The sequence below is a fragment of the Melozone crissalis genome, unplaced genomic scaffold (genome assembly GCF_028551555.1).
Source record: "Melozone crissalis strain CALT ecotype California unplaced genomic scaffold, PUWL_Pcris_2 ptg000079l_1, whole genome shotgun sequence".
NCBI classification, from domain to species: Eukaryota; Metazoa; Chordata; class Aves; order Passeriformes; family Passerellidae; genus Melozone; species Melozone crissalis.
The window spans coordinates 4,026,394-4,097,962 of NW_026535856.1; the positions used below are offsets into that span (position 1 = coordinate 4,026,394).

A 71,569-nucleotide genomic window follows, 5' to 3' on the forward strand; every position below is an offset into this window, starting at 1 on the left:
GATATAATTGAATTCAAGCTGAAAATAAACATATAAATTTTAAAATAAAATTAAAGTTATCAATAAACATATAATTTTAAATTAAAGTGAAATAAATCAAAATAAAAAATAAATTAAAAATAAAAAAGAAATGAAAATAAAATTAAAGTTTAAGTTAAAGTTAAAATAAAATTAAACAAGATAAAAGTAAACATATAAATAAAAAAGGAACTTAAAGGTAAAATTCAGGCTGAAATTACATTTAGAAATTAAGAAAAATTGAAAACACAATAAAAAAATAAAATGAAAATAATGCTAATAGGAAAAAGAAAATTAACTTAAAATATATTTAAAAATAAAATTATAATTGAAAATAGAATAAAAAATTAATATTAAGAGAAAAAAGAAAATTAAAATTTATATTAAAAATATAAAATAAATTCAAAGTTAATTATAGTAAAAAATAAAATTCAAAATAAAATAATCATTAAAATAAAATCAAAATTTAATTGAAAAAGAAAAAGAAAATTAAAAGAAAAATAAACTTAATATGAAATTAAAAAATTAAATTATACTTTCAATTGTAATTAAAATTTAAATCAGTTCAAATTAGTTTAAAATGAAAATCCAAAATAAAAATTACAAATAGAAATAATATTATATTGAAATTAAAGTTTAAACTAAATTTCAAAATGAAAAAACTAAAAAATTAAGTTAGAAAAGAGAAATAAAATAAAAATAAAATTAAATCAAACTTAAATGAGAATAAAAAAAAGAAAAAGAAAAGAAAAAGAAAAAGAAAATAAAATAAAAATAAAATTAAATGAAACTAAATTAGGAATAAAAAAAGAAAAATGAAATAAAATAATAAAATAAAATAAAATAAAATAATTAAATTAAACTAAAAGAAGAATAAAAAGAAAAATAAAACGAAATAAAATAAAATAATAAAATAAAATAATAAAATAAAATAAAATTTAAAAAAATAAAATACAATAAAATTAAATTAAATAAAATTAAATAAAATTGAATTAAAATGCCCCAAACAGCCCTGAGCTCTCCCGGCTCTGGCTCCGAGGCCTCCCCGGGTTTTTCTCTCTGTTCCGGCCCCGGCGCCACCCTCAGGGATCTGCAAAGGCCCCGAAAAGCCCCAAAAGGCCCAAATTGGCCCCAGTTGGCCCCAATTGGCCCCAAATTGGCCCCAAATTGGCGCCGGTTTCACTTTCGGGGCTCGGCTGCAGCTGCAGCTGCTGCACCTGCTGGGGGCCCCAAATCCTCAGTCTGTACCCCAAATCCTCGTTCTTCACCCCAAATCTTCGTTCTTCACCCCAAATCCTCGTTCTTCACCCCAAATCCTCACTCTTCACCCCAAATCCTCACTCTTCACCCCAAATCTCAGCTCTTCACCCCAAATCCTCACTCTTCACCCCAAATCCTCACTCTTCGCCACAAATTCTCGTTCTTCACCCCAAATCCTTACTCTTCACCCCAAATCCTCGTTCTTCACCCCAAATCCTCGTTCTTCACCCCAAAGCCTCGTTCTTCACCCCAAATCCTCACTCTGCACCCCAAATCCTCACTCTTCACCTCAAAGCCTCGTTCTTCCCCCCAAATCCTCGTTCTTCACCCCAAATCCTCAGTCTGCACCCCAAATCCTCATTCTTCACCCCAAAGCCTTGTTCTTCACCCCAAATCCTCATTCTTCACGCCAAATCCTCGTTCTTCACCCTAAATCTCAGCTCTTGGTCCCAAATCTTCGTTCTGGGCCCCAAATCTCAGCTCTTAGCCCCAAATCTTCTTTCTTGGCCCCAAATCTAAACCTTAGACCCCAAATCTCAACTCCTGGCCCCAAATCTTCGTTCTTGGCCCCAAATCTTCGTTCTTGGCCCCAAATCCCCACTCCTGGTGCCAAATCTCAGCTCCTGGACCCAAACCTTCACTCGTAGCCCCAAATCTCAGCCTTTGGCCCCAAATCTTCATTCTTGGCCCCAAATCTTTGTTCTTAGCCCCAAATCTTCGTTCTTGGCCCCAAATCCTTGTTCTTAGCCCCAAATCTTCGTTCTTGGTCCCAAATTTTTGTTCTCTGCCCCAAATCTCCACTTCTGACCCCAAATCTCCACTCCCGGCCCCAAATCTCCATTCTTGGCCCCAAATCTTCGTTCTGGGCCCCAAATCTTGCCTCTTGGCCCCAAGTCTTCAATCTCGGCCGCAAATCTTCACTTCTGGCCCCAAATCCTCATTCTTGGCCCCAAATCTTCATTCTTGGCCCCAAATCCTTGTTCTTAGCCCCAAATCTTCGTTCTTGGTCCAAATCTTCATTCTTGGCCCCAAATCTTAACCTTAGACCCCAAATCTAAACTCCTGGCCCCAAATCTTCAATCTCAACCCCAAATCTTGGTTCTTGGCCCCAAATCTCAACCTTTTGCCCCAAATCTCAGCTCCTGGCGCCAAACCTCAGCTCTTGGCTCCAAGGCTAAACCAAGGTCCCCAAACCTGGGTGCAAATGGTCGAGATTTGGGGAAAAACGGGCCAGATTTGGGTCCGTGGAGTTCAGCAATGGGGTCAAGGGCAGGAGGGAAGGACCTGGGGAACAGGGATGGGGACGGGACCAAAATTAGATCCAGCAGGATGAGCCTCCAAACCCCAACCATCATGGGCGATTTTGGCACAGCAATAGGATCCGGAATCCTCGTCCTTGAGGTTGTTCATGGTCAGCGTCACCGAGCTCTGCCCGTTGTCCCTGGAGATCGTGAACCGGCCCTTGACCGACGGCGTGTATCTGGGGGTGGAACCAGCACCGTTGATCCCCGCGACGAATTCCAGCCCCAGCCCGGGTCTCTGGCAGATCCAGAACATTGCAGATTTTGTGAAATTGAAGCCAGATGTTTGGCAGAGCAACGTCAGGGACCCCCCGGGTGGCTGGAGGACCCCCCGCACTCCAGCAGGGTCACGGCTGCCCAGAGCCCTGTGGAAAAAAGGGGAGATGGGGAGGAGGAGCTGGATTGGTTATGGATCCAAAGTGGGCATCGCCATGCCAGAAGAAGGGTGTGGGATCCACCTGGGATGACTGGCAGGAGTTGCAGGACGAAGATGGGGAGGTCCAAGGGTCCCAATTTTTGGTACACATCAGGATCTGCATGCAAGAATCAACATTTGGGTGGATTTTTTCCTTCATCCCCATTTCTGTGCCAAGGCTGCTGATAATATTTGGGATGCTGCTGCTTCTGCTGCTGATGGTTTTGACCCTGTTCCCATCTCCAAGGCCTCCCCCTTCCCCAAACCCAGCTTCCTCCCCCAAACCTCAGCCCTTGACCCTTTGTCCCAAATCTCCCCCATCTGCACCAATGGTCAGCACTGACCCCAAACCCTCCCCTGTTCCTGCCCCAAAACTCAACCATTGGCCCCAAACCTTCACCCCTGGCCTCCAGTTCAGGCCTCCTCCAATCAGGGCATGGGAACTGGGGGAGATTTGGGTGAAATGGGCAAAACTGGGGGAAAGACGATAGCTGGGGCAGCAGGGGCGGAGTTTGGAAGGAACTGGTGAAGATTTGATGAACAGAGCTGGGAGTCGGGGAAAGATCTCTGGGGATTGTGGGCACTTGGGACTGCAATGGGGCTGGGGCCACGGCAGGAATTGTCAATACGAGCAGGACCAGCAGAACAATAACCATTACTGCTACGTTTGGCGCAGAAATAAACGGCGGAATCCTCGTACTTGAGGTTGTTCATGGACAGCGTCATCGAGCTCTGCCCATTGTCCCTGGAGATCGTGAACCGGCCCTTGACCGAATCCGCGTAGTAGGTGTTGGCACCATTGTAGTAGATGCCTGCGACGTATTCCAAACCCTGCCCGGGTCTCTGGCGCATCCAGAACATGGAGAAACTCCCAAAATCCAACCTGGACCCTCAGCAGAGGCGCCGCAGGGAGCCCCCGGGGGGCTGGAGGTCCCCCCTGCACTCCAGCAGGGTCACGGCCGCCTGGAGCCCATCCCCAAACCGTCACTGGTTTTGCCCCAAATTCCCTTTGTCTGGCCCCAAATCTCCAACAGAGAATTTCAGTACTGTAAAGTCCCTTCAACCCTGAAATTAGCCCCAATCCACCCATTATTTAATTGGACAGCTCTGCCTGACTTTTACATGGCCCCATCCCCATCTCCCCTTTGTCCCGCAGGGCTCCGGGTGGCCGTGACCCTGCTGGAGTGCAGAGGGGACATCTGGCCCCCCGGGGGGTCCCTGCGCCTCCTCTGCTGAGGGTCTGGGTTTGATTTTGGGAATTTTGCCATGAACTGGGTTCGACAGAGACCCGGGCAGGGGCTGGAATGGGTCGCCTACATCAGCAACACTGGTGCTTACATCTACTACTCGCCATCGGTCAAGGGCCGGGTCACGATCTCCAGAGACAACGGGCAGAGCTCAGTAACGCTGACCATGAACAACCTCAAGGACGAGGATTCCGCCACCTATTTCTGTGCCAAAAGTTGGGCTGGCTGTTGTGGTCCCGCCGCCGGCAAAGACATTGATTGGGATGATGTTGGTCATGGTGCTATTTGTTTCTGAGTCCTTTTTTTTGAGCCTCCCAGTCCCCAAACCCAGGCCCTCCCCCCAAACCTCAGCCCTTGACCCTTTGTCCCAAATCTCCCCCATTTGCCCCAATGGTCAGCACTGACCCCAAACCCTCCCATCCTCCTGCCCCAAATCTCAAACATTGGCCCCAAACCTGCACCCGTGGGCTCCAGTTCAGGCCTCCTCCAATCAGGGCCCGGGGAGCTGGGGGAGATTAGGGTGAAATGGGCAAAACTGGGTGAAAGTCGGAAATTGGGGCAAAGATGGTGGACACTGGGGGAGAAGGTAAAGAATGGGGTCAAGGGTTGGGATTTTGGGCAGGATTTGGGGATTTTGGGACATTTTGGGAGCCAGGGATGGGGGTTTGGGGCCACCACCAGCATCGTCACCATGTCCAGAGCTCCCAGAGAGGATTCCAGCCCAGCCCCAAGGAGCAGCCCCAGACACCGAGGCCGCTGAGGGAGAAGTGAAGCCCCAGGTGGGAGCGAGGGAGGGAGGGAGGGAGGGAGGAGCAGACGCCGCGATTTTGGGGTTCCGCAGCCTCCCCCACTTCCTCCCCGGCAGCTGCCAGGGCCCGGCCGGGGCAGGAAAGGAAACAGAAAGTTCCTGGTTTTGGTCATTGTGAACATCTGTGTTTGGCAGAGGGCAGCTCAGCCTCGGGGCGCTGCTGCAGAGCGCCGGCTGCACAAAAAGCTTTGTGTGCAAAGGGCCCTGGAGCGATCCCCGTTCCACACTGGGACGGAGGGGAAGGGCCAGACTGGGGAGAAATGGGCATAATTGGGGGGAAACTGGGAATTGGGGAAGTGACAGTGGAGTTTGGGGGAAAATATCTGAGATGTGAGAAAAAGAGCCGGGATTTTGGGGAAGGATCAGAGAATTCTGAGATATTTGGGAAGAGAGAGGAGAGGGCTTAGGACCAGAACCACCAACACCATGAGCAGCAGCACCACCACCACAACCACTGGTGTAATATTTGGCACAGAAATAAACAGCGGAATCGTCGTCCTTGAGGTTGTTCATGCTCAGCGTCACCGAGCTCTGCCTGTTGTCCCTGGGGATCCTGACCAGGCCCTTGACCGATGGCGCGTAGTAGGTGTTGGCACCAATATAGTAGATGCTTGTGACGTATTCCAAAGCCTGCCCGGGTCTCTGGCACATGCAGAATATGGAGAAACTCCCGAAACTGAACCCGGACCCTCGGCAGAGGAGGCGCAGGGAACCCCCGGGGGGCTGGAGGTCCCCCCCGCACTCCAGCAGGGTCACGGCCACCGGGAGCCCTGCGGGACAAAGGGGAGATGGGGATGAGAAACCTGATTGGTGAAGAGTTCCCGACTTCGCGCGGCATGCTTCAAAAATGGGGCAGGACTCACATGGGTGGAGGATGATAAACTCCAAGAGTCCTGATTTGTGGCCAAGATTGAGGACTTGGGTCAAGTGTTGAGCTTTGGCCTCATCCCCATCTCCCCTTTGTCCCACAAGGCCCTGGGTGGCCGTGACCCTGCTGGAGTGCGGGGGGGGACCTCCAGCCCCCCGGGGGGTCCCTGCGCCTCCTCTGCCGAGGGTCCGGGGTCAGTTTCGGCAGTTTTGGGATGGGCAGACACCAAGGAATTCACTGGAGTACGTCACAGAGATCAACACTGGTGGCAGCACCGGCTATGCGCCGTCAGTCAACGGCCGGTTCACGATCTCCAGGGACAACGGGCAGAGCTCGGTGACGCTGACCATGAACAACCTCAAGGATGAGGATTCCGCCATCTATTTCTGTGGGAAATCTGCTGATACTGGTGCTCCTGTTGCTGTTGCTGATGGGGACCTGCGAAATCCTGGTCTCACCATCATCACTGCACCCCCAGCTGTCCCCGTTCCCCAGACCCTTGCCCAGCTCCCACCCCCTGACCCAGCCCGTGACCATTTCTCCATGTCCCTTTCCCCTCTCCGGCTCCAAACCCCAACCCTTGGCATATGATCTTTCCCCAAACTCGGCCCAAAGGTCACCGCTAGGCCTGTGGCTGGGGACACGAATTCAGTCACCGAGAGCGGGTACGAGGGCTGGGATTTGGGGGAAGGGTCTGCGATTCGGGGACATTTGGGGACACAACGATGGGGGTGGAGTCAATAGCACTGGCATCATGGTCATCTCCATCAGCCCCAGCGGCTTTGGCACAGAAACAGGATCCGGAATCCTCGTGCTGCAGGTCGATCATGGTCAGTGCTGTGAAGATCTGCCCGTTGTCCCTGGAGATCCTGACCCGGCCCTTGACCCACGGGGCGTAGTGGGTGTAACCCCCAGAGCTGTGGATCCCCGCGAGCCATTCCAGCCCCTGCCCGGTGCTCTGGCGGATCCATTGCATGGAGTGACCCCCGAAACTGAACCCGGACCGTCGGCAGAGGAGGCGCAGGGACCCCCCGGGGGGCTGGAGGTCCCCCCCGCACTCTGGCAGGGTCACGGCCTCCCGGAGCCCTGCGGGACAAAGGGGAGATGGGGATGAGAAATCTTATTGGTCGAGAGCCTTAATGTGGGTGTGGCCAGCTGGAAAAAGGTACAGGACCCACCTGGCAGGAGGATCATAAACTCCAAGGGTCCCAATTTTGGGCCAAGGGTAAGGATTTGGGTCAAGGGTTGAGCTTTGGCCTCATCCCCATCTCCCCTTTGTCCCGCAGGGCTCCGGGCAGCCGTGACCCTGCTGGAGTGCGGGGCAGACCTCCAGCCCCCGGGGGGTCCCTGCGCCTCCTCTGCCGAGGGTCCGGGTTCAGTTTTGGACAATTTTGGGATGTACTGGGTGCGGCAGGGACCCGGGCAGACGCTGGAATACATCGCGAGTATCAGCAGCAATGGTGGCAGAACTGCCTACGCGGATTCAGTCAAGGGCCGGTTCACGATCTCCAGGGACAATGGGCAGAGCTCGGTGACGCTGACCACGAACAACCTCAAGGACGAGGATTCCGCCGTCTATTTCTGCGGGAAGTCTGCTGATAATAATGCCTATGCTGGTGGTATCGTTTTAGCCACATCTCCAAAGCCCAGACCCTTCCCCTAGTCCCCTGCCCCTGACCCAATTCCTGCCCCGTGTCTCAGCCCTGAACTGGCTCTGTCCCAAATCTCCGCCATTTTCCCCCAGATTCCCAACTCTCGGCATCACCCCTTCACCCTTGGTGCCAATTTTTGTGCCAAACCCTCCGGATTCGGTGCCCCCAGCGCGGGTTTGGTGCCAGGCGTGCGGATTTGGGGCTGCCCCAGAGGGATTTATCCCCGCCCGGGAGTCTCTGTCCCAATCCCCACCGGGACGGCGCTGTGGGGACCCTTCGGGAGCCGTTGTGTTTCCCACCATCGCTCTCCTCACCGGGCTGTGGCCATGGGGAGGTGCCGGTGGCTCACGGCCCCGGCAGTACACACAGAACTCGATGGCGCCGCTCAGCGCGAGAGGTGTGTGGCCAATCACACAAAGCAAAGGCAGATTGACACGGTGGGCCAGGATCTGGCCAGTCCTCGTCAGTTTTGGGGAATTTGGTTGGGACGTGGAGCCAAGAGCCGAGGTTTGGGGTCAAGAGCTGAGATTGGGGCAGAGCCAGTTCAGAGCTGGGACACGGGGACAGGAATGGGGTCAGGGGCTGGGGATTGGGGAAGGGTCTGGGGAACGGGGACATGGGGGAAACAGCCATGGGGATGAGGTCAGAACGACAGGCTACATTCTCCCAACCAGCACGATCATCAACACACTTGGCATAGAAATAGGATCCGGAAACCTCGACCGTGAAGTTGTTCATGGTCAGCGTCACCGAGCTCTGCCCGTTGTCCCTGGAGATCCTGAAAAGGCCCTTGACCGAATCCACGTACCCGGTCAAAACACCATTGTAGCTGATACTCGCGAGCCACTCCAGCCCCTGCCCAGGTCTCTGGCTCACCCAGAACATGTCGCTTCCAAAATCAAACCCGGACCCTCGGCAGAGGAGGCGCAGGGAACCCCCGGGGGGCTGGAGTTCCCCCCCGCACTCCAGCAGGGTCACGGCCGCCCGGAGCCCTGCGAGACAAAGGGGAGATGGGGATGAGGAACCTGATTAGTCGAGGGCCTCAAAGTGGGCAAGGCCAGCTGTAAAAAGGGGCAGGACCCCCTTGGGAGGAGGATGATGAACTCCAAAGGTCCCAATTTGGGGCCCAGAGTCAGGATTTGGGTCAAGGGTTGAGCTTTGGCCTCATCCCCATCTCCCCTTTGTCCCACAAGGCCTCGGGTGGCCGTGACCCTGCTGGAGTGCGGGGGAGACCTCCAGCCCCCCGGGGGTTCCCTGTTCCTCCTATGCCGAGGGTCCGGGTTCAGTTTTGACAGTTTCGAAATGGATTGGGTTCGACAGAGACCTGGACAGGGACTGGAGTGGGTTGGAAGCATCAACAGTGGTGGCAGCACCTACTACGCACCATCGGTCAAGGGCCGGGTCACGATCTCCACGGACAACGGGCAGAGCTCGGTGACGCTGACCATGAACAGCCTCAAGCACGAGGATTCCGCCACCTATTTCTGTGCCAAAACCACTGTTACTGGAAATGTTGCTCGTGCTGATGCTTTTGACCCCGTCCCCTTCATCCTTTCCCCCCTTGTCCCCGTTCCCCAGACCCTTCCCCAATCCCCAGGCCCTGACCCCATTCCTGTCCCCGTGCCCCAACCCTGCCCTGGCTCTGCCCCGCATTCTCAGCTCCTGGCCCCACACCTCAGCTCGGGGCCCACTCGGGGCCATTTTGGCTCCTGAGCTCTCCTTGGCCATTCTGACCCTGCCCTTGACCGATGGAACGTTCCAGGTGACTCCACCCTTGCACCCCTCTGCTTCTCTCAGCATGGTGCCCATGGTTCGAGATCAATTTCAACAATTTCATCTCCTCTAACTTTCATGAGTTTCGGGAAAAATAAAAGGGTTTTTTCTCCATAGCTCGCAGAGAGGATTCCAGCCCAGCCCCAAGGAGCAGCTCCAGACTCCGCGGCCGCTGAGGGAGAAGTGAAGCCCCAGGTGGGAGCGTGGGTGGGAGGGAGGGAGGAGCAGACGCCGCGATTTTGGGGCTCTGCAGCCTCCCCCCTCTTCCTGCCCGGCAGCTGCCGGGGCCCGGCCGGGGCAGGAAAGGAAACAGAAAGTTCCTGGTTTTGGTCATTGTGAACATCTGTGTTTGGCAGAGGGCAGCTCAGCCTGTGGGCTCTGCGGCAGAGTTCCAGCGGCACAAAAAGCTTTGTGTGCAAAGGGCCATGGAGCGATCCCTACTCCACACTCGGACGGAGGCAACTGGGCGAGATTGGGGTGGAATGGGGAAAATTGTGGGGAAATGGAGAGTTTGGTCTGCAGGGGCAGACTTTGGGGGAAAATGGTGAAGATTTGAGGAGAAGGGCTGGGATTTGGACGACGTATCTCTGGGATTGGAAAACTTGATGACCATCATGGTCACTGCCAGGATTGATGCCGAAACCGGCGTCAATAGCATTGCCAGCGTAACCATTGCAAAGTTTGATACAGAAATAAACGGTGGAATCCTCGTCCTTGAGGTTTTTCATGGTCAGCGTCACCGAGCTCTGCCCGTTGTCCCTGGAGATCGTGAACCGGCCCTTGAATGACGGCGCGTATCTGGGAGTGCCGCCATCACTGGTGACACTCGCCACAAACTCCAAACCCTGTCCCGGTCTCTGGCGGATCCAGGCCATCCCAAAACTGATGAAATAGAACCCGGACCCTCGGCAGAGGAGGCGCAGGGACCCCCCGGGGGGCTGGAGGTCCTCCCCGCACTCCAGCAGGGTCATGGCTGCCCGGAGCCCTGCGGGACAAAGGGGAGATGGGGGTGAGTGAAGGAATCCACCCAAATGTTGATTCCTGCATGCGGATCCTGATGTTGACCCCAAATTGGGACCCTTGGACCGCCCCATCCTCCTCCTGCAACTCTTGCCAGTCATCCCAGGTGGATCCCACACCCTTCTTCTGGAATGGCAGCGCCCACTTTGACTGCACAACCAATGGGTCTCATCATCCCCATCTCCCCTTTGTCCCACAGGGCTGCAGGCGGCTGTGACCGTGCTGGAGTGCGGGGGGGACCTCCAGCCCCCCGGGGGCTCCCTGACGTTGCTGTGCCGAGGATCCGGGTTCAGTTTTGGGAGTTTCTGCATGTTCTGGGTGCGACAGAGATCCAGGCAGGGGCTGGAATTCGTCGCAGGGATCAAGGACAACAGTTGCAGCATCGCCTACGCGCCATCGGTCAACGGCCGGTTCACGATCTCCAGGGACAACGGGCAGAGCTCGGTGATGCTGACCATGACCAACCTCAAGGACGAGGATTCCGGATCCTATTTCTGTGCCAAATGCGTTGATGGTGGTTGTGCAAATAGTCATGGTACTGTTGGTCTTGCATTTATTGCTGGTTCTGGTCTTGTTCCCAAATCCCTCCACTTTGTTCCCAAATATCCCATAGTCCTCTGATCTCCTCACAATCAGCCCTTTCCATCAAATCTCAGTCATTTTACCCTAAAGTCTGCCCCTGTTGCCCCAACTTCCGGATTTCTCCCAATTTTTCCCATTTCACCTAAATCTCCCCCAGCTCCCAGGCCCTCTTTGGAGGAGGCCTGAACTGGAGCCAGGGGTGAAGGTTTGGGGCCAATGGTTGAGTTTTGGGGCAGGAGCAGGGGAGGGTTTGGGGTCAGTGCTGACCATTGGGGCAAATGGGGACAAAGGGTAAAGGGCTGGGTCAGTGGGTGAGGTTTGGGATGAAAAGCAGAACTCTGGAGACTCAATGATGGGAGTGGGATGAAAGGCAGGATCTTGAGACCATCAGGGGCATTGCCACCATTAGCAGCAGCACCATAACCACAAGCAGCCCTGGCACAGAAATAGGATCCGGAATCCTCCACCTTGAGGTTGTTCATGGTCAGCGTCACCGAGCTCGGCCCGTTGTCCCTGGAGATTGTGAACCGGCCCTGCACCGATGGTGCGTAGTAGATGGTGCCACCACCACTGCTGATACTTCCAACCCATTCCAGCCCCTGCCCGGGTCTCTGGCGGATGCAGAACATGGTAAAACTGCCAAAACTGAACCCGGACCCTCGGCAAAGCAGGCTCAGGGACTCCCCGGGGGGCTGGAGGACCCTCCCACACTCCAGAAGGGTCACAGTCGCCCGGAGCCCTGCGGGACAAACGGGAGATGGGGATGAGTCCAAAGCTCAAACCTTGACCCAAATCCTGACCCTTGGCCACAAATTGGGACCCGTGGAGTTCATCATCCTCCTCCCAGGTGGGTCCCAATCCTTTATCAAGCTTGACCCTCACAGTTTTTGGCCCTCGACCAATCAGGTTTCTCATCCGCATCTCCCCTTTGTCCCGCAGGGCTCCGGGTCGCCGTGACCCTGCGGGAGTGCGCGGGGGACCTCCAGCCCCCCGGGGGGTCCCTGACGTTGCTGTGCCGCGGGTCCGGGTTCAGTTTCGGTGATTATGGAATGTACTGGGTCCGGCAGAGACCCGGGCAGGGTTTGGAATACATCGCAGGGATCTACAGCAGTGATGGCAGCACCTGGTACGCGCCATCGGTCAAGGGCTGGTTCAGGATCTCCAGGGACAACGGGCAGAGCTCGGTGACGCTGACCATGAACAATCTCAAGGATGAGGATTCCGGATCCTATTTCTGTGCCAGATCTGATGCTGGTTATGCTGATAATCCCGGTCGTAGTGACGGTGCCATCCCCATCTCTTTGTCCCATCCTGTCCCCCTGCCCCAAACCCCCAGCCCACACCCAGCCCTTCACTATTGATCCCAACCTTGCTCTGCCTCGGACCCAATTCTCACCCGATGACCCCAAACCACAACTCCTGACCCCAAATCTCCTGTTTCTGCCCCAAAACTTTGCTCTGAATGTCGGGGTTTGAGGTCCAGGGTCCCAATTTGGGTCAGAATTGGGGATTTGTGTCAGTGGTGGCTGCTCTGGGCCAGCAGTGCAGATTTGGGCAGAGTTGGGCGAGTTCAGCCCAGGGATCCTGGCAGAAGGGCCGGGGCCCGCCCAGGAGCCAAAATGGCCCCGTATGGGCCCCAGGCTGAGGTGTGGGGCCAGGAGCTGAAAATTTGGGGCAGAGCCAGGGGAGGGTTGGGGCAAGGGGACAGGAATGGGGCCAGGGGCTGGGGACTGGGAGAAGGGGCTGCGGAATGGGGGCAGGGGGGTACACAGGGATGAGGACGCGTCAGAAGGATCAGCAGCAACAGCCCAACCACCATTAGTACGACCAGATTTGGCACAGAAATAGGTGGCGGAATCCTCGTCCTTGAGGTTGTTCACGGTCAGCATCACCGAGCTCCGCCCGTTGTCCCTGGAGATCCTGAACCGGCCCTTGAACGAATTCGTGTACTCGGTCCAACCACCAGTGTTGGTGATCCCAGCGACGTATTCCAGCCCCTGCCCGGGTCTCTGGCGCACCCAGCCCATCCCAAAACTGCCAAAACTGAACCCGGACCCTCGGCAGAGGAGGCGCAGGGAACCCCCGGGGGGCTGGAGGTCCCCCCCGCACTCCAGCAGGGTCACGGCCGCCCGGAGCCCTGCGGGACAAAGGGGAGATGGGGATGAGGCCAAAGCTCAAACCTTGACCCAAATCCTGACTCTTGGCTACAAACTGGGACCCTTGAAGTTCACCATCCTGCTCCTGCAACTCCTGCCAGTCATCCCAGGTGGATCCCACACCCTTCTTCTGAATTGGCGGTGCCCACTTTGGGTCCACAGCCAATTCATCTCCTCATCCCGATCTCTCCTTTGTCCCGCAGGGCTCTGGGCGGCCGTGACCTTGCTGGAGTGTGGGGGGAACCTCCAGCCCCCCGGGGGTCCCTGCGCCTCCTCTGCCGAGGGGCTGGGTTCTGTTTCGGGAGTTTCTCCATATTCTGCATGTGCCAGAGACCCAGGGAGGGGCTGGAATTCATCGCGTGGATCAGGAGAGATGGTTCCAGCACCATCTAAGCGCCGTTGGCCAAGGGCCAGTTCAGGATCTCCAGGGACAACGGGCAGAGCTCGGTGATGCTGACCATGAACAACCTCAAGGACGAGGATTCTGGTTCCTATTTCTGCGGGAAAGCTGCCTATGGTACTTGGGGTGCTGCTGCTGATGGTATTGACCCCATCCCAATGGCTCTGTCCCACCTCTCCCGGTTCCCCAGACCCTTCTCCCAAACTCTGCCCCTGATGCCATTTCTGACCCCATCTCCCAACCCTGCCCTGGCTCTGCCCCAGATTCTCAACTCTCGTCCACAAAGTTGACTGAAATCTTAACCCATGACCAGCAGTATCCACTTTCAGAATCAAGTTTTGGGGCACAAAGAGGAGATTTGGGGTCAGGAGTTGTGGTTTGGGGTCAGCGGGTGAGAACTGGGGCCGAGGCAGGGCAAGGTTGGGATCAATGGTCAAGGGCTGGGTGCAGGCTGGAGGTTTGGGGGAAGGGTCTGGGCAATGGGTACAGCGGGACACGAGGAGATGGGGACAGCACGAGCACCGTCAATATAATCAGCAGGAGCACCACCACCACCAGAAGCTTTGACACAGAAATAGTTGGCGGAATCCTCGTCCTTGAGGTTGTTCATGGTCAGCGTCACCGAGCTCTGCCCGTTGTCCCTGGAGATCCTTAACCGGCCCTTGACCGGATCTGCGTAGTAGGTGCTGACACCACTGCTGCTGATACTGGCGATGTATTCCACCGTCTGCCCGGGTCTCTGTTGATGCCAGCCCATCCTAAAACTGCCAAAATCGAACCCGGACCCTCGGCAGAGGAGGCACAGGGACCCCCCGGGGGACTGGAGCTCCACCCCGAACTCCAGCAGGGTCACGGCCGCCCGGAGCCCTGCGGGACAAAGGGGAGATGGGGATGAGAAACCTGATTGGTCAAGGGCCTAAAAGCAGGTGTGGCCAGCTGGAAGAAGGGGCAGGACCCAGCTGGGAGGAGGATGATGAACTCCAAGTGTCCCAGTTTAGGGCCCAGAGTCAGGATTTGGGTCAAGGGTTGAGCTTTGGCCTCATCCCCATCTCCCCTTTGTCCCGCAGGGCTCTGAGCGGCCGTGACCCTGCTGGAGTGCAGGGGGGACCTCCAGCCCTCCGTGGGGTCCCTGCGCCTCCTCTGCCGAGGGTCCGGGTTAGATTTCAGCAATTTTGACATATACTGGATCCGACAGAGACCCGGGCAGGGGCTGGAATGGCTCGCTGGAATCTACAAAACTGGTTCCAGCACCTACTACGTGCCATTGGTCAAGGGCCGGTTCACGATCTCCAGGGACAATGGGCAGAGCTTGGTGATGCTGACCATGAACAACCTCAAGGACGAGGATTCTGCCACCTATTTCTGTGCCAGATGTTACAGCAGTAGTTGTGGTAATGGTGCTTATGCTTATGGTGTTGATGGTGGTTGTGGTCCCAAGCCCTCTCCTCTCTCTCCCCAAATATCTCAAAATTCTCTGATCCTTCCCCAAAATCCCCTCACCTATTTCTCAAATCTTGACCATTTCCCTCAAATGCCACCACCACTTCCCCAATTCCCAAATTCCCCCAATTTTCCCCATTTCTCCCCAGTCTTGCCCTTCCCCTTTGTCCCAGTGCGGAACGGGGATCACTCCAGGGCCCTTTGCACACAAAGCTTTTTTGCAGCCGGCGCTCTGCCGCAGCGCCCCGAGGCTGAGCTGCCCTCTGCCAAACACAGATGTTCACAATGACCAAAACCAGGAACTTTCTGTTTCCTTTCCTGCCCCGGCCGGGCCCCGGCAGCTGCCAGGGAGGAAGTGGGGGGAGGCTGCGGAGCCCCAAAATTGCGGCGTCTTCTCCTCCCTCCCTCCCTCCCTCGCTCCCACCTGGGGCTTCACATCTCCCTCAGCGGCCTTGGTGTCTGGGGCTGCTCCTTGGGGCTGGGCTGGAATCCTCTCTGGGAGCTATGGACATGGTGACAATGCTGGTGGTGGCCCCAAACCCCCATCCCTGGCTCCCCAAATGTCACAAAATCCCTAAAATCCTTGCCCAAATTCCAACCCTTGACCCATTCTTGACCTTCTCCCCCAGTGTCCACCATCATTGCCCCAGCTTTCGACTTTATCCCAGTTTTTCCCATTTCACCCAAATCTCTCCCAGTTCCTGGGCCCTGATTGGAGGAGGCCTGATCTGGAGGCCAGGGGTGAAGGTTTGGGGCCAATGGTTGAGTGTTGGGGCAGGAGGAGGGGAGAGTTTGGGGTCAGTGCTGACCATTGGTGCAAATGGGGGAGATTTGGGACAAAGGGTCAAGGGCTGAGGTTTGTGGGGGAAGAGTCTGGGTCTGGGGACAGGTGGGACTTGAAGGTTGGTGTGGATCCACAACTGCTGTCTTCATCAGAAGCAGCAGCACTCCAATCATTATCATAGTCAGATTTGGAGCAGAAATAGGATCCGGAATCCTCGTCCTTGAGGTTGTTCATGGTCAGCGTCACCGAGCTCTTCCCATTGTCCCTGGAGATCCTGAACCGGCTCTGCACCGATGGCGCGTACGCCGTGTAGGAACTACTGCTCCAGATCACTGCAACATATTCCCGCACCTGCCCGGGTTTCTGACCCAGCCAGAGCATGGAGAAACTCCTGAAACTGAACCCAGACCCTCGGCAGAGGATGCACAGGGACATCCCGGGGAGCTGGAGGTCCCCCTCGCACTCCAGCAGGGTCACAGCATCTGACTCCATGATTCAGAATGCTGAACTATTGCTCTATTAAATCTCTACTACATTACACTAATATTATATTTTATTACATTAATACTACTTTATATCTCAATATTACTATATTACATCTCATTAATAGTATATTATATCTCCTAATACTATATTATATCACATTAATTCTATATTATATCTCATTAATACTATACTATATCTCATTAATACTGTATTACATCTCATTAATACTATATTATGTCTCATTAATTCTATATAACATCTCATTTTTATTATATTATATCTCATTAATGCTATATTATATCTAATTATTGCTCTATCATATCTCATTAATGCTATATTATATCTCTTTAATTCTCTATTATATCTCATTAATGCTATATTACACCTATACTAAAGAGATACTAAAAGAATTCCGTACAAAAGACCCTAAAATGTCCTGAAGAAACCCCGCGAGTGACTGACAGAGCCAGGTCACGGCTTGGAGCCCATTGGCCAAGGAAACAAAACAATCTGCAGCAGAACCCAACTGGTAAATCCCTGGAGGGGAATAATCCCCCTGACACATTCCACACCTGCAGAAACAGCAAGAGCAGCGAGGAGAGATGGGAATTGTTTCATCTTCATCTTCTCTTTGTGCTGCTCCAGGAAAAAAAATGTGTGAGAAAGAGAGAGACAGAGAGAGAGAGGGAGAGAGAGGGAAAGAGAGGATGGTTTCTGACTCTGTGTAGGAAACGAGAATGGCACAGCCGGGACCCGTGCCAATCTCCCTTCTGTCCCGCAGGGCTCAGGGCAGCCGTGACCCTGCTGGGGTCCGGGTGGAACCTCCAGCCCCCCAGGGGGTCCCTGCGCCTCCTCTGCCGAGGGTCCGGGTTCAGTTTTGGGAGTTTTGGAATGAGCTGGGTCCGCCAGAGACCCGGGCAGGGGCTGGAATGGGTCGCGAGTATCCACAGCAGTGGCAGCGCCTACTATGCGCCATTGCTCAAGGGTCGGTTCAGGATGTCCAGGGACAACGGGCAGAGCTTGGTGACGCTGACCATGAACAACCTCAAGGACGAGGATTCCGGATCCTATTTCTGTGGCAGAAGTGTTGTTGGTACTGCTGGTTGGGGTGCTGCTGCAGGTATTGGTCACTCTCATGTTTCGGTTGCATTTGGCTGTGTTCCTTTTCCCCGGTCCCCACCTATCTCCATTCTCTGGACCCTCCCCCAAAACCCCAAGCCTGGACCCCATTCCTGTCCCCATGTCCCAGTCTTGGAGTGGTTCGGCCTGAAATCTGCTCTCTGCACATTGCCACAAATTTGACTCAAAATTTAACCCTTGGCTTGAAGTATCCACTTTTATAACAAGGTTTTGGGGCACAAAGAGCAGATTTGGGGTCTGGAGTTGTGCTTTGGGGTCAGCGGGTGAGAACTGGGCCCGGGCAGAGCAAGGTTGGGATCAATGGTCAAGGGCTGGGTGTGGGCTGGGGGTTTGGTGGAAGGGTCTGGGCAACGGGGACGGGGGGGACACGGGGATGGGGATGGGGACAGCAAGGCCATCGTCAATACGATGAGCACTTTCAGCCCAACCAGCACCGGAACTCTTGGCACAGAAATAGGTGGCGGAATCCTCGTCCTTGAGGTTGTTCATGGTCAGCGTCACCGAACTCTGCCCATTGTCCCTGGAGATCGTGAACCGGCCCTTGACCGACGGATTGTAGTAGGTGCTGCCACCAGTGTTGTAGATGCCTGCGACGTATTCCAAACCCTGCCCGGGTTTCTGGGGGATCCAGAACATTCCATAACTCCCAAAACTGAACCCGGACCCTCGGCAGAGGAGGCGCAGGGACCCCCCGGGGGGCTGGAGGTTCCCCCCGCACTCCAGCAGGGTCACGGCGGCCCGGAGCCCTGCGGGAGAAAGGGGAGATGGGGATGAGGCCAAAGCTCAACATTGACCCAAATCCTGACTCTGGGCCCAAAATTGGGACCCTTGGAGTTCATCATGCTCCTCCCAGCTGGGTCTAACCTCTTTTTCCAGCTGACCACGCCCACTTTTAGCCCCTCGACCAATCAGGCTTTTCATCCCCATCTCCCCTTTGTCCCGCAGGGCTCCGGGCGGCCGTGACCGTGCTGGATTGCGGGGGGGAACTCCAGCACCCCAGGGGGTCCCTGACATTGCTGTGCCGCACTCTGGGTTCAGTTTTGGGAGTTATTGAATGTTCTGGATCTGCCAGAGACCTGGGCAGACGCTGGAATACATCGCCAGTATCAGCAGCAGTGGTGGCAGCACCGGCTATGTGCCGTCGGTCAAAGGACGGTTCAGGATCTCCGGGGACAACGGGCAGAGCTCGGTGACACTGACCATGAACAACCTCAAGGACGAGGATTCCGGATCCTATTTCTGTGCCAAACATGCTGGTAGGGGTTATGGTGATGGTGCTGCTGCTTATAATGACGATGGCTGTGGTGGATCCATCCCCATCTCTGTGTCCTCACCTGTCCCCAAACCCAGACCCTTCCTTCAAATTGTCCTCAAACCTCAGCCCTTGACCCTTTGTCCCAAATCTCCCCCATTTGCACCAATGGTCAGCACTGACCCCAAACCCTCCCCTGTTCCTGCCCCAAATCTCAACCATTGGCCCCAAATATTCACCCCTGGGCTCCAGTTCAGGCCTCCTCCAATAAGGGCCCAGGGAGCTGGGGTATATTTGGGAGAAATGGGCAAAATTTGGAAAACATCAGGAATTCCGGCAGCAATAGTGGAGACTGGGGAGTAAGGTCAAGAATGGGGTCAAGGGTTGGGATTTGGGAGAAGGATTTTGGGAAATTTTGGGAACACGGGCTGCGGGCTTGGGGCGATGCTGAGGATTGTCACCATAAGCAACAGCAGCCCCATTCCAACCACCATCACTGTATCTGGAACAGAAATAGGATCCGGAATCCTGGTCCTTGAGGTTGTTCATGGTCAGCGTTACCAAGCTCTGCCCATTGTCCCTGGAGGCCGTGACCCGGCCTTTGACCGATGGCGTGTAGTAGGTGCTGCCATCGCTTTAGAACCCTCCGATGTGTTCCAGCCCCTGCCCGGGTCTCTGGCGGAACCAGCCCATCCCAAATTGTCCAAAATTGAACCCGGACCCTCGGCAGAGGAGGTGCAGGGACCCCCCGGGGATCTGGAGGTCCCCCCCGCACTCCAGCAGGGTCACGGCCACCCGGAGCCGTGCGGGACAAAGGGCAGATGGGGATCAGGAACCTGATCGGCTGAGGACCTCAAAGTGGGTTTGGCCAGTTGGAAAAGAGTCGGGACCTACTTTGGAGAAGGATGAGAAGGTCCAGGGGTCAGAATTTGGGGCAAAGAATCAGGATTTGGGTCAATGTTGAGCTTTGGCCCCATCCCCATCTCCCCTTTGTCGCGCAGGGCTCCGGGCGGCCGTGACCCTGCTGGAGTGCGGGGGGGACCTCCAGCCCCCCGGGTGGTCCCTGTGCCTCCTCTGCAGAGGGTCCGGGTTCAGTTTCAGCAGTTTTCCCATGCAATGGATCTGCCAGAGACTCGGGCAGGGGCTGGAAAGGGTCGTGGGGATCAGCAGCCCTTCTGGTTCCAGCACCAGCTACGCGCCATCGGTGCAAGGCCGGTTCAGGATCTCCAGGGACAACGGGCAGAGCTCGGTGACACTGACCATGAACAACCTCAAGGACGAGGATTCCACCACCTATTTCTGTGCCAAAGACAGTGGTGCTGGTGGTGGTGCTGGTGCTGCTTATTTTGACCATGTCGCTGGTGGCACCGCCCCTGTCTGAGCCCCCCCTGTCCCCAATCTCAGATCATTCCCCCGAACCTCATCCATTGACCCAGCCCTTGACCCTTTGTCCCAAATCTCCCCCATTTGCCCCAATGGTCAGCACTGACCCCAAACCCTCCCCTGCTCTTGCCCCAAAACTCAACCATTGGTCCCAAACCTTCACCCCCGGCCTCCAGGTCAGGCCTCCTCCAATCAGGGCCCGGGGAGCTGGGGGAGATTTGGGTGAAATGGGAACAATTGGGGGAAAGTCGAGAGTTGGGGCAGCAGGGGCCAAGTTTGGGGGAAAATATTGAGGATTTGAAGAGAAAAGCTGGGCTCTGGAGGAAGGGTAAATGGGAATGGAGACATCTGGTGACCATCGTGGAGGGCGGGACCACTGCTGGAATTGTCAATAAAAGCAGCAGCACCATAACTATAACCACTGTAAGCACTTTTGGCACAGAAATAGGATCCGGAATCCTCGTCCTTGAGGTTGTTCATGGTCAGCGTCACCGAGTTCTGCCCGTTGTCCCTGGAGAATGTGAACCGGCCCTGCACTGATGGCGCATAGAAGGTGCTGGAACCAGAAGGGCTGCTGATCCCCGCGACCCATTCCAGTCCCTGCCCGGGTCTCTGGCGCATCCATCCCATTCCAAACTGTCCAAAACTGAACCCGGACCCTCAGCAGAGGAGGCGCAGGGACCCCCCGGGGGGCTGAAGGACCCTCCCGCACTCCAGCAGGGTCACGGCCGCACGGAGCCCTGCGGGACAAAGGGGAGATCATTAAAAATGAGAAATATGATTGCTCCAGAAGGGGGCAAGGGGTGTGGCTTTTGGAAAAAGGGGTGGGGCCCACCTGGGAGGGGCAGCAGGAGCAGCAGGGCCAGGAGCCGGAGGGAACTCAAAGAATTGACCGTGTTGTGCTGGGATGGGGTCCCGGGGGATTTTGGCGGTCATTAATGAGTTTTTAATTGCACCATCAGTGGAGAAGAATCAGGAGGAGTTTTCCAATTACTAACAAGTGGATAGGGGAGAATTGCACGATTTGAGGCAACTTATTATACAGGAGATCTCTGGTAGAGATTTGGGAGCAAACCAGGGGAGTTTGGCAATAACCGGGATGGTTTCGGGATGGGCTCCGGGCTGCCGTGACCCTGCTGGAGTGCGGGGGAAACCTCCAGCCCCCCGGGGGGTCCCTGCGCCTCCTCTGCCGAGGGGCCGGGTTCAGTTTCGGGGCTCACTCCATCACCTGGACCCGCCAGAGGCCCGGGCAGGAGCTGGAATGGCTGGCGCTGATCGACGTTAGCGGTGCCCACGCCTGGAACGCGCCGTCGGTGCAGGGCCGGTTCAGGATCTCCAGGGAAAACGGGCAGAGCTTGGTGACGCTGACCATGAACAACCTCAAGGATGAGGATTCCGGATCCTATTTCTGTGCCAGGGGTGCTGATGATGACGCCGATGATATTGAGGCCTGTGGGATTGGCACCACCACCATGGCTGTGTCCGCAAATGTCCCCATTCCACAGACCCTCCCCCAAATCCCAGCCCTCGTCTCCGCTCTCGGTGACTGAATTTGTGTCCCCAGCCCCGGGCCCAGCGCTGACCTTTGCGGCAGAGTTTAGGGGAAGATCAATGGCCAAGGGTTGGGGGTTGGGGCCTGAGAGAGAAAAAGAAAATAGAGAAATGGTCACGGGCGGGGTCAGGGGCTGGGAGCTGGGGAAGGGTCTGGCGAACGGGGACAGGTGGGGGTGCAGTGATGAGGTTGAGACCAGGACTTCGCAGGTCCCCATGAGCAACAGCAACAGGAGCACCAGTACCAGCAGATTTCCCACAGAAATAGATGGTGGAATCTTCGACTTTGAGGTTGTTCACGGTCAGCATCACCGAGCTCTGCCCGTTGTCCCTGGAGATGCTAAACCGGCCCTTGACTGATGGTGCATACCAGGTGCTGCCACCATTACTGATATCTGCAATGTCCTCCAGCCCCTCCCCGGGTCTCTGGCACACCCAGCCCATCCCAAAACTGCCAAAATCGAACCCGGACCCTCGGCAGAGGAGGCGCAGGGACCCCCCGGGGGGCTGGATGTCCCCCCCCGAACTCCAGCAGGGTCACGGCCGCCCGGAGCCCTGCGGGACAAAGGGGAGATGATGGAAATGAGAAACCTGATTGGTTGAGGACCTCAAACTGGGCGTGGCCATAGGGAAAAAAGGGACAGGACCCACCTGGGAGGAGGATGATGAACTCCATGGGTCCCAGTTTGTGGCCCAGAGTCAGGATGTGGGTTCAAGGGTTGAGGTTTGGCCTCATCCCCATCTCCCCATTTTCCCGCAGGGCTCCGGGCGGCCGTGACCCTGCTGGAGCGCGGGGGGGATCTCCAGCCCCCCGGGGGGTCCCTGCGCCTCCTCTGCCGAGGCTCTGGGTTCAATTTCGGGGGTGTTGCCATGAGCTGGGTCCGTCAGAGACCCAGGCAGGGGCTGGAGGTCATCGCCTACATCTGCAGTGGTGGCAGAACCTGGTACACGCCATCAGTCAAGCGCCGGTTCATGATCACCAGGGACAATGGGCAGAGTCTGATGACGCTGACCATGACCAACCTCAAGGTCGTGGATTCCACCGCTTATTTCTGTGCCAAGGATGGGGATGATTTTTGTGCTGCTGCTGCTGGTGACGATATTGTCTGTGGTGATGTTGGCCATGGTGGTTTTTCTTGAGTCCCCGTCTTTGAGTTTCCCCCCTGTCCCCAGTCCTGAGATCCTCCACCCAAACCTCAGGCCTTGACCCTTTGTCCCAAATCTCCCCCATTTGCCCCAATGGTCAGCACTGACTCCAAACCCTCCCCTTCTCCTGCCCCAAAACTCAACCATTGGCCCCAAACCTTCACCCCTGGGCTGCAGTTCAGGCCTCCTTAAATCAGGGCCCGGGGAGCTGGGGGGGATTTGGGTGAAATGGGGAAAACAGGGAGAAATTCGGAAGTTGGGGCAACAGGGGCAGACTTTGAGGTAAAATGGCTGAGATTTGATGAAAAGCGCTGATGGTGAGGAGATCAGAGGACTACGGGATATTTGGGAACAAAGTGGAGGGATTTGGGACCAAGACCAGAATCAGCAATAAATGCCACACCAACAGTACCATCACTATTGGCACAGCCACCATCAACACATTTGGCGCAGAAATAGGATCCGGAATCCTCGTCCTTGAGGTTGTTCATGGTCAGCGTCATCGAGCTCTGCCCGTTGTCCCGGGAGATCGTGAACCGACCCTTGACCGATGGCGCGTAGTAGATGGTGCCACCGTTGTCCTTGAGCCCTGCAACAAATTCCAGCCCCTGCCTGGATTTTTGCCGCACCCAGAACATGGAGAAACTCCCGACACTGAACCCGGACCCTCGGTAGAGGAGGCGCAGGGACCCCCCTGGGGGGCTGGAGGTCCCCCCCGCATTTCAGCAGGGTCAAGGCCGCCCGGAGCCCTGCGGGACAAAGGGGAGATGGGGATGAGGGAACGAATCCACCCAAATGTTGATTCCTGCATGCAGATCCTGATGGTTGCCCCAAATTGGGACCCGTGGACTGACCCATCCTCCTCCTGCAACTCCTGCCAGTCATCCCAGGTGGATCCCACAAACTTCTTCTGGCATGGCGACGCCCACTTTGGGTCCATAACCAATCCAGCTTCTCATCCCCATCTCCCCTTTGTCCCGCAGGGCTCCGGGCGGCCGTGATCCTGCTGGAGTGCAGGGGGGGGACCTCCAGCCCCCGGGAGTGTCCCTGCGCCTCCTCTGCCGAGGGGCCGGGTTCAGTTTCGGCAGTTTTGGAATGAGCTGGGTCCACCAGAGACCCGGGCAGGGGCTGGAATTCGTTGCAGGGATCAGCAAAAGTGCTGCCAATATTGGCTACGCGCCGTCGGTCAAGGGCCGGTTCACAATCTCCAGGGACAACGGGCAGAGCTTGGTGACGCTGACCATGAACAACCTCAAGGACGAGGATTCCGGATCCTATTTCTGTGCCAAAGCAGCTGCTGGTGGTGGTGGTGGTTATGGAGCTGGTGCTATTGATGTGCCGTGCATGGCCAGATCCCCATCCAGCACTGCAGGAGCATCCGGGAGCAGGACAGTCGGGACAGACGGACGGACACGAGAGATCTCTGCAGCCAGGTTGTGGCATTTGGGGTTTATTGCAAAGGACGAACTGCAGGGCCCTGCTGGGAGCTGCCAGGCATGGCTGGAGCAGGGCTGAGAGAAGTGAGGGGAGAGAGGATGAGAGGGTCAGAGAGTAAGAGAGTAAAAAAGGTAAATGAATAAAAGGGTGAGAGAATAAAAAGGCTAAGAGAGCGAAAGAGTCAGTGAATAAAATGGTAAGAGTGTAAAAGGGTAAGAACATAAAACTGTAAGAGAATAAAAGGGTAAGAGAGTGAGGTTCCCACCACAACACAATAAATCTTCTTTTCTGTGAAATATTCTAATTCTCACTAACCAATCTGGTCCAATATACAAACCCTACAGCATTTACACACAGCCTATAAGAATCGTTTCATTACCATACTCTATTACATTTTAAACCCTAAAAATTGGTCTTTGGGACCCTTCTGCCAAGCCTAAAACCTGCTCTTTGGAAACCCTACAAACTACTCTTTGGAGTAATTTTAAATCCTAAAAACGCCTCTTTGGAGTAACTTTAAACCCTAAAAACTACACTTTGTAGTATATTTAAACCCTAAAAACTCCTCTTTGGTCCCTTCTGCCACGCTGCTGGGTCTGCTCTGACCCTTGGAGCTGTCTGCAGGCAGAGGGTGTTGTTCCATCAAAAAGGGATCACCTTCAGCCGGCCACGCCGTTGTTTTCCAGTTGTTCAGTCACTGAGGGATCTCAAAGCTTGCTTTCCTTTCAATCTCGCTGATGGTTTCCATATTCTCAAAATCTTTTGCCAGGCAATCACATTGATAAGGCTTTGCTGTTCCATTTTCCCCAACCAGCATCAGCATAAGCACCGTGACCATCGGTGTCCTTGGCACAGAAATAGGATCCGGAATCCTCATCCTTGAGGTTGTTCATGGTCAGTGTCACCGAGCTCTGCCCGTTGTCCTGGGAGATCCTGAGCCGACCCTGCACTGATGGTGCGTAGTCGGTGCTGCCACTGCTGTGGATACTCGTGAGCCACTCCAGCCCCTGCCCGGATCTCTGCCGATACCAGCCCATCTCAAAATTCCAAAAACTGAACCCGGACTCTCGGCAGAGGAGGGGCAGGGACCCCCCGGGGGGCTGGAGGTGCTCCCCGCACTCCAGCAGGGTCACGGCCGCTCCCCCATCCCCAAACCTTCATTGGTTTTGCCCCAGAATCCTTTTTTCTTGCCTCAAATGTCCAGCAGAGGTTTCCTGTATTGAAAAGTTCCTTAAACCCTGCAATTAGCCCCAATCCACCCATTAATTAATTGGACAGCTCTGCCTGATGTTTGCGTCGCCTCATCCCCATCTCCCCTCCGTCCCGCAGGGCTCTGGGCGGCCGTGACCCTGCTGGAGTGCGGGGGGGACCTCCAGCCCCCCGGGGGGTCCCTGCGCCTCCTCTGCAGAGGGTCCGGGTTCAGTTTTGGGAGTTTTTCCATGCAATGGGCCCGACAGAGACCCGGGCAGGGGCTGTAGTGGCTCGCGGTGATCAGCAGCCCTGCAGGTTCCAGGACCGCCTACATGCCGTTGGTCAAGGGCTGGTTCACGATCTCCAGGGTCAACGGGCAGAGCTCGGTGACGCTGACCATGAACAACCTCAAGGACGAGGATTCCGGATCCTATTTCTGTGCCAGGGCTTTTTGTGCTGGTTGTTGGGCTGTTGCTAATCATGGTGACAATGCTGTTGATAGCGTGAAACTTCTCGTTTTTGCTCCTTTCCTATCATTGGATCTCTAAATTTTCTATTTTCATCCCAAACCTGACCTGTTGTCTCAGATGTTGACACTTTGTCCCCATTTGCATCAATGGTCAGCACTGAAACCAAACTCTCGCCTGTTTCTGCCCCAAGACTCAACCATTGCCTCCAAACCTTCACCCTGACCCTTTGTCCAAGCCGCGCCCCCGTTGCACCAACGCTGCCCAATTGGCGCAAAACCCTGCCCTGGGTCTGGCCCCAAACTCAAGTCTTGGCCCAAAATCTCATCCTCGACCCCCGAAAGATCCCAAAGGGTCGAGATTTGGGGTGAAATTGGGCAAATTTTTGCACCAACAGAGTTGGGTTTGGGGCAGAACCAGTCAGGGTTTGGGGTCTTTGTTCACCATGAGTGGAAATGGGGGAGACATTGGACAAACGGTCAAGAGCGGAGATTTGGGAGAAGGACCTGGGGGTTGAGGACAGGAGGGGACACTGAGATGGGGGTGGATCCACCTCAGGCCTCTTCATAATTAGCACCAGGATTGCAATTATCACCAGCAGATTTGGCGCAGAAACAGAATCCGGAATCATCGTCCTTGAGGTTGTTCATGGTCAGCCTCACCGAGCTCTGCCCGTTGTCCCTGGAGATCATGAACCGGCCCTGCACCGATGGCGTGTACCCGGTTCAACCACCATTGTAGCTGATACTCGCGAGCCAATCCAGCCCCTGTCCAGGTCTCTGCCGCACCCAGAGCATGTCGTAGCTCCCAAAACTAAACCCGGACCCTCAGCACAGGACACGCAGAGACCCCCCGGGGGGTTGGAGGTCCCACCCGCAATCCAACAGGGTCACGGCAGCTCAGAGCCCTGGGGGACAAAGGGGAGATGGGGATCAGGAACCTGTTTGGCCGAGGGCCGGAAACTAGGCAAGGCCAGCTAGAAAAAGCGGCAGGACCCACCTGGGAGGAGGATGATGAACTCCATGGGTCCCAGTTTGGGGCCCAGAGTCAGGATTTGGGTCAATGGTTGAGCTTTGGCCTCATCCCCATCTCCCCTTTGTCCCGCAGGGCTCTGGGCGGCCGTGACCCTTCTGGAGTGCGGGGGGGAACTCCAGCCTCCCAGGGGGGTCCCTGACGTTTCTGTGCCGCGCATCTGGGTTTGATTTCGGGAATTTTGGAATGATCTGGATCCGTCAGAGATCCAGGCGGACACTGGAATACAGCAGGTGGCGGCACCTTCTACGCACAATCTGTCAAGGGCCGGTCCAGGATCTCCAGGGACAACAGGCAGAGCTCGGTGACGCTGACCATGAACAACCTCAAGGCCGAGGATTCCGCCGTTTATTTCTGCACAAAACGTGCCAGTAGTAGTTACGGTTCTGAGAGTGCTGCTGCTATTGGGAGCAATGCCGTCAGTGTTCCCACCACCATGATGGTCACCAACTGTCTCCACAGTGACCCTTCCCCCAATCCCCAGCCCCTGACCCCATTCCTGTCCTCGGGCCCCAACCCTCCCCTGGCCCTGCCCCACATTCTCAGCTCCTGGCCCCACACATTAGCTCGGGGCCCACTCAGGGCCATTTTTGCTCTTGGACTGGCCCCGGCCCTTCTGCCAGGATCCCTGGGCTGAATTCGCCCAGCTCTGCCCAAATCTGCGCTGCTGGCCCTGAGCAGCCACCACTGACACAAATCCCAAATTCTGACCAAAATCGGGACCCTGGGCCTAAAACCCTGACCTGCAGAGCAAAGTTTTAGGGCACAAAGAGGAGATTTGGGGTCAGGAGTTGAGGTTTGGGGTCAGCGGGTGAGAATTGGGGCCGAGGCAGAGCAAGGTTGGGATCAATGGTCAAGGGCTGGGTGTGGGCTGGGGGTTTGGGGGAAGGGTCTGGGCAACCGGGACGGGTGGGGGATAAGGGGATGTGGGTGGGAAAACCTTGGGCATCCTCACTACGAGCAGCATGTTCAGGGTAATTATTAGCAGCACACTTGGAGCAGAAATAAACGGCAGAATCCTCATCCTTGACGTTGTTCATGGTCAGCGTCACCGAGTTCTGCCCGGTGTCCCTGGAGATCCTGAACCGGCCCCTGACCGATGGCGCATAGTAAGTGTTGGCACTATTGTACTAGATGCCTGCCACGTATTCCAGCCCCTGCCTGGGTCTCTGGCGGACCCAGTGCATTCCATAATCCCCGAAACTGAAACCGGACCCTCGGCAGAGGAGACGCAGGGACCCCCCTGGGGCTGCAGGTGCCCCCCACACTCCAGCAGGGTCACGGCCGCCCAGAGCCCTGCGGGACAAAGGGGAGAAGGGGATGAGGAACCTGATTGGTGAAGAGTGCCCAAGTTGGCATGGCACGCTTGAAAAAGTGGTGGGACGCACGTGAGAGGAGGATGATGAACTCCAAGGGTCAGAATCTGGGGCCAAGAGTAAGGATTTGTTTCAAGGGTTGAGCTTTGTCCTCATCCCCATCTCCCCTTTGTCCCTCAGGGCTCCGGGCGGCCGTGACCCTCCTGGAGTGCGGGGGGGACCTCCAGCCCCCTGGGGCGTCCCTGCGCCTCCTCTGCCGAGGGTCTGGGTTCAATTTTGGCAGTTTTGGGATGGGCTGGCATCGCCAGAGACCCAGACAGGGGCTGGAAGCAGTCGCCAGTATCAGGTGGCAGCGCCTACTACGCGCCATCGGTCAAGGGCCGGGTCACGATCTCCAGGGACAACGGGCAATCTTCGGTGACGCTGACCATGAACAACCTCAAGGACGATGATTCTTCCACCTATTTCTGTGCCAAATCTTACAATACAGGAAGCTCTTATGCTGCTCCTTATATTGGCCATTCCGGTGGTGGCACCACCCCATCAGAGCCCCTCTTGTCCCCAGACCTAGACCCTTCCCCCAAACCTCAGCCCTTGACCCTTTGTCCCAAATCTCCCCCATTTGCACCAATGGTCAGCTCTGACCCCAAACCCTGCCCTGCTCCTGCCCCAAAAATCAACCATTGGCACCAAACATTCAAACACGTCCCCCAGTTCAGGCCTTGCTCTCCAAGAGTTCCCATTTCTGACTGTGCTCGATCAGCCAATCAGAGTTCAGGGAGCTGGGGGAGATTTGAGTGAAATGGGCAAAATTGGGGAAACTCCAGGGCTGCGGCAACAGGGGCAGAGATTGGGGGAATATAGCCAAGATTTGAGGAGAAGGGCTGGGATTTTGGGGAAGAATCTGTGGCGATTGGAGACATCTGGTGACCATCAAGGGCATCGGATCGCTGAGAGCATCATCAATAAAAACATAATCAGCACCCCAATATTTATGACGTCTGGCACAGAAATAGGATCCGGAATCCTCGTCCTTGAGGTTGTTCATGGTCAGCGTCACCGAGCTCTGCCCGTTGTCCCTGGAGATCCTGAACCGACCCTGCACCGACGGACTGTAGATGGTGTAGCCTCCATTGTAGGTGATGTGGGCGACAAACTCCAGCCCCTGCCCGGGTCTCTGGCGCACCCAGAACATGTCGTGATTGGCCAGAGTGAACCCAGAGCCGATGCAGAGCAACGTCAGGGACCCCCCAGGGGGCTGGAGGTGCCCCCCGCACTCCAGCAGGGTCACGGCCGCCCGGAGCCCTGCGGGACAAAGGGGAGATGGGGATGGGGCGATGCAAAAGCCAGGTGGAGCTGTCGAATTAATTAATGTGTGGATTGGGGCTAATTGCAGGGTTTAAGGAACTTTACAATAATGGAAACCTCTGTAGAATATTTTAGTCCAAAGGGAATTTGGGGCAAAACTGGGGAAGGGTTGGGGATTGGGGAGTGGCCGTGACCCTGCTGGAGTGCGGGGGGGACCTCCAGCCCCCCGGGGGGTCCCTGCACCTCCTCTGCCGAGGGTCCAGGTTCGATTTTGGGAGTTTTTCCATGGAATGTGTGCGACAGAGACCCGGGCAGGGGCTGGAGTTGATCGCAGCGATCTGGAGCAATGGTGCCATCTACTACGCGGCGTCGGTCAAGGGCCCGTTCACGATCTCCAGGGACAACGGGCAGAGCTCGGTGACGCTGACCATGAAAAACCTAAAGGACCAGGACTCCGGATTCTATCTCTGTGCCAAGGATGCTGATGGTTACGGTGCTGCTCCTAATGCTGGTTGGGGATGGGGCCATGGTCGGCAATCTCAGTATAACAAGCAGCATAAGCGCCACCAGTACCAGGACATTTCCCACAGAAACAGGATCCGGAGGGACCAAGAGGTGAGATTTGGGGCCAGAGCAGGGCAGGGTTGGGACGCAGGTCAGGAGTGGAGTCTGGGGTTGGAGGGAATGATCGGGGGCACAGGGACAGGAACAGGGGTAAGGACACCACCACCAACATCAGCATCAGAAGGAGCACAACAACTGTAAGCACCCTTGGTGCAGAAATAGGATCCGGAATCCTCGTCCTTGAGGTTGTTCATGGTCAGCGTCACCGAGCTCTGCCCGTTGTCCCTGGAGATCCTGAAACGACCCTTGACCGATGGCGCATAGCCAATGTTGCCACTGTTGTTGCTGATCCCTGCCATGAATTTCAGCCCCTTCCCTAGTCTTTGACGCATCCAGCCCATGTTGAAATTCCCGAAATCAAACCCGGACCTTCGGCACAGCAACATCAGGGACCCCCCGGGGGGGTTGGAGGTCCCCCCCCGCACTCCAGCAGGGTCACGGCCTCCCGGAGCCCTGTGGCACAAAGGGGAGATGGGGATGAGAAACCTGATTGGCTCTGGGCCTTCAGTGGGTGTGGCCAGCTGGAAAAAGGGATGAGACCCACCTGGGAGGGTGACCAGGAGCAGGAGGAGAAGAACAAATTGTCACAACCTGGGGCCAATTATTGGGATTTTGGCGTCAAGAGTTGAGCTTAGGCCATCCCCATCTCCCCTTTGTCCCGCAGGGCTCCGGGCGGCCGTGACCCTGCTGGAGTGCGGGGGGGACCTCCAGCCCCTCGGGGGGTCCCTGCGCCTCCTCTGCCGAGGGTTCGGGTACAGTTTTGGCAGTTTTGCCATGCACTGGTTCTGATAGAGACCCAGGCAGGGGCTGGAATGGGTCGCGGGGATGAGGAACGATCCAGCACCGGGTACACGGATTCAGTCCAGGGCCAGTTCAGGATCTCCAGGGACAACCGGGAGAGCTCGGTGACGCTGACCACGAACAACCTCAAGGACGAGGATTCCGGATCCTATTTCTGTGCCAAACGTGCTTATGCTGATAATTGGGGCCCTCCTGCTATTGGTAAATGCACCATTGGTGGATCCATTCCCATCTCAGTGTCCCCACCTGTCCCCAAAGACGAAGACCCTTCCCCCACACCCAAGTCCCAGGTCTTCCCCCTTTGTCCCAGATCTGCCCCCTTTGCCCCAATGGCGACCAAAGACCCCAAACCCCCAACTGGTTCTGCCACAAACCTGCCTGCTTTGGCCCCAAAACTCACCCGATTCTGCCCCAAATCCCCACTCTGGGCTCCCAGACGCAGCCGCTGGCCCAAACCTCACCCGCTGTCCCCAAATCTCGACCTCTTGGGCACTTTTTGGGCATGAGGGTGAGATTTGGGGCCAAGAATTGAGTTTGGGGCCAGACCCAGGGGAGGGTTTGGGGCCAATGGGCAACGTTGGGGGCAAAGGGGGCGGGGTTGGGACAAAGGGTCTGGGGTGGGTCAGGGGGGTTTGGGGAAGGGTCTGGGGACAGCTGGGGACAGGGACGGGGCTGAAACCGCAAACACCCACCCAACCACCGGGAGTGAAACCAATGGCATGGGCGGCATTCCAGCCACCATAGGAATCCTTGGCACAGAAATAGGATCCGGAATCCTTGTCCTTGAGGCTGTTCATGGCCAGCATCACCAAGCTCTGCCCGGTTTCCCTGGAGATCCTGAACCGGCCCTGGACTGAATCTCCATAGTGGGTGGTGCCAGCAGTGCTGATCTGTGCTACGACCTCCAGCTCCTGCCCGGGTCTCTGGCGGACCCAGCCCATCCCAAAACTGCCGAAATCGAACCCGGACCCTCGGCAGAGGAGGTGCAGGGACCCCCCGGGGGGCTGGAGGTCCCCTCCACACTCCAGCAGGGTCACGGCCGCCTGGAGCCCTGCGGGAAAAAGGGGAGATGGGGATGGGCCAAAGCTCAAACCTTGAACCAAATCCTGACTCTGGGCCCCAAATTGGGACCCTTGGAGTTCATCATCCTCCTCCCAGCTGGGTCCCGACCCTTTTCCAAACTGGCCACACCCACTTTGAGGCCTTCGACCAATCAGGTTTCCCATCCCCATCTCCCCTTTGTCCCGCAGGGCTCCGGGCGGCCGTGACCGTGCTGGAGTGCGGGGGGGACCTCCAGCCCCCCGGGGGTCCCTGACGTTGCTGTGCCACGCCTCTGGGTTTGATTTTTGCAGTTTTGGAATGTTCTGGATCCGACAGAAATCTGGGAAGACCCGGGAATACATCGCCAGTATCGACAGCAGTGGTGGTTACACCGCCTACGCGCCATCGGTGCAGGGCTGGTTCAGGATCTCCAGGGGCAACGGGCAGAGGTCGGTGATGCTGACCATGAGCAACCTCAAGGACGAGGATTCCACAGTTTATTTCTGTGCCAAACGTAGCAGTAATGGTTATGGTTGTGCTGGTCCCGCTCATATTGACAAGTCCTGCCGTGGCCCCAGCCCCATTGCAGTCCCAAGTGCCCACAAATTCCAGAAATCCTGCCCCAACTCCCAGCTCTGTTTCTGAAATCTTCACCAGTTGCTTCCAAACTCCGCCCCTTTTGCCCCAACTCCTGAATTTCTCCCAGTTTTTCCCAATTCACCCAAATCACCACCAGTTCCCTGGGCCCTGATTGGAGCAGGCCTGAACTGGAGGCCAGGTGTGAAGGTTTGGGGTCAATGGTTGAGTTTTGGGGCAGGAGCGGGGCATGGTTTGGGGTCAGTGCTGACCATTGGGGCAAATAGGGGAGATTTGAGACGAAGGGTCAAGGACTGAGGTTTGCGGGGGAAGAGTCTGGGTCTGGGGACAGGTGGGACTTGGAGGTTGGTGTGGATCCACAACTGGTGTCTTCATCAGAAGCAGCAGCACTCCAATCATTATCATAGCCAGATTTGGAGCAGAAATAGGATCCGGAATCCTCGTCCTTGAGGTTGTTCATGGTCAACGTCACCGAGCTCTGCCCGTTGTCCCTGGAGATCGTGAACCGGCCCTGCACCGATGGCGCATACGCGGTGTAGGAACCACTGCTCCAGATCGCTGCAACGTATTCCAGCCCCTGCCCGGGTTTCTGACGCATCCAGAGCATGGAGAAACTCCCGAAACTGAACTCGGACCCCCGGCAGAGGAGGCGCAGGGACCCCCCTGGGGGCTGTAGGTCCCCCCCGCACTCCAGCAGGGCCACGGCCGTCCGGAGCCCTGCGGGACAAAGGGGAGATGGGGATGGGGCGATGCAAAGGTTCAGCAGAGCTGTCCAATTAATTAATGGATGGATTTGCTCTAATTGCAGGGTTTAGAGAACTTTTCCATACAGGAAATTTCTGTTGGACATTTGAGGCCAGACAAAGGAATTTGGGAGAAAACCAGTGAAGGTTTAAGAATGCGGGAGCGGCCGTGACCCTGCTGGAGTGCAGGGGGGACCTCCAGCCCCCCGGGGGGTCCCTGCGCCTCCTCTTCCAAGGGTCCGGTTTCGACTTTGGGAGTTTTGGAATGTTCTGGATCCGCCAGAGACACGGGAAGGGGCTGCAATGGGTCGCAGGGATCTACAGCACTGGTGGTTACACCGAGTACGCGCTGTCGGTCAAGGGCTGGTTCAGGATCTCCAGGGACAACGGGCAGAGCTCGGTGACGCTGACCATGAACAACCTCAAGAACCAGGATTCCGGATCCTATTTCTGCGCCAAGGTTGCTGGTGCCAGTTGGGGTAATGATGTCTCTGCTCTTGGCCTCAACCCCTTGACTGGGTCCCCTCCTGTCCCCAGTTCCCAGACCCTTCCCCCAAATCTCAGCCCTTCACCCCATTCTTGACCCTTTGTCCCAGATTACCCCCATTTCCAACACCACCAACCATGAAGCAAAAACCCTCAAACGTGTTCTGCCTCAAATCCAACAAAGTTGGCAAAAATACTCGCCCAATTCTTCCCGAAGTCCCCACTTTGTGCTCCCAGCCACAGCCACTCACATGAGTTGTGATCCTTTGTCCGCAAATCGGGACCCTTGGCCTCAAACCCCGACCTTCAGAGCAAAGTTTTGGGGAACAAAGAGGAGATTTGGGGTGAGGAGTTGTGGTTTGGGGTCAGCGGGTGAGAACTGGGGACGAGGCAGAGCAAGCTTGGGATAATTGGTCAAGGGCTGGGTGTGGGCTGGGGGTTTGGGGGAAGGGTCTGGTCAACGGGGATGGGGGAACATGGGGATGGACGTGGCACTGTCACTACCAGAAGGATTACCAGCATCAGCATCCCTGGCACAGAAATAGGATCTGGAATCCTCGCCCTTGATGTTGTTCATGGTCAGCATCACCGAGCTCTGCCCATTGTCCCTGGAGATCGTGAACCGGCCCTGGACTGATGGCGCGTACCAGGTGCTGCCACCATTGCTGTTGATCCCTGCGATGTATTCCAAACCCTGCCCGGGTCTCTGGCGCATCCAGAACATTCCATAATCCCCAAAACTGAACCCGGACCCTCGGCAGAGGAGGCACAGGGACCCCCCGGGGGGCTGGAGGTCCCCCCCGCACTCTGCAGGGTCACAGCATCTGACTCCATGATTCAGAATGCTGAACTATTGCTCTATTAAATCTCTACTATATTACATTAATATTATATTTTATTACATTAAAACAATATTTTATCTCATTATTACTATATTACATCTCATTAATATTATATTATATCTCATCAATACTATATTATATCTCATTAATTCGATATTATATCCCAAAAATACAATACTATATCTCATTAATTCTATATTATATCTCATTAATACTATATTACATCTCATTAATGCTATATAATATCTCATTAATTCTATATTATATCTCATTAATACTATATTGCATTTATACTAAAGAGATACAAAAAATTCCGTACAAAAGACCCTAAAATATCCTGAAGAAACCCCGCGAGTGACTGACAGAGCCAGGTCACGGCCTGGAGCCCATTGGCCAAGGAAACAAAACAATCTGCAGCAGAACCCAAATGATGAATCCCTGGCGGGGAACAATCCCCCTGACACATTCCACACCTGCAGAAACAGCAGGAGCAGCGAGGAGAGATGGGAATTGTTTCATCTTCTTCTTCTTCCTGAGCTGCTCCAGGAAAAATAGTTAGAGAGGGAGAGAGAGACAGACAGAGAGAGAGGGAGAGAGAGGATGGTCTCTGACTCTGAGCAGGGAACGAGAATGGCACAGCCAGGCCCCGTGCCCATCTCCCCTTTGTCCCGCAGGGCTCCGGGTGGCCGTGACCCTGCTGGAGTGAGGGGGGGACCTCCAGCCCTCCGGGGGTTCCCTGCGCCTCCTCTGCCGAGGGTCTGGGTTCAGTTTCGGGAGTTTTGGAATGAGCTGGGTCCGCCAGAAACCCGGGCAGGTGCTGGACTGGGTTGCGAGTATCCACAGCAGTGGCAGCGCCTACTACGCGCCATCGGTCAAGGGTCGGTTCACGATCTCCAGGGACAACGGGCAGAGCTCGGTGATGCTGACCATGGAAAACCTCAAGGACGAGGATTCGGGATCCTATTTCTGTGGCAGAAGTGTTGTTGGTAGTGCTGGTTGGAACGCTGCTGCAGGCATTGGTCACTCTCATATTTAGGTTGCATTTGGCTGTGTTCCTGTTCCCCGGTCCGCTCTCTGCACATTACCACAAAGTGGACTAAAATCTTAACCCTTGGCTTGAAGTATCGACTTTTATAACAAGGTTTTGGGGCATAAAGTGGAGATTTGGGGTCGGGAGTTGTGGTTTGGGGTCAGCGGGTGAGAATTAGGGCCGAGGCAGAGCAAGGTTGGGATCGATGGTCAAGGGCTGGGTGGGGGCTGGGGGTTTGGGGGAAGGGTCTAGGGAACGGGGATGGGGGGGGACATGGGGATGGGGACACAACCATCATCATCTCCCCTATTAGCAACAGCACTACCAGCACCAGTATCAGCAGATTTTCCGCAAAAATAGACGGAATCCTCGTCCTTGAGGTTGTTCATGGTCAGCATCACCGAGCTCTACCCGTTGTCCCTGGAGATCGTGACCCGGCCCTTGGCCGATGGTGCATAGTATGTGCCGCCACCATCGCTGTAGATCCCTGCGACGTATTCCAAACCCTGCCCAGGTCTCTGGCAGATCCAGTACATTCCATAATCCCCAAAATTGAACCCAGATGCGCGGCACAGCAACGTCAGGGACCCCCCAGGGGGCTGGAGGTCCCCCCCGCACTCCAGCAGGGTCACGGCCGCCCGGAGCCCTGCGGGACAAAGGGGAGATTGGGATGTTGCCAAAGCTCAACCCTTGACCCCAATCCTGACCCTTGGCCCCAAATTGGGACCCTTGGCCTTCATCATTCTCCCCCCAGGAGGATTCTACTCCTTTGTCCAGCTGGCCACACCCACTTGGGGGCCCTTGACCAATCAGAGTTTTGATTTCCATCCTCTCCCCTTTCTCCCGCAGGGCTCCGGGCGGCCGTGACCCTGCTGGAGTGTGGGGGGGACCTCCAGCCCCCCGGGGGGTCCCTGCGCCTCCTCTGCCGGGGGTCTGGGTTCAGTTTCGGCAGTTTTGGGATGGGCTGGGTTCGTCAGAGTCCTGGGCAGGGGCTGGAATGGGTCGCGGGGATCAGGTACGATGGTGGCAGCGGATTCAGTCAAGGGCCGGTTCACGATCTCCAGGGACAACGGGCAGAGCTCGGTGACACTGACCATGAACAACCTCAAGGACGAGGATTCTGGATCCTATTTCTGTGCCAAATGTTCTTTTACTTCTGGTGCTGGTTGGGGTGCTGCTGCTTTTGTTTATCATTTTCTTCCTGTCCCCATGCCCCAGAACCTTCCCTCCAACCCCTGTCCCCACTCCTGAGCCTTTGTCCCAACCTTGCCCTGCTCTTGCCCCAAATCTCAGCTCTTGGCCCCAAATCACGGCCGGTTTCACCCTGAGGTCAGCCTTGTCCCACAAATCCCAAAGATTTTTTCCCAACTGGACCCATTCTGGCCCAAAATTGCAGCGGTGAAACTGAGTCACAGCCACAGACCCAAATCAAGCCCATTTTCACCAAATCTCGACCATTTGCACCCAGATTTGGGGACCTTGGTTGAGACTCGGACCCAATAGCTGAGGTTTGGGGCCAAGAGCTGAGATTTGGGGCTAAAGCAGGGCAGGGTTGGGCCAAAGGGTCAGGAGTGGGGTCAGGGGCTGGGGTGTGGGGGAAAGGTCTGGAAAACGGGAACAGATGGGGACACAGGGATTGGGCCATGGTCAAAGTCATAGACAGCAGCAACCCAACTACTATAGGCAGATTTCCCGCAGAAATAAACGGCGGAATCCTCGTCCTTGAGGTTGTTCATGGTCAGCGTCACCGAGCTCTGCCCGTTGTCCCTGGAGATCCTGAACCGGCCCTGCACCGACAACACGTACCAGGTGGTGCTGCCAGTGTTGATATAGGCGACGTATTCCAGTCCCTGCCCAGGTCTCTGGCGGATCCATTCAAAGTCAGAACTGCCAAAATCGAACCCGGACCCTTGGCAGAGGAGGCGCAGGGACCCTCCGGGGGGCTGGAGGTCCCCCCCTGCACTCCAGCAGGGTCACGGCCACCCGGAGCCCTGCGGGACAAAGGGGAGATGGGGATGAGGGAAAAAATCCATCCAAATGTTGATTCTTGCATGCAGATCCTGGTGTTGGCCCCAGATTGTGGCACTTTCTCCTCCTCCCGATCCTGCTGGCTTTCCCAGGGGGCTCGAGGACCCGTTTTGGATCTGGTAACCCCCAGCCGGACCCACACCTGGATCCGGGGCCTCATCCCCATCTCCCCTCTGTCCCGCAGGGCTCCAGGCGGCCGTGACCCTGCTGGAGTCTGGGGGGGGACCTCCAGCCCCCTGGGGGGTCCCTGACATTGCTGTGCCAAACATCTGGCTTCAATTTCACAAAATCTGCAATGTTCTGGATCCGCCAGAGACCCGGGCAGGGGCTGGAATACGTCGCGGGGATCAACGGTCATGGTTCCACCCCCAGATACGCGCCATCGGTCAAGGGACGGGTCAGGATCTCCAGGGACAACGGGCAGAGCTCGGTGACGCTGACCATGAACAATCTCAAACACGAGGATTTCGGATCCTATTTCTGTGCCAAAAACGCCTATGATGGTTGGGGTTGGGAGGCTCATCCTGCTGGTTCTAATTTTGGTCTTGTCCCCATCCCTGTTCCCCAGGTCCTTCCCTCAAACCCTTGACCCCATTGTTGACCCCCACGGACCCAAATCCATCCCATTTTCCCCAAATCTCGACCATTTGCACCCAGGTTTGGGGACATTGGTTCAGCCTTGGAGCCAAGAGCTGAGGTTTGGGGCCAGGAGCTGAGATTGGGGCAAAAGGTTCAGATTTGGGGCCCAGAACGAAGATTTGGGGCCCAGAATGAAGATTTGGGGCCAAGAATGGAGATTTGGGGCCGGGAGTGGAGATTTGGGGCCGGGAGTGGAGATTTGGGGTCAGAAGTGGAGATTTGGGGCCCAGAACAAAAATCTGGGACCAAGAACGAAGATTTGGGGCTAAGAACAAAGATTTGGGGCCAGGAATGAAGATTTGGGGCCACAGGCTGAGATTTGGGGCTACGACTGCAGATTTGGGGCCAAGAATGGAGATTTGGGGCCAGGAGTGGGGATTTGGGGCCAAGAACGAAGATTTGGAGTGGGAGTTGAGATTTGGGGTGTAAGGCTGAGATTTGGGGTGAAGAACCAAGATTTGGGGATCAGAGCTGAGATTTGGGGCCAAGAATGAGGATTTGGGGTGAAGAGTGAGGATTTGGGGTGAAGAATTTTTATTTTATTTTATTTTATTTTATTTTATTATTTTTTTTATTATTATTTTATTGTATTTTATTTCGGTTTTTTTATTTAATTTTATTTTATTATTTTATTTTATAATAATTTATTTTGTTTTAATTTTTTTAATATATTATTTTATTTTATTTTCATTTATTATTTGATTTTATTTTACTTGATTTTATTTTATTTTGATTTATTTTATTATTTTATTTTATTTTATTTTACTTCATTGTATTTCATTTTATTTTATTTTATTTTATTATTTTATTTTATTTTATCTGATTTTATTTTTTTCTTTTTATTCCTCTTTTAGCTTAATTTAATTTTTATTTTATTTTATTTTATTTTATTTTATTTTATTTTACTTTACTTTATTTTGGATTTTTTTTATTATTTTATTTTAATTTTTTATTTTATTTTTTATTGTATTTTATTTTTTTTATTTTATTTTATTTTATCTTATTTTATTTTATTATTTTATTTTATTTTTTTTATTTTTGTTTTATTTTATTTTACTTTTTTTTATTCCTCTTTTAGTTTAATTTATTTTATTATTTTATTTTATTTTATTTCATTTCATTTTATTTTGTTTTGTTTTATTTTATTATTTTATTTTATTTTAATTTATCATTTTTTTACTTTATTTTACTTTATTTTATTTTACTTTATTATATTTAATTTTTTTAATTTATTTTTTTATTTTACTTTTTTATTTTATTTCATTTTATTTCATTTTATTTCATTTAATTCATTATTTTATTTTATTTTTCTTTTTTATTCCTATTTTGGTTTCATTTAATTTTTTTTTTCTTTTATTTGATTTTTCTTTTATTTTCTTTTTCTTTTTTTATTCTCATTTAAGTTTGATATCATTTTATTTTTATTTTATTTCTATTTTCTAACATAATTTTATAGTGATTTTATTTTTAAATCTAGTTTAAACTTTAATTTCAATATAATTTTATTTCTATTTGTAATTTTTATTTTATATTTTCATTTTAAACTCATTTGAACTTATTTAAATTTTAATTACAATTGCAAGTATAATTTCATTTTTTAATTTCATATTAAATTTATTTTTCTTTTAATTTTCCTTTTCTTTTCCAATTAAATTTCAATTTAATTTAAATTTCAATAAAATAAAATAAAATAATAATTTTATTTTAATGATTATTTTATTTGGAATTTTATTTTTTACTATAATTCACTTTGAATTTTTTTCATATTTTTAATATCAATTTTAATTTTATTTTTTCTCTTGATTTTAATTTCTTATTGCATTTTCCATTAAAATTTTATTTCTAAATTTATTTGAAGTTAATTTCCTTTTTCCTATTCACATCATTTTCATTTTATTTTTTTATTGTGTTTTCAATTTTATCTTAATTTCAAAATGGAATTTCAGCCTCAATTTTACCTTTAAGTTCCTTTTTAATTTATATATTTATTTTATCTTGTTTAATTTTATTTTACTTTTATTTTATTTTTATTTCTTTTTTATTTTTAATTGACTTTCGATTTTGATTTATTTCACTTTAATTTAAAATGATATGTTTATTGATAACTTTAATTTTATTTAAAAATTTATATTTTTATTTCCATTTTTAATTAAGTCATATAGTAAATTTTGTCGGTAAGTTTATTTTTATTTAATTTCATTTAAAGTTTAATTTTAATTTTAATTTTCCTTTTAATTTTTATTTTTATTGAATTTTAATTCTTGCCAATTTTGGAACTTTTAATTCCGATTTTTGTGATTTTCTGTTATTATTGGTTTCCAGGTGAATTTTTTAATTTAATTACGATTTTATTTAATTTAACTTAATTTAATTAATTTTAGTTTAATTTAGATTATTTCTATTTTATTTTATTTTAATTGAGTTTATTTTCGTTTAATTTAATTGATTTGAAGTTTTATTTTGTTTTATTTCCTTTTTGTTTAACAAAGTTGAAGTAAATTAAATTATTATAAATTTAAATGAATTTCAATTTAAAGCAAATTTATTTTATTTTATTTCTTATTTAATTTTATTTTATTTTTATTGAGTTTATTTTAGTATAATTTAATTTATTTGAGGTCTTCTTTTGTTTTATTTCCTTCTTATTTTACAAAGTTTCGGTAAATTAAATTGTTTTAAATTTAAATGAATTTAAATTAAATTTATTTCATTTTATATCTTATTTTAGTTTATTTTATCTTTATTGAGCTTATTTTTGTTTAATTTAATTGATTTGAAGTTTTATTTTGTTTTATTTCCTTTTTATTTAACGAAGTTGAAGCAAATTAAATTATTTTAAATTTAAATGAATTTCAATTTAAAAGAAATTTATTTTATTTTATTTTTTTATTTTATTTTATTTTTATTGAGTTTATTTTAGTTTAATTTAATTGATTTGAGGTCTTATTTTGTTTTATTTCCTTTTTATTTAGCAAAGTTTCAGTAAATTAAATTATTTTTAATTGAAATGAATTTGAATTTAAAGTCAATTTTTTTTTTAATTCAATTTTAATTAATTACTTCCATCATTAATTTATAAACTTTGTTTATTTGAGGTTTATTAATGACAATATTTTTCATTTATATTTTTATTTTTATAATAATAACAGTAATAATAATAAAAACAACAACAATGATAATTTTAATAATAATAGTAATAATAGTAATAATAAAAAATAATAATAATTATATTAATAATAATATAATACTAAAAAAATAAAATATTTATTTTATTTTATTTTATTTTTATTTTTTTAAATTCCATTTTTAATTAATTACTTCCATCATTAATTTGTTAACTTTGTTTATATGAGGTTTATGAATGGCAATATTTTTAATTTATATTTTTATTTTGGTAATAATAATAATAATAATAATAATAATAATAATAATAATTTAATAAAATATAATAATAATAGTAGTAACAATAATAATAAAATACAACAACAACAACAACAACAACAACAATAATAATAATAATAATAATAAAATTATAATAATAAATATAGTAATAAATATAATAATAGTAAATATAATAATAATAATAATAACACAGTAAATTTTTTCTTTTTAATTGGTTTTATTTCTATTATTTTTATTTCTTATTCTAATATTTGGCCAGGTTCCTTCCTCGCTAACATTTATTAACATCAATTAAAGTCAATGACCGTTTATTAATGGCTATTAATTAATATTATTTCAATCCAAAATAAAAGAATTCCATTTTCTTCTGGGTTTTCTTCGTTCTTTTCGTTTTTTCCCTTTGGGGATCAATGAAAGAAAATGGAATTAAAGGGAATAAAAGAATTGTAATCAAATCAATGGAAAATTGAAAAAAAAATCAAAATTAAATAGAAAATTCAGTGAAATAAAATAAAATAATTCAATGTAATTGATGTGGTTTTTATTTTATTTTCCTTTATTTTATTACAAGCTATTCGTTTATCATTATTCGCATTTTGATTTAATTGAATTTATTAAGATTTATTTTTATTATTTTCATTATTCACAAAAAATTTATTTTATTTATATTTGTTTTTATTCATTACAGCGTATTCTTTATACGCGTTTATGCGAATGGATTTTTAAAATATTGAAATTAAAATGAATTTGAATTAAAATTAAAATGAAATCATTAATTTAAATTTTAAAAATTTTGAATTTTAAATGAACCAAAATTGAATCTAGAATTAAATTTAAATGAAATTAAAATAAATAAAAAAAATAGAATAGGATAGAATAGAATAAAATAAAATAATGTAAAATAAAATAAAATAATGAAATAAAAAAATATAATATAATAAATTATGAAAAAAATAAAATAGAATAAAGTAAAATAAAATAAAATAATAAATTAAATAAAAATAAAATAAAATAAATAAAATAAAATAAAATAAAATAGAATAAATTAAAATAAAATAAAATAATAAATTAAAATAAAATAAAATAAAATAAAATAAAATAAAGTAAAATAAGATAAAATAAAGTAAAATAAAATAAAATTATACATTAAAATAAAATAAAATATTAATAAAATAAAATAAAATAAAATAAAATAGAGTAAAGTAAAATAAAATAAAATAATATCTTAAAATAAAATAAAATAAAATAAAATTAAATACGATTAAAAATAAATGGGAGAAAACAAAGTAATCAGAAAAAAACAATGAAATAAAAATGAAAAAAAAGAAATCTAATAGGAAATAAACAGAATAAGTGGAATTAATAATTTGTATTTTTAAAATAAAAAATTGTATTCAATCCGAAAGAAAGGGCGAGATTAGGAATTGAAAAAAGGGAATGAAAATAAATTTATAAAAATAGAAAATGGCAAAAACAGAGGCAGGAAATTGATGCAAATTAGGGAGGAAATGGGGGGAAAAGAGAAATAAAAATCAATTAAAGCAGAGGAATTAAAAACAAATAAAGGAGATTAATTGAAATCAATTTGATAAAATAAAATTTATTCAAGGAAGGGATGAAAATCCAGGAATTAAATCCCAAAATTCGATAAAATACAAGAATAGGAATTTAATTTAATTTAATTTAATTTAATTTAATTCGATTTTATTTTTTAAATAAATTTTAATCTTATCAGTGATTTATTATTATAAAAAATTCAAAATAAATTTATAGGAAATTGAACTATTAGAAAATTGATATTGAGACAAATTAATTTATAACAATGTTTAGATTTTTAATAAATAAAAATACAAACTTGTATTGGTAGAATTTATTAATTTATGATAATCGGAATAAATAGAATAAATTGGTATATCTTTATTAATTTCAAATTTTATAGTTTTTATTTAAAAAATGGATCAACTTATATTAATGGAAATTAATGCAATAAATTAATTGGCTTTAGTAATTGAAGTAAATGTTTAATTCAAACATTTATAAATTTATATTAATTTGAAACAATAAAATAAATTTATAGGTTTTTATTGATTGAGAAAATTTCTAAGAATTTATTCATAAAATTAATAAATTTTTATTTTTTTAAACGAATAAAACATATTAATAGGCTTTCATTAATTGAAATAATATTTTATTGGAAAAATTATAAATTGATATTAATTGAAATAAATAGTTAGAAAAATTAAAATTTGTCTTAATTAAAAATAAGTTTATATTACTTGAAATTAATTTAATTACAATAAACAAACCCCAATTAAACGAAATAAAACTGCAGTTGATTCCAATTAAACTAAACAAACCAAACGCCAAAAAAAGGAATCAAAATAGCGATAAAATCCCAAATCAATTAATTATAATTTAAAAATTAATTAAAATAAACCCAAATCCGCAGTTTCCCGCCTCCTCCTCACCAGCGGCAGCTGATTGGTCGAGAGAAAAGGGCGGAGACCAATCAGCGCCGTGCGCGGGAAGAGCGCCCTTGGGGGGGAAAATCTGCCCAGCGACGGCTTCTCATTGGTCCGGAGGCGCCCCGGGGAACCAATCAGAGGCAGGGATCCCCGAGACATGGCCGCGAATTCACTGAGGGCGCCCCCAAACCCCCCGAAAATCGCCCCAAAATCCCTTTTAGGACCCTTAAAATCCCCTCAGAACTCACAAAATCGCCCCAAAATCTCTTCCAGGAGCCCAAAAATGCCCTCAGAGTCCCAAATTCCCCTTAAAATCTCTTCAGAAACCCCAAAATTCACCAAAAATGCTCTCAGAGCTCCAAAATCCCCTCAGAAATCCAAAATCCCCTAAAATCCCTTCAGAGCCCCCAAATCGCCCCAAAATCCCCTCAGGGACCACCCAAAAAAAATCCCCGAATCACTTCCTGGACTCCAAAATCCCCCCAGAAACCTCAAATGACAAAATAATTCCTTTCAAGACCCCAAAATCCACTCAGAACACCCAAATTTGCCCCAAAATCCCCTCAGAGACCCCAAATCGCCCCAAAATGCCCCCAAAAATTCCCTCAGAGACCCCAAAACCGCCCCAAAATCCCTTCCATGACCCCAAAATCCCCAAATCCCTTTCAGGACCCCCCAGAATCCCACTCAGAACCCACAAAATCCACCCAACATCCTCCTGGGACCCCCTCAAAATCCCCAAATCTCCCCAAAATCTTCTGGGCCCCCCCCAAAACAATCCCCCAAAATCACCCAAAAACTGCTCGGGACCCCAAATCTGCCCGAAATCCCCCGAAATTCCCCCTCAAGACACCCAAAAACCCTCCTGGGACCCCCTAAAAATCTCCAAATCTCCCCCATAAATCCCAAAACGCTCCAAAAAAACCCCAAACGCCCCCCAAAACCCCCTCCCAAATGCCCCCAAAATTCAAAACCCCCCCAATATCCCAAATTTCCCCCCAAATTCCCCCCCCCTCAAAAAATTGGGAAAAATCCCAAATCCCCCCAAAAATTCGCTAAAATGCCCCCCAAAATCACCAAATTCCCCCAAATTTCCCCCCAAAATCCCCCTCAAAAAATCCCAAATCCCCCCCCCCAAAATTCGCTAAAATCCCCCCCAAAATCACCAAATTCCCCCAAATTTCCCCAAAATCCCCCCAAAATCCCCCCGAAAAATCCCAATTCCCCCAAAATTCGCTAAAATCCCCCCCAAAATCACCAAATTCCCCCAAATTTCCCCCCAAAATCCCCCTCAAAAAATCCCAAATCCCCCCCCAAATTCGCTAAAATCCCCCCAAAATCACCAAATTCCCCCAAATTTCCCCAAAATCCCCCCAAAAAATTCCCCCCGAAAAATCCCAATTCCCCCCCAAAATTCGCTAAAATCCCCCCCAAAATCACCAAATTCCCCCAAATTTCCCCCCAAAATCCCCCCAAAATTCCCCCTGAAAAATCCCAAATCCCCCCCAAAATTCGCTAAAATCCCCCCCAAAATCACCAAATTCCCCCAAATTTCCCCAAAAATCCCCCTAAAATTCCCCCCGAAAAATCCCAATTCCCCCCCAAAATTCGCTAAAATCCCCCCCAAAATCACCAAATTCCCCCAAATTTCCCCCCAAAATCCCCCCAAAATTCCCCCCGAAAAATCCCAATTCCCCCCCCAAAATTCGCTGAAATCCCCCCCAAAATCACCAAATTCCCCCAAATTTCCCCAAAACCCCCCCAAAATCCCCCCCGAAAAATCCCAATTCCCCCCTCAAAAGTCGCTAAAATCCCCCCCAAAATCACCAAATTCCCCCAAATTTCCCCAAAATCCCCCCCAAAATTCCCCTCAAAAAATCCCAAATCCCCCGCCAAAATTCGCTAAAATCCCCCCCAAAATCCCCAAATCCCCCCAAACCCCGCGAATTTCCCCCCAAAATGCCCGGAATCCCCCTCAAATCCCCCTTACACATTTCCCTCTATCTCATGTCTGTGTCCTTTGATGTACAGACAACGGCAGCAACACCCAAGGAACGGTGACATTTGCAAATCATTCTCACCCCACAATCAGATCTCCCTGAACAACAACACCGTGTCCTTCCATCTTTTTGCATTACCCACCACGTGCAACCGGTTTGCGGAGCAAAAACAACCCCACCAATGGGTTTGTCTGTATTTGAGGCAGGATTAATCCAAACTGTCTTCCCTAACAAACCTCTGACATGAACCACCGGTGTGGGATCTCAGCGCCTCAGGACTGAGGTGCAGAGTGACCGAGACCACCCTTGGGGGGGCTCGGGGGTCCTGGAATGTCGCCAGAAGCGTCTGGTGGCTGGACTTTGATCCTGCACGGGAGACGACGCCTGTGTGAGGACGGGAGGATTTCACCGGGGTAAATGGTGAAGGGATGAGTTAATTAGAGTGTAAAACACAGGGTTTAGGATTTCTGTACAGGGGGGGGTCTGGAGAAGTAAGATGGAGGAATTGGGGCGTGTCCTGTCCTTCTTCTTCTTCTTCTTCTTGGGTTCCATCTTCTGTGGTGGCGGTGGCACTTGGGGATTGGTTATTACTAAAAGTGCACCGGTCAATAAGGGTGAAAGGTATTGGAAAGAATAGGTAAATATTGTATACGTAATTTTGAGTATAAAGATAAGTGACCGCCCCGGGGGCTCGCGGTGTGCACCCGTATGAGGATGGGAGGATTTCACGGGGATAAATGGTGAAGGGATAAGTTAATTAGAGTAGTGTGCACCTGTATGAGGATGGGAGGATTTCACGGGGATAAATGGTGAAGGGATAAGTTAATTAGAGTAGTGTGCACCCGTATGAGGATGGGAGGATTTCACGGGGATAAATGGTGAAGGGATAAGTTAATTAGAGTAGTGTGCACCTGTATGAGGAGGGGAGGATTTCACGGGGATAAATGGTGAAGGGATAAGTTAATTAGAGTAGTGTGCACCTGTATGAGGATGGGAGGATTTCACGGGGATAAATGGTGAAGGGATAAGTTAATTAGAGTAGTGTGCACCTGTATGAGGATGGGAGGATTTCACGGGGATAAATGGTGAAGGGATAAGTTAATTAGAGTAGTGTGCACCTGTATGAGGAGGGGAGGATTTGAGTAATTTTGAGTATAAAGATAAGTGACCGCCCCGGGGGCTCGCAGTGTGCACGTGGCTGGCTTGCTGTGCGGACCTCTGTCGGGCAGAGAGAAAAATCTTTTAGATAAAAAACCAATAAACACTGAAGTCCGAGAAAGACCTGAAGCCTCTTCTCGTCCTTTGGAGCGTGGGCTGCCCAAGGCCATCTCTGAGCCTTTCCAGGCCATAAAACAGCCGAGGAAGGGACAACTGGGACTTTGTCTCCTTCTATTCCATCCAGGGGCTCAGACTGGGCAGGACCTGCTCGGTTGGTGGAACCTCGGGTGTTGACTAACCAGGCGGCCTTTGCCAAATGCTGCTCCCAATTCTTGAAAGATCCCCCACCCAAAGCTTTTAGTAATCCATTGCACCTCTCCACTTTCCCTGCAGCTGGTGCGTGGTAGGGGATATGGTGCACCCACTCAATGCCATGTTCCCTAGCCCAGGTGTTGGTAAGGCTGTTCTTGAAATGAATCCCGTTGTCCGACTCGATCCTCTCAGGGGCGCCATGTCTCCACGGAACTCGCTTTTCCAGGCCCGGGATGGTGTTCCGGGCTGTGGCATTGTTGGAAAAGAAAATGAAATTTAGCAAAATGCGTAGTTATAGTTTAGTTATGAGTTGTGTGTGAATCGGTTCGTTAAAAGCAGTTTTGTAGCCGTTGATAGTGTGTGTGTTGGGTTTTGTGTGTGACCTAGCAGGAAATCTTAGGAATTTAATAAATATGTTAACTAGTGCAGGAAATCTTAGGGATTTAATAAATATTTAGACTAGTGCAGGAAATCTTAGGAATTTAATAAATAATTAAACTAGTGCAGGTAGTCTTAGGAATTTAATAAATATTTAAACTAGTGCAGGAAATCTTAGGGATTTAATAAATATTTAAACTAGTGCAGGAAATCTTAGGAATTTCATAAATAAACTAGTGCAGGAAATCTTAGGAATTTAATAAATATTTAAACTAGTGCAGGAAATCTTAGGAATTTAGTAAATATTTAAACTGGTGCAGGAAAGTAAGAATGCTAACCTGTCTGGGGGCAGCGTACAATGCTCTTAGAATAAGATAAGCGGAAGATTTATGATTTTGTTTGTGAACTAAGGAATGTATCGCAAGGGGACTGTGGCTACACAAGGGGAACTGTTTCTTGGAGACCCTGTTGTGAATCGCATGTATAAGATGGAAGCACCCATACGTGAAATCGGGGGCTCGGGCTTTGGGACGTGAGTCCCCCAGTTCCCCGGGCCCTTAATAAAGCACCCACAAAACTTGTCCGAGTATTGTGTCATTTACCAATCGGGCTGCAGCATGAGACACAGGGTGGGTTTCCAACCATCCGGTGGCGGCTTCCACCATGGTCAGCACGTAGCGCTTGCCCTGGTGTTGCGGTGTGCTGTAATGTCCCATTTTAGACTTCCAAGTCACCTCCCAGGTGTGCCTGTACCTCTCTCCCTTCCCCCTCGCCCCCTTGCTGAGTGAGTCCTGTCAATCAGGCTTAACATTCCAGCAAGGCGTCGTGTGGTTGGTCAAGTTCAAAGGATGCCCCTCAGGCCTGGGGGTCATTGGCCTGTCTAGGTGTCATCCCCCCCCTGAGACCCCGCCCCTCTCACCTGGTTGGGTGGCTCACCTGTTCCCTCCCCTCCCCCTGTCCCTGAGCTTACAAAGGTAATCAGTCCATGCAGTCGTGATTCTGTTGGAGCAGTTGCCCCCGTTCAGACCTCTGTAACCATGGAATAAACCTCTGGACATCAAACCCTCCAGCAGAATCCATCTCCTTTTTCTCTTCACCATCGCCTGAAGCTCTTCCTCCTGAGGTAAACGGAGTTCCTGACAAGCCTGGACTTGTTCAGTGCCCAGCTGCAACCTCCAGCAGCCAAGGTATCTCTGGGGTGATTTACACCACGGCTGCTGCCTTTGGCCCAGCAGCAAGGGACAGACTGGCCCAGGCACTAACTGGTAATATTGGGATTCGTATTCCAATACCCTGGCGTGTCTGGGGCAGTGTGATGGAGTCAATCTGCCAGGCCTCCCCATACTTGTACTTGGACCACCGCCCACCGTACCACAGGGGCTTCACTCGCTCGGCCTGCTTGATGGCAGCACACGTCTCACAGTCATGGATAACCTGAGAAATGCTGTTCATGGATAGACCCATCCCTCGGTCTTGTGCCCACTTATAGGTGGCATCTCTGCCCTGGTGGCCTGAGGCATCATGGGCCCATCGAGCTAGGAATAACTGTCCCTTATGTTCCCAATCTAGGTCTATTTTGGACACACCTATCTTTGCAGCTTGGTCTACCTGCTCATTGTTCTGGTGCCCCTCATTGGCCCTGCTCTTGGGGATATGAGCATCCACATGGAGGACTTTCACAGGTGGCCTCCCTACCCTGGTAGCAATGTCTTTCCACTCCTCAGCAGCCCAAATTGGTTTCCCTCTACGTTGCCAGTTGGCCTCTTTCCACCTCTCCAGCCATCCCCACAGAGCATTGGCTACCATCCATGAATCAGTGTAGAGGCAGAGCTTTGGCCACTTCTCTCTCTCAGCAATGTCCAGGGCCAGTTGAACAACTTTGAGTTCAGCCAGTTGGCTCGATCCACCTTCTCCTTCGGCAGCTGGTGCAACCTGTCCTGCGGGGCTCCACACGGCTGCTTTCCACTTCCGGTTCATCCCTACGATACCACAGGAACCGTCAGTGAAAAGAGCGTAGCGTGTTTCCTCTGGGAAAACTTGGTTATATGGAGGAGCTTCTTCAGTCCATGTTGGACACCCCTATCTTTGCGGCCTGGTCTACCTGCTCATTGTTCTGGTGCTCCTCATTGGCCCTACTCTTGGGCACATGGGCATCTGCATGGCAGACCTTCACAGGTGTCCTGGGGTGACGTTATGTGTCCCTTCTCTCGGCTGTTTTATGGCCTGGAAAGGCTCGGGGATGGCCTTGGGCAGCCCACACTCCAAAGGACGAGAAGAGCCTTCAGGTCTTTCTCGGACTTCAGTGTTTATTGGTTGTTTATCTAAAAGATTTTTCTCTCTGCCCGACAGAGGTCCGCACAGCAAGCCAGCCACGTGCACACTGCGAGCCCCCGGGGCGGTCACTTATCTTTATACTCAAAAATACTCAAATCCTCCCATCCTCATACAGGTGCACACTACTCTAATTAACTTATCCCTTCACCATTTATCCCCGTGAAATCCTCCCATCCTCATACAGGTGCACACTACTCTAATTAACTTATCCCTTCACCATTTATCCCCGTGAAATCCTCCCATCCTCATACGGGTGCACACTGCCAGCCCCCGGGGCGGTCACTTATCTTTACACTCAAAATTACGTATACAATATTTACCTATTCTTTCCAATACCTTTCACCCTTATTGACCGGTGCACTTTTAGTAATAACCAATCCCAAAGTGCCACCACCACCACAGAAGATGGAGGCCAAGAAGAAGAAGAAGAAGAAGAAGGACAGGACACGCCCCAATTCCTCCATTTTACTTCTCCAGACCCCCCCTGCACAGAAATCCTAAACCCTGTGTTTTACACTCTAATTAACTCATCCCTTCACCATTTACCCCGGTGAGATCCTCCCGTCCTCACACAGGCGTCGTCTCCCATGCAGGATCAAAGTCCAGCCACCAGACGCTTCTGGTGACATTCCAGGACCCCCGAGCCCCCCAAGGGTGGTCTCGGTCACTCTGCACCTCAGTCCTGAGGCGCTGAAATCCCACATTATGATGCTCGTGTCCCCACCCATCTGTTCTGTGCCTTCAAGAGCGGCTCTGAAGAGTGGAAGTTTTGTTTGGGTTTCTCTTATCAGGGACACAGAGACGAGCAGTACTTGGGGCTGTTTTTCACTTCTTGCTTTCAGCTTGCTGCTTTGCTCGCTCCCTTTTCTGCTCTCGCTTTTGCTTCTGCTTATTAGCTAGTTCAGCTAAACAGTCCAAATCCCTTCCCGGACTGTTTCTCCTCTCCTGTTCCTGTGACCATCTCGAACTATTGAAGTGAAGGGAGAAGGACCATCCGATTGATGCATAGAACTCCGATTTATTGATCAATCAATCGCCTTAAATAACAGTGTTAACGAAATTCATGCATATTCTGTAATCCAAGATCATGATAGGCTAACAGAGAAAACTCTAACCACTCCTTTTGTTTTAGAATACCTACAATTGTTTATTAAAAACAGAACCAACGTTCCCACTGTGATATGAAGAGTACCCAAAACTTCCATATCGGTTCCCAGGGTGCCGGCTTTTCCCAGAGACGGTGTTCTGCTTGTTATGGGAAGACCGCCTGAGAACTTTATTGTTTATAAAGAGAGTCGAATTTTTTATAGAAATCAGAAGGCTGAGAACTGCGTTAGGAACTGCTTTACTTTTCCCTTTCACTTTTCTCTCAATCGTATCTCTCATGGCCTTTTTCTTTAAGCCATTCTTGAACTAAACTCTCCACATCGAATCTGCTCCGGACTGGGACCCGGGAACACCGAAGGTTCGGCTGCAGCAGCCGCCCCAGTGCCGGAGGGACTGAGAACAGAGCGACCACCCCCGAGAGAGACTTTCTGATTTTGTCATCTTTCTCAGAGCGGTGTCATCGGGTATTGTTCATTTTGTGTGCTGGGGGGTGCTGTGCCTGGTAAATAAACATGTTCTTTCCACCTCTCTCCGAGGAATTTTTTCCCGAACTGGTTGGGGGCAGGAGCCGTGTGGGTTTTGCTTTCTGGAGGGGCCCTCCTTTGCAGATTCTTTAACAAATTTGCCCTAAACCAGGACAACAGGTGGCCTCCCTACCCTGGTAGCAATGTCTTTCCACTCATCAGCAGCCCAAATTGGTTTCCCTCTACGTTGCCAGCTAGCCTCTTTCCACCTCTCCAGCCATTCCCACAGAGCATTGGCCACCATCCATAAATCAGTGTAGAGGTAGTGCTTTGGCCACTTCTCTCTCTCAGCAATGTCCAGGGCCAGCTGAACAGCTTTGAGTTCAGCCAGTTGACTCGATCCACCTTCTCCTTTGGCAGCTTGTGCAACCTGTCCTGCGGGGCTCCACACGGCTGCTTTCCACTTCCGGTTCATCCCTACGATACCACAGGAACCGTCAGTGAAAAGAGCGTAGCGTGTTTCCTCTGGGAAAACTTGGTTATATGGAGGAGCTTCTTCAGTCCATGTTGGACACCCCTATCTTTGCAGCTTGGTCCATCTGCTCATTGTTCTGCTGCTCCTCATTGGCCCTACTCTTGGGGACATGGGGATTTACATGGCGGACTTTCACAGGTGTCCTGGGGTGACGTTATGATGCTCGTATCCCCATCCATCTGTTCTGTGCCTTTAAGAGCGGCTCTGAAGAGTGGAAGTTTTGTTTGGGTTTCCCTTATCAGGGACACAGTCACGAGCAGTACTTGGGGCTGTTTTTCACTCCTTGCTTTCAGCTTGCTGCTTTTGCTTGCTTGCTTTTCTGCTCTCGCTTCTGCTCTCGCTTCTTCTTCTGCTTATTAGCTAGTTTAGCTAAACAGTCCAAATTCCTTCCTGGACTGTTTCTCCTCTCCTGTTCCTGTGACCTTTGTCGGAGGAAGGAGACCCAGACACCAATTGGTTCATCCAAGTCCAATTTATTGATCGAATACGGCGGGTTAAATACAGTTCTTAATAAGCTTCATACATATTGCAAAAGTTGAGCTCAGGATTGGTTAGTTACATATCAGCAACTACGCCTACTTCTACATTCTTGTGCTTATTCTTTTGTTACATTCTGCAGATATTCAGGACTAATCTCACCTCCCTTTCCTCATGTTGCAGCAAGGTCATCCGGCATTCTTGCCTGTCAGCAGTCACTGAATCAGAGACTGCTGTCCTCCCTTTCGAGCTTAACCAGCGGCATTAAGTCAGTATGGCCTTTCTCAGCTAACCAACTCTTAATAAAATCCTCCACATTTCCCCCGTTTTCTTCTTGAGCAAGAAGACTAGTCTGCATTTTTGCTATCATATGACTGACCATGTTTTGAATGCAATTAAAGACTCAAGGCAAAATAAGCAAAAACAGTATAACTACACCCAGTAGTCCTATAGCATAGATCACAAGGTTCCTCAGCCATGGCCCAAGTCCTAAGTTTTTAAGCCATTCGTCAATTCCTAAACCTTCTTCTTCCTTGAGATTGTGAAGTCCTTGTTGCAATTCTTTTATCTTAGTGTGAATGGACACCGAATGATCAGACAGATTCATGCAACCCATTCCCTCAAACTCTTCACATCCATGCCCTTGTGCCAAGAGCAAAAAATCTACAGCAGCTCTATTTTGCAAAACAGCATGGTTAACACTCTGCACATCTGCAGTTAATATGTCTAGAATTTGGGATGTCTTGTTTAGCTCATCTCTTGCCCAGCACCCTAATTGCTTTGCTAAATTCATAGCCTTATTGGCAGATCCTCCTGGCAAGACAGTTGAAACTACTACTTGCCTGAATGTACCCCAAAACTTTGGATCTCCAATCTGGCTGCAGTCCAAGTCATGGATACTACACTTATTCCTGTTTGATGTTTGACTGAGCTGCATTAGCAAGGATACATTAGGGTGAAACAAGGACAATTTTCCCAAATAACAGGGTCCACCCTGTGGCTTAGCTGGTACACCATTCCACGCCCTGTCTCCATAAATTAGAAATATTCCTGTAGGTAATTTCATTGGTGCCGTGATTTTTGTACTGTTACATTGACTGTAATACTGTGGAGAGAATTCACTCAAATTCGGGGATGAATCTAAGGTGGCCCATGTTTCTTTAGGTTTATTTAAATTCTGGGCATCTAAGGGTTTGAAACTAAACCATCCTCCAGCTGTAGTGTTAGGCATACTGGCATTTGCACTTCCAAAAAGATCCAATTCCTCAGGAGGAGAATGCAAAGAGTTGTTAAGTGATTGGATTAGTAAGCATTGGCGATAGCCATCACTCTGACCTGCAGTATACCCTTGCTGTGCTGGCAATGTGATGTTTGACATGTTAGACATACATAAGTTTCGATTATTTATCAAACCACAAAATTCTCCAGGAGACCACACCGGAAGTCCCACCAGGCATGTTCGAAATGGGTTAGTGACTCCTCCAAGACTAAGACAAAGCGATGATTGATTAATTTGATTAGCAAGTGTTACCCATAGATTTTCTCTTGGCTGACTGAAATGTGTTATCCCTATTGCTTCACTCGCTACAGCATTAAGCAGTACAATAAGAACAAACTTCATTTTTCTCCCTTTCTATTCTGTCTTTTATCTGACTTGTTAGAACGGTTAATGTAGACATAAGTTAGTTTTTGAATGCACTGATCTAATTCCAAATCAGCATCCTTGCTTACAGGTATAGCGTGAGGTAAGTTTAAAGGCAAATCAGCTTTACAGCGAGCTGCTATGATGCGTGAGGATGTAGTAATTTCAAGCTCCCTAAGTACTTTCTGTAATTTCCACCTTATATATGCTATGGCCACTTGTTCTGTACTCTCATAAAGTGGTAATCCTGACCTTCCTGGTAGACCAGTACTTTGCTCAAGAGCTCTATACCAGGAGGAATAACGAATCCACTTCCCAAAACAAGGGTGACACAATAAAATTCCTACTGTCCTCTGTGAATACCAATAAACCTTATTGCAATCAGCACAATGCAAAGCTACCCTAGCAGAGCACTTATCATTATCCTTTTTGCAAACATAACAAGGAAGTGTATATAGGAAAGGATCAGTATTAAAATTTGTCTGTGTGATCCAATCCAACCAGTTCAATGGTGGTGATTGCAAAGCCTCTTCAGCTTTCTTACTATATATGGCTACCAATTCAAGCTCCTTCTTTAATACAAAATGTATCTTATCTCGTAATTACTGTTCTTGTTCTTCAACACCTATAGCATGCCACGAAGCAGGGTCCCATGGAGCTACAGCATCCCACAAGGCAGGGTCCCATAGATGTGAAATTGCCCTAATCATAGGAAGCTAATTAGCAATCACTAATAGCCTTATTTAGATGAGGTCATTCCCTATCTTACCTTCTTTTTCTTATCTGTTTTCAGTTTTGCTGCTCCTAACTTCACTGGTCCTGTTACTTGCAAACTTAATTTTTTGCAACTTTTCAATGCAGCAGTCTAGTGCTCTTTCAGGATTCCCTCTGAAGGGTCCCACAATAGAACGTTGCGTTAAAGGTACTAATTTTCTACACCTTGCAGAGACTATACGTGATTTACTTTGAACCTCAATTCTATTTACAACACATTGTACTTCCCATTGATAATAAGCAAGAATTTTCTGTTCAGGAGACTCATAAAGATTTAAAGCTACATATGCATTTTGCCCTGTTTGTCTCCTTAATTCATCTTGCCAGCTTTTACCCCACGTGTGCTCGTGCTCACAAGTGTGACACCATAAATCCCATAATAATGATTGTTCTATCCAAAAAGTTCTATCACAACCCCCACAACGTAGGGCTATCCAGGCAGCACAATGTGGATCATAACAGTCAAGGCAATGTTCCTTTGCTGGATTTGTTAAACGAAAAGTTGATAATGAGTCAATAAAACCAATCAGCTCCTAGGCCGTCCGATAGTGACGTGTCAGTGCTCTGTCCACCGCTTTCGAGTGTCCCTTTAGCTGTAACAGTAGTGGTCGTAGGACTAGAAGCAGTTTCTTCCCCAGTCACTCCCTGTCCTCTTCCGTGAGGCAGTCCACCAGAGGCTGCATCAAAAACAGGTTTAGTCCACTTAGCAGGCACCCACAAAGGCCCTGTAGGTGAGGAAACACAGAGATATCCCCGAGCCCAGTATATTACTTTTGCAGGTTTTTCCCATAATCCTGTAGTCGGGTTTTAATTTCCTGACCTGACCTCAGATGATGTTTAATTGCAGGAGGGATATCGTCTTCCCCAAAAATACATAAATGATTGATCACATACAGAACCTTAGCTAAACATGATTGTGGGTCCTTTATATCTTGATGCTTCTCAATATACTGCTTAAGGGTGCCATTTGCTCTTTCCACTATTGCCTGTCCAGTAGGAGAGTGTGGAATACCTGTCACATGCTTAACAGACCACTGATTCAAAAATTTCTGGACCCTAGCACTTACATAAGCTTGACCATTATCCATTTTGATACTCTTTGGGACTCCCATGACAGCAAAGCAACTTAACAGGTGCCTGATAACATGTGTAGCTTTTTCCCCGGCCTAAGCCGTAGCCCATATGTAATGACTATATGTATCTATAGTGACATGCACACACTTTACCAAATCTAGCTATATGTGTAACATCCATTTGCCATTTCTCATTTATTTCCAAACCTCGAGGTTTAACTCCAATGCCTAAACCTATTCCACCATTATGATAACTACATGTTGGACATGCTCTAACAATAGCCTTAGCTTCTGACAAACTCAGCTCAAAGTGCTTTGCTAATCCCTTTGCATTTTGATGATATCTACTATGTGCTTCTCTGGCCAATGTGTTGCCTTCTGGAGCAAGGCAGGCGACCTGGTTCAGACGAACAGCACGGTGGCCCACTCACCAGGGCCACTCGGGCCAATGACACACGCAGACATCAATGTGATGGATGGTCAAAAGGCGTTTATTATCTCATCTCTTGGGTTTTTATAGTCTAAGGGGTCTCTACGTCAGCATGGGTCTGTCTTTACCATCTATGGTTAGTAAGAGGTGGACTGTTACTGGGTAGGGGATGGAAAGTTACTGGAATTTGGTTAAGGGAGGCTACCTTCCTATGTTAGTTTCTTATCTACGGGAAGCAGATATTCTTATCTAAGGGGATCAGAGGGTCCTGGCTTTCCGTGACATCGCGAGATCTTCCGCAGCGCCTTTCCCTGTCTACCACATCTCCCCCCCCCTTTTCACAAATGAATGAGGTAGTCATGCACATAGGTACTTAAATAAGGTATAAGGTTGTAACTTGACAAGGGAAAAGGGTCTTGGGAGTCCTGAGTAAGCTTTTGTCAGACAAGTTCGGAGGATCTTGTGACTGACAATGTTCCCTGGTTGAATTCTCTGGTTGAATTCTCCGGTTGAATTCACAGCAATTGTCGTCGGCCTAAGAACAGGATGTTGGTCCATTCCAGGCGGGTCTGAACGAACGAGACCAGCTTGTTCAGCAGGCATGGTCCGAAGGTGACTGTTAGAAACAGCATCGCCAATGGACCTATCAGGACAGAAATCAGAGTGGTTAGCCAAGGTGATTGATTGAACCAGGACTCGTACCAGCCCTGTTGGGCCTCCCTGTCTTTCTGTCTCTGAGCCAGTCGGTTCCGGAGTTCTGCCATGGAGTCTCTCACGACTCCCGTGTGGTCTGCGTAGAAACAGCACTCCTCCTTCAAGGCGGCACACAGGCCCCCTTGCTGCATGAACAGGAGGTCCAGGCCTCGCCTGTTCTGCAAGACCATTTCCGAGAGTGAGGAGACCGACTTCTCTAGAAAGGAGATGGATTTCTCGATCCTTTGCAGGTCCTCGTCAATCGTTGCTTGCAGCTGGGACAGTCCTTGGTGCTGGGTCGCTAGGGCTGAGACTCCTGTGGCCGTTCCGGCTGCTCCCAGGCCCAGCAGCATTGCGATAGTTATACCTGTCAATATTTCTCTTTTGTGGATCTGGCTGGGTCCCTCAAGAAGATGGTACATTTCTTCGTCTGAGTGGTACAGGATCCTAGGAACAATCAGAACTTGGACACAGAAGTCGTTAGAGTCATTGAATTTGGGAAGGAACACACAAGGACTCACTCCGGATCGCTGGCAAACCCACATCCCAGATGCGGCTGGGACTGCCCATTTATTGTTTTTCCTGTTAGGCTTGACGATTTTGGTGCAGATGTTGCCTCCCCGCTTAGCTAGGGTTGCATTGCCAAAGCATCTGCCTCGGCCTGTGACTTGACTCAGGGTGATTCCCTTGCGAGGGGTGTCCCATCTGCACTGGTGAGGGCGTCGGCTGAGGAATACCTGAAGGGAGTGTTTAAGGTGACTCCTTCGAAAAAGGGAGGTTTGACATCGTAACAAAGCCAGCAGGATTCGGTTAGGTTAGGGTTGGATTCGTTCAGGGATACAAAGGTAGCTTCTAACATGCGAAGGATTGGGTCTGAGTCTGACTCGGTTAAGTGGCTCATCTGAAAGGTTTCCGCTTGACCGGTCGGGACTTTGCTGACCCCTGTGGGTAAGGTTTTGGGGTGGGTTATGTTTCTCCCTTTCGGCACGCTTTTAATCGCTTTGTTGGGTCCGACTGCTCAGGGTGCTGATGGTTGGAGCCTGATAATTTGCACGTTCGCCCTCTCTTTTGACCCTTGAAGGACCACTGTCCACGTTCTGCCTGTGGCCCAGCTAGGGTGATCTGGCTGCAAGACCGTCATGTTGTACTCAGTGCATGCCCGAAATCTAGGGACATGTTGGTTTCGATGGAAGTTCCCGTGAAAGAAGAGGGGAATTTTGCAACCGATGGGTGCCCAGGCAAACTGTAAGAATTTGTCTGGCTCTCCTGGATCCCACCCAGGCCCCGATGGCCTGGCATCTGTGACTATGGTTTCGCAGCCCCAGTGCCCACAGTATCCCCACCCTGGGTGATTGCAGTAGCTTTTCCCAGGGTTTGAAGCTGGGCACCAGTAAGATAGGTACGAGTGTGTGACGTGTGGGGAATAAGGGTGTACCTTTGGCTGTCCTGGAAACCGGTCGGTGATGCGGAGCACGAAGGATGGGGTGTTCGGTGTGGTGATTTTTCTGAGCGCTTTGCCCCTACTAAGGTGTCACATGACCCACCTGAAGGGCTGATGGGGGTAGTGGTCTGGGCTGGCTTGCCCCCTGGCAACAAGCCCCCCGGCTTGCCCCCTGGCAACAAGCCCCAACCGCAAAATCTCACAGAAACGCCCTTGGTGCTTGGGTCTCACCTGTGCGGGTCTCTCGGGTGCAGCTTGGCGGCTTGGTGGTCTGTCGCCTTCGTCCAGAACCGGGAAGTACGCGTCACAAGGGCGTCCCACGAGCAGGTCCTGTAAACAAATACTCGCAATTCTCGTCAGTCTCATTCTGCTCGCCCTGAAGGTCCGGTTTAATCGACTTAAGTGGACACCACCTGATTTTGCCATCCTTTTTGACTGCTGCGTACCCTCGCCCCATGAGCATCAGCCTCCAACCCCGTTCCCACTCGCCTAGCTCGTTTCTTATTTCCACCTGCGGGCCCTCTTCTAACGTTCGAGTGACTCAGTGTTTTTGAACGGGACTGTTTGTTTCATCTCCCCTAGGGAATTGATTCAGTGCCAGCAAGGCGGTTGCCAGCATGCGTGCCTGATCTCCTGGGGGAATGGCATTGGCAAAGCCCTCTGCTTTTGCCAACACTTCTCTCTTGGTTTTCAGGGTCTGGTTTGCTCTCTCTACTATGGCCTGTCCGGTACTGTTATGTGGGATGCCATGCACTAGCGTGATACTCCATTTCGAGGCGAATTCCTGTACTTGTTTGGATTTGAAGTTGGAGCCGTTGTCCGTTTTAATCTGCTTGGGGATACCTAGCCAAGCCATGGCTGTCAGCCAGTGCTGAATTGTGGCTTTGGAGTTGGTTTTGGGGTGCTGTGTAGCTACGATCGTTCCGCTATAAGTGTCTACTGTCACTGCAAGCCATGCTCGGGGCCTCAATATTTCGCACCGGGTGAAGTCCGACTGCCAGATTTCTGAGGGCTTGAGACCTCTCGGGTTGACTCCGTAGGACCAAAGGGGTGGCTTCTGGCAATGAGGGCAGGTGGCTACCACATGTTTGGCGTCCGCCGTCGAGATTCCGCATCTCTTCGCCAGTGCTTTGACTCCGATGTGGAGCGACTCGTGCAGTTGACGGGCTCTTTGCAAGGTCCAAACACCTTTCGCTGCGGCGTCCGCTTTGTCGTTGCCGATCTGGAAGTAACCTTTGACTGGGTCATGGCTGTTGATGTGGATGACTGACACGGTGCCCTGTCGCGAGGAGAGTGCTTCTTCCAGCATTAGGGCTGCTGCTGATGTTGACACTCCTGGTCCTGCCATGGCTAGGCTGAGCCTTGCCACGAATATGAAGTCCGTTACGATGTTGAGGTGTTCGTCTTGGAAGAGTCCGCACGCCAAAACCACTGCTGCTGCTTCCAGTTGTTGCACTGACAGTGTGGGGTCCCTCGCTTTGACGCAGTGCCATTGCTCTCCTGCCTGCCACACTGCTGCTGCGGTTGAAGTCATGGAGGATGTGTCTGTGAAGGCCGTTGGTCCCGGCTGCGGTCTGTCCTTGACCTTCGGTGGCATGTCCATGTCGACTGTGGTCAGCAGCTTAGTCCAGGGTGGCTTGGAGGAGTAGGAGATTTCTCCTCCGAAGCCGGAGAGAGCAAGGGCCAGGTACTCCGATGTTGTGGCTGACTCTGTGGTCGGCTGCTTGCGAAATGGAAGGTGGATGCTTGTCGGCTCTGTCCCTAGGTGTTTCAAGGCGAGTCTCCTGCCTTTCATGATGAGGTTGGCGATGCACTCGATTCCTGGGGAAAATGCATGAGCAGGTCTTCCGAGGACCACTCATTGGATCGGTCGGGCCTTTTCTGCAAGTCCTTGGGCCAGTGCTTCCACTCCCCCCTTCGGTATAAAGTGGACGTACAGGTCCAGTGGCATGGCTGGGTTCCACCTGGCAAGCGTGCCAGTGGCCATTTGGTTTTCGATGAAGTCGAGGGAGCTTGTTGCTTGCGGTGTCAGCTCCTTGGGATCCCAGGGGTGCTTTCCTTTCAGGAGGTCGTACAGAGGGTCCATGACCTCGGGAGGAATCAGGACAATGTTGCGAAGCCACTGCAGCGATCCCACCAGGCGTTGCACATCGTGGAACGTCTCGATGTCTCGGTTGATCTTCATCTCGGGGGGTGTCACGTGGGTGCTCGTGATGCCTACTCCCAGGAAGGTCACGCAGGGTCCTCTCTTGATCTTTGCGCTCGCGATCTCGAAGCCGTTGGCTTGAAGGGTTTCCGTGACTGTGTTCACCAGGTGATCCACTTGGCTTGTCGATGGTGCTGCGACCAGGATGTCGTCCATGTACTGGATGATGGTTGCAGTGGGGTAGGAGTGTCGGACTGGCGTCAGTGCTTTGTCCACGGTGATTTGGCATATAGTCGGGCTGTCGACCAGGCCTTGCGGAAGTACTCTCCATTGGAAGCGAAGGTTGGGCCTCTCGCCGTTCTGAAATGCCACGGAAAAGGGGAATCGTTCTCTGTCCTCAGGGTGCAGGGGTATTGAAAAGAAGCAGTCCTTGATGTCCAGTACTGCACATGGCTGTCCTGTGGGGATGGCTGAGTTCGCGGGAAGCAGTGTCTGGACTGGACCCATGGGTCTGATAGTCTTCTTCACTTCTCTCAGGTCGTGGACGAGACGATAGCCTTGTCCAGACCTTTTGGAGACCACGAATACCGGGGTGTTCCAAGGGCTGGTGGAGGGTTCTATGTGACCCTTTTGCAGTTCTCGATCGACCAGTTCCAGCAAGGCTGCCATTTGAGGCTCTGTCAGGGGCCACTGCTCAACCCATACAGGGTCTGATGATTTCCAAGTCAATTTGATTGGCAGCGGAGGGTGTACAGCAGTGGCCCTCAGGATAAATTTGTGATCCGAAATCCTAGCAAGGAGAGAACATCCCTTCCTAAGAGGGGTGGAGAATTCTGCAAAATATAGGGTATTGAAGTGAAGGGAGAATCGACCATCCTGGTAATGCATTGAACTCCAACTTTATTGATCAATCCATCACCTTAAATAACAGTGCTAACGAACGCCATGAATATTCTGTAATCCAATTTCATGATAGGCTAACAGAGAAACTTCTAACCACTCCTCTTTTTTTAGAATACCTACAATTGTTTATTAAAAACAGAAACCAAAACAGAAACCAGAAACCAAAACAGAAACCAGTGTTCCCAAAACTTCTACATCTGTTCTCAGGATGGCAGGCCTTCCCAGAGACGGTGTTCTGCTTGTTATGAGAAGATAGCCCGAGAACTCCATTGTTTATAGAATGATGCCTGAGAGAGTCTAATTGTTTATACAAATCAGAAGGCTGAGAACTGTTAGAAACTGCTTTTACTTTTCCCTCTTACTTTTCTCTCAATTGTATGTCTCATGGCCTTTTCTTTAAGTCATTCTCCAACATTTCCCCTGTTTTTTCTTTTTTAAGAAAGGAGGTTAGTTTGTAGGTTTTTTTCTATTATCTTACTGACTATTTTTTGAATGCAACAAGGTAAGATAATGGTGAAGTTTTTCCTCACAGAAACTCTTGTGGAGGAGACATTACCTCCTGTTCACTATCAGGGGCAAAGAAAAGAGAAGGGAACTCATCCACTACGCTTGGCAACACTTTAAACTTCAGAGCAGCTTCATGTGGGCCTCGTAACAAACTCCAAAAGTGCAGACCCCACTCTGCCAGGGCTCAGCTGCACCAAAGGCCTGAGGACAAACAGGACACTCAGAGTCAGAAATGTGATCCTGTGGAGAAGGATCAGAACCAGTGCTCAGAGGTGGAATAATGATAACTTGCTTAAATAACAAGATCCACCCTGCGCTTGGGCTGGTATTCCATTCCAGGCTCTATCTCCGCAAATTAAAAATATCCCTGTGGGTAATTTCCTAGGTGTCATAATAGTAGAGACTTTACACTGGTTATAAAGCTGTTTAGACACTATTTCCAGGTTTAGAGATGAATCCAGAGTAGCCCATGTCTGTTTATGCTGACTCATCCTTTGGAAATTAGAGTAATCAAAGCTGAACTGCAATTATCTAATGCTTGATTGGGATCTCTTCTTATAGGGCCTACAACAGAATGTTGTGTTAAAGGCACCAGTTTTCTACATCCTATTGAGGCTATATATGATGTACTTTGAGCTTTAACCCCTTTTCAAAATACACTGTACCTCCCACTGATGATAAACCAAGATTTTTGCTCATGAGATTTATAAAGGTCTGAAGCTGAAGCAGTGTTTAGTCATGTCTCATTCCGTAGTGCCTGCTCCCAATTATGTTCCCAGATATGCCTATAATTACAGGTGTGGCACCATAAATGAAAAAGTAACAACAGATCACCCAAAAATCTTTTCACAATCCCCACAACACAGTGCAACCCAAGCAACACAATTTGGACTGTGACATTCAAAACAGTTCTCTTTTGCCGGTCCTCTTATATGAAAAGATGATAATGATTCAATAATGTCAATCAGTTCTCTGGTCGTCCGGCAACGGCGTGTTATGGCCTTATCAGGCATTGCACGACAGGTGGTAATTGGACTAAGAAAAGAAAGCTGTTAACTGTTTTCATTCATGCAACCTGGAGAGAAGGTGAAAAAGTCTGAAAATGCTCCTTTCTGTCCTTATATGGGTTTCTCAGAAATGTTCAAGGTCAGTTTTCAGTCTGTAATCCTTTAGTCATTTGGCTCAAATGGCATCAACTGGGAGATTCTCAGTCCTTTGTTAATTTGGAGTGGTGAAAAGATAATATGCATTTAAGGCACTTAAAATATTTAACTTAACAGACTTATTTGCAAATCATGTAAAATCACTTAAATCTAATTCAAACTTAACAGAATCTAACTTAACTTACTTAATAATACTTAACAAAAATTTAATTTTCTTTAAATCTCACACAACTCAAACCTATATATAATTTAAACTTAGAAGACCTCGAACCCAACCGAAAACAAGCTCAACAAACTTAACCTTAACATCTAATGGCACTTAATTGATAACTTAACTTAAACTACTTAATAACAGATAAAACTTGCTATAGAAATAATATATGGCATTTATTGTCACTCACCCACAGGCCTGACTCCCAAACACTCAACCAAAACAACCTTTCTCACATCTTTGCTGCAGCATTTATACCAAAAACACACTCACAACATCTCACTCATACAATCAATCCAACACATATCAACATTTTTAAACTTTTCAAAACACAGCTTTAAAGTCTAATGTTCCACCGGCCCAGCCATCCGGGCTTCTGATGTTCAAAGTCTCTGGTAATACAGATGTTTCCAAGACAGCATGACCAATGCCGAGCCAAATCGGCTGAATGTTGACTCCTGCATTCATTTACACTGATTTCTGCTTTACAGTCTGTGCTGGGGAGAACAAAAGATCTCTCTAACTTAGGTGAAAAAGATCCTGACAGCAATAGTCCTTGGTGTCGCTTGTTTAGTTTCACTGGTCTTTTAATTGCAATAGGAATCTTTTCTTTTGTTGACAAAAGTCACGATTATTACGGCTGTTAGATCTCAAACTGTAGCTCCTGCCGGCTACGGGGCGGAGGGAGAAACGCTCCCGCTCGAAAAAGCACTCTGAAGTCGGAATCCGCTAAGGAGTGTGTGACAACTCACTTGCCGAATCAACTAGCCCTGAAAATGGATGGCGCTGGACGCTCATCAGAGCCCAGAAAAGATGTTGGTCGATCTAAACAGCAGGACGAAAATTATCAATGCACAGCATGATTGCTCCTCCATCACCTGCTCTCTGATGTCCAGTTACTGTTCCCAAGCAGCAACTGGCCGCCCATGGACATCTGGCCCCCAGTTCACACATGAGGGCGATGCGGCTCCGGTCGCTCCCCCCGCGGCGCTCTTTGATCACTTCCGGCGCGGCGCGGCTTGGTTTCTGCGGCAGCGGCGCGGCTGCTCCCGCGCAGTGGCTCCGCTCTCGGGGGCGGTGCGGCTCGGCTCCTGCGGCGGCGGCTTTTGATCTTCCCGCCGCTGCCTCCGACGCGCCCGTGCTGAGTTCGGAGTAGCACAGCACTGCAATTCTACCATAAATCACCGAATTTACACATTTCCGTTAATCCATATACCATATGGAAAATCCCTTTACCGTAACTATAAGTCCAAAGTCCTGTTGAATCCTTCTGCTAATTCATCTCTGCTTTGCGCTGCGGGTCACTCCCTTCACGGCGGTTCGGCTTCGCCCGCGGTGACTCCCTGTGGTGTCGGGTTGAAGGCTCCCTGTTGCGGAGGGTTAGAGGCTCCCTGCTGCGGAGGGTTAGAGGCAGGAAAGAGTACCGATGATGCAGCGATGACTTCTGATGGTGCTTGGCATTCCCGGCGCAAGCGGCCTGTGCCTTGGCATCGGCAGCATTTCGTGCAGCCCTCTTTATTCGATGGTGCAAACGCAGCTGACACTTGAAGAGACGCAAGAGCGGCTAACACTTGACTCTGAGAGGACTTTGCCTGTTCTTGCAAACCTATTCCTATCTGTTTGAGTGCATCTACCACAAAAGCCTGCTGCCCGGTAGGAATAAGAGCCATCCTCTCTAATGCTTCCTCGATAGTCCAATTTGCACCTAGAGTGTTAAGTATGTTTCTAGTAGCAGAGTTACAATTTTGAATACAACACTGTTTAAGGAGAGCCTCACGCATAAATTCTGCTACTCCGGCTCTCTCAATTGCAGCCGCAGCTCTATCAACAAAAGCGCCAAATGTCTCATCTTTGCCTTGCTTAATTCCCATATACACTGGTATCCCTCCTGGTTCCTTTACCATATCTATCGCGAGTCTGACTAACCGCATTGCCTCCCGGCACTTTTCCGGACCTATTAAAGCTTGTGCATCAGTACGATGGAAAGGTCCCAGACCCATAAGCTCATTTATAGTGATACCATGCAAGGGGTCCCCCGGCTGCCTTAGAACTGCCACACATTCATTAGCTAAAGCTTGCCAGTGGGCGTTAAACAGCAATTGTTGATGTTGAGTAAAAATTAATTTAACTATCCCACGACAATCATTAACAAGAAGGATACTGGTGTCAAAAATATAATCGAGCATTTGCTTAGCTGGTTCGCTTTTAAATCCAAACTGACTAACAGTAGCTCGCAATTGAGATAACAGCTTCCAGTCAAGAGCGCTAATTGTGGCTTGAATTCCTCCACCAGCCTGAGGGTTAAAGACAACCGGACAAGCCAGTTCCCGAGCCGAACTTATCAGCTCTTGATCTCCCTTGTCAATTGCATCTTTGGCCAGGGCAGCCCACGCGTCCCGTCTTTCCCTTGCAATCGCCGCCGCCAAGCCGCTTTCCGACCCAGGGACCGGCTGATTGCTTGTCGGGAATGGAGTACACGTATTGGGCCCCAGCTGCTGAGACGCAGCAGGTACGGGAGAGTCAAAAGTGCTCTGTGTAGCCTGCGGCAAAGCAGACAACAAGGCACCCTGCGGAGCTTGGCTCGTTAGGAGGGGCTGCGAAGCGGGTAATAAAGCAGTCTGCGTAGCCTGGTTTGTAGGCTGGCTCGTAGCCGGGCTTGTAGCCTGGCTCGTTAAGGGGGGCTGCGCGGCGGGCAGTGAGGCGGTCTGCGCCTGGCTCATAGTGTGACTCATAGCCTGACTTTCCGAGGGAGGTGGTGAAGCAGGTAATAAAACTGTCCGCGTCGTGGGGCCAAGAGGAGTTCCCGCGTTCTTATCAAATTCCCTATCTTGATCGTAGTGTTTGTTACGATCGTGAACAGCAGTGGCGTGATGAGCAGCCCTTTTTTCAGCTTGAATTTGCAAAAGCTCGGTGTTAACGACCCGCCATAATTTACCCCACTTCTTAGCAGTTTTATCATCATCTAACGTAGCCTGCCACAATAAATCACCAAATCTACGCCACTCAGACAATTCGTGAACTGTGTGAGGATTTATAAAGATCCCCCTTTCTAGGCCATAAGCTAAAAGACCCGGTAATTCTTTCTGTAAATCTATTCCCTTAATTTGCCTTTTTTGCAAAAGGGTAATAAAAAGTTCATATGCGGCTTGCCTTTCCATACCTATGTGCGCACGTTGCAGCTCTTCAAATCAAGGTCGCGGCCGCATGTATCGGACGAGCCTATCTGTATAGTCGCTCGCAGCACGGCGCGGGTCGGCGGGTTGCCCTCCGCTTTGTCTTCTGCGCTTTTTTGCCATTCCGGCTGCAGTTTCGATCTTTCGGAACCCGAACCTGGCTTCACTTTGCGTGGCGTTCGCTTCCCCGTGGTGTTCGCTATCACGGTCGGAGGTCACCATATATTGAAGTGAAGGGAGAATCGACCATCCTGGTAATGCATTGAACTCCAACTTTATTGGTCAATCCATTACCTTAAATAACAGTGCTAACGAACGCCATGAATATTCTGTAATCCAATTTCATGATAGGCTAACAGAGAAACTTCTAACCACTCCTCTTGTTTTAGAATACCTACAATTGTTTATTAAAAACAGAAACCAAAACAGAAACCAGAAACCAAAACAGAAACCAGTGTTCCCAAAACTTCTACATCTGTTCTCAGGATGGCAGGCCTTCCCAGAGACGGTGTTCTGCTTGTTATGAGAAGATAGCCCGAGAACTCCATTGTTTATAGAATGATGCCTGAGAGAGTCTAATTGTTTATACAAATCAGAAGGCTGAGAACTGTTAGAAACTGCTTTTACTTTTCCCTCTTACTTTTCTCTCAATTGTATGTCTCATGGCCTTTTCTTTAAGTCATTCTCCGACAATAGGGGTAGATTGCTACTGTCTGTTCTGGTCCCTTTTTCGTGTGAAGTGTTATAGCCACCAGCTGGGTGCTTTTCCATGCCCGGGACTGCCCCCCCACTCCGTTCACTGGGGGGACTTCTTTGAATTGCCAATGTCCGGGCCAATGCGTTTGGGGAATAATCGTGCAGTCTGATCCCATGTCTGCCCAAAACTGAAGCCCTATGATGTGAGGATCTTGGCTGCCGTAAAGGCGGCATGTCCCCCACACCATCGAGGGTTCCTTCCCTATTTTCATGACCAAGGCCACCCAGGGATCCCGCTCTGGGGCGTCCCCTGCTGGTCCTGTGACTCTGGCGCGGGTTGTGGCGGTGGGGGGTGCGAAGGTATTGAGGGTGCTGCACAACTCTGCCATTGTATTGCTGGGGGGGACGCAAAGTTGACTGCTCCCTGTGGGGGCATAGGGTATGAGGGTCCCCTGCCCAACTGGGGGTTGCTGAAGCTGGGCCGCTGCATATTCCAGGTGGGAGGGGGCTGAACACGGCCCGGCCACCCCCTCCCTCTCCCGTTTCCCTGAGGTCTGGATCTGCATTCCTTAGCTAAGTGCCCCTTCCTTCCACACCCCCAGCACGGTCCTCTGCCTCCCGCTTGGCGTGGTGGAGCAGCTGCTGATAGGCGCCTTGGCTGGGGGCTGTTTACTGCCAAGTGGCCTGCCTGGCCACACTTAAGGCACGCCATCACGCTGGTTATTGCAGTTTGAACTGCTGCTTGGATGGGAGCTAGGTGTTCCTCCTTTGCAACGTGTCTGATCATGGCAGCTATATTAGACCCCTGTGGCAGTGATCTTAAAATGTCCTTAGTGGCTGAGTTGCATTGCTGGCGTAAGCACTCTGCCAGCACGGGACCCTTTGCCTCTGAGGGTAACGCAGAGGAATCTAATGCAGCCTGGAGCTTGTCCACGAATTGAGTGAAGCTCTCACTCTCACCCTGTTTTATGGAAGACCATGGAGAGGGTTTGGCTACCACTTTAGAAGCATCACGGATGGCTTCTCGGGCAGCTCGGGTCATTGTCATGACCTCATGGGCTCGCAGGCCCTCAGCCTGTTGCGGGGGGGAGATCATAGTGGGGTCTGTGCCCATAAGCCTCTGTATGCTGGAGCCGTGCAGTGGATGGTCTGCCCCTGTTACCAAGGCTAGCTGTTTCATGCAATTATCCTCCCATTCTTGTTTGAAAACGATCATCCCTGCACCATCGAATATCATTCTACATGTCTGCTTAATATCAAAGGGAAGCATATCGTCCCCACCAAAAAGGCGTCAATAAGTGTGCAAACCACGGCAGAATTAATTCCCTTATCCGCAATCGCTTTAACAATTGCCTGCACATCTTTTGGATTGACTGGTGAATAAGTCCTTTGGTTTCCGCCTGCCCCCCCCACACGGACCGGGAACACTAAAGTGGCAGACGGAGCCCATTCCGCGCAAGCCATTTTTATTTTCTGCCAGTTTGTAAGTGGGGTTTGGTTTTTCTCTGGTAACCCCTTCACCCAAGCGGGAGCGCTGTGGCTAGTGACCTTACATGCCGCTTCTCTCTCTCTGTTAAAGCCGTAATCCAGATCGGAATCCTTCGATATTATCTCGGGCTCGGAGCTCGAGCCCGAGTCCGAGCTGGAAGTTGAATAAGGAGACGCTTCCGGGCTGCTCTGCCTTTCCCCCGGACTCTGACCCCGCCCCCTCCTGCAGGGGTCGGGCCGTTCCCTCTCCCTGGGGTCCCCCCGCCTCCTGCTGGGGGAGGTCCTTGCCCTATAAGGACCTAATTTGAACTGAGGGCTCTGATTGGTCTTACGCGTCTCCGTGGGGGCTGCCCCATCCCCCCGCTCGCCCGCGCATGCGTTGTTAAGCGGGCTGACCGCGCTTCCGCCCCCCGCCTCCTCCTTTCTGCCCGGACCACGCGGTTCGGTGCCATTTTCAAACGCATATGGTGGGGGGGCGTTTTTATCGGTCCCTACGGGGTCTGCCGATTCGGCCGCGTTCCGTGCCTCCTCCGCGAGCCCCCGCCAGAACGTCCGCGGGTGTTCCCCCCCCTCCGATGGTGAATCCGCTCGCTGAGGGAGGTCTGGCATTGGCGCCTCCGCGCGCCCGCCCGGGTCAGGCCCCTCCGCGGTTTGTGTCGCCGCGCCCACCCCCAACTGCGGCACGGCTAATAAACAAGTTCGCGCGGCTATCCAGGTTTCTTGCTCTTGTCGAGCCTTTTGAAGAGCCTGGACAACCCTGCCCCACGATTTTAGGGCATTCCCTGAGCCCGAGGACATGGTGTCCTCCGCCAGGGCTTTTGTACAATTATCCCACACGTCCGAATGTAGGACGTCCACGGGGCTTTCAATAGCCCCAAGCTTAATCAGTCTTGGCAATGCGAGAGATAAATCCCTAAGTTTACATTCTATACCCCATTGTGCATGCATCTCTGTTACGACCTTTGCAATGGCTTCCATGGTCCACGCTGGTCCGGAGGCGTCCCTCCCGCTGTGGTCAGACCTGCTGCCAGCAGCCGCTGATCTCTGGCCAGGAGAACTCCCGAACCCCACGGGCTGCAGCAGTCCCAGGTTCAGCACCAGTTTGTTGCCTTCTGGAGCAAGGCAGGCGACCTGGTTCAGACGAACAGCACGGTGGCCCACTCACCAGGGCCACTCGGGCCAATGACACACGCAGACATCAATGTGATGGACGGTCAAAAGGCGTTTATTATCTCATCTCTTGGGTTTTTATAGTCTAAGGGGTCTCTACGTCAGCATGGGTCTGTCTTTACCATCTATGGTTAGTAAGAGGTGGACTGTTACTGGGTAGGGGATGGAAAGTTACTGGAATTTGGTTAAGGGAGGCTACCTTCCTATGTTAGTTTCTTATCTACGGGAAGCAGATGGTCTTATCTAAGGGGATCAGAGGGTCCTGGCTTTCCGTGACATTGCGAGATCTTCCGCAGCGCCTTTCCCTGTCTACCACACCAATGTATGCTTATCAATAGGACAAGAGTTATCAATGGGTAAGGTAACCAATTTATCTGCACGTTCATTCCCTTCTCCTAAACCTTCAGACCATTTATGACTCCCAATATGAATCACAGAATACGCTGCACTTCTCTCTCGTAAAGCTTTCCTTAATTGTACCAATAACTCATACAATCGTTTATTATTCACTTCTTTAATTGCTGCTTCCTCTATTTGTCTGACTACTCCTGTGACATACATAGAATCTGTGACCACATTTAAAGGCTCCTGTAAGTTAGACACTGCCCATACTACTGCTAACAATTCCAAAGTTTGTAAGCTATCTGCAGGGTCAGCTGTAAGGAGTTGATACTTCCATTGTCCTTTTCCTTGCCAGGTGACAGCAGCACGCCTTGATTTCTTTCCTGCATCTGTAAAAGCTGTAATAGCTCCTGTATCCAATAATCCATAAAGGGTTATGCTTTGATGCCCATGGGTAATTTCCACCTTTTGTTTTGGTCTATTTTGTAAATCCACAGTTAAAAGTGTAACACCAGTAGAGCCAAAACCCTTTTCATCCCGCGTTTGTCCAGTAAATGATGGTATACCAGATGTCATTTGTGATAGTGGTATTAATTGTGCAATGCGTTGTCCTTTTGTTATTTTAATAGGAGGATAAAGGGTGTAAACCATAATTTGTATTTCCCCTGTATAATCCTCATTGATAACACCAGGCAATACAAATAATCCCAGCATAGTTATTGAAGAACGTCCTAATAACAATGCTCCACATCTTTATCCATTTAATATAAGAGGACCCTTTACTCCAGTTTGTATCCTCTCAGGCCGGTTTGTCATTAGTG

At 49.7% G+C, this 71,569-nt stretch overlaps 3 gene segments (V, D, J or C); all 3 read right to left on the bottom strand.

Moving 5' to 3' along the window:
- Nucleotides 1–10,459: 10,459 nt before the first annotated feature.
- LOC128946248 (immunoglobulin heavy variable 3-23-like) lies at nt 10,460–13,076 on the bottom strand (the record flags this gene model as incomplete). The annotated part of the segment is given in 2 exon segments: nt 10,460–10,584; nt 12,713–13,076. Coding segments are annotated over 2 exon segments (489 nt in total), but the record flags the coding sequence as incomplete, so codon positions are not given.
- A 413-nt stretch (nt 13,077–13,489) lies between these two features.
- On the bottom strand, nt 13,490–14,356 carry LOC128946249 (Ig heavy chain V region 914-like; the record flags this gene model as incomplete). The annotated part of the segment is given in 2 exon segments: nt 13,490–13,522; nt 14,069–14,356. Coding segments are annotated over 2 exon segments (321 nt in total), but the record flags the coding sequence as incomplete, so codon positions are not given.
- Nucleotides 14,357–28,840: 14,484 nt separating this feature from the next.
- Nucleotides 28,841–29,425, bottom strand: LOC128946250 (Ig heavy chain V region 6.96-like; the record flags this gene model as incomplete). The annotated part of the segment is given in 2 exon segments: nt 28,841–28,954; nt 29,057–29,425. Coding segments are annotated over 2 exon segments (483 nt in total), but the record flags the coding sequence as incomplete, so codon positions are not given.
- Between the last annotated feature and the right edge of the window lie 42,144 nt (nt 29,426–71,569).